This window comes from Sceloporus undulatus, chromosome 3, assembly GCF_019175285.1.
Source record: "Sceloporus undulatus isolate JIND9_A2432 ecotype Alabama chromosome 3, SceUnd_v1.1, whole genome shotgun sequence".
Lineage (NCBI taxonomy): Eukaryota > Metazoa > Chordata > Lepidosauria > Squamata > Phrynosomatidae > Sceloporus > Sceloporus undulatus.
This window is the reverse complement of record NC_056524.1, coordinates 256,365,536-256,437,624: the sequence shown is the minus strand read 5'-3', so window position 1 is coordinate 256,437,624 and position 72,089 is coordinate 256,365,536. Positions and strand designations below refer to the sequence as shown.

Below are 72,089 nucleotides of genomic sequence, written 5' to 3'. Positions count from 1 at the left end.
GGAAAAGAGATTCCACCTCAACATTAGGAGGAACTTCCTGACAGTAAGGGCTGCTCCACAGTGGAACACACTCCTTCCTTGGAGTGTACTGGAGTCTCCTTCCTTAGAAGTCTTTAAGCAGAGGCTGGATGGCCATCTGTTGGGGATGATTTGATTGAGAGTTCCTGCATGACAGAATGGGGTTGAACTGGATGGCCCTTGTGGTCTCTTCCATCTCTACGATTCTATGATTCTCCATATTTGTAGCTTTGATATTTGTGGATTTGATTATTCACGGATTTGATTAATATATTCTCTCTTGGAATATCTAGGTCCTCCAGTGCAACTCTATGGTCAATTTTAACTAAAGGTTGCGCTAAGGAAGCTAGAGATTCCTAGAGAGACCACTCCACAAGGCCTTTGTAGCTCCTCCAGTGCAATTCTTTGGTCAGTATCTATCAGACTTTGACCACAGAGTTGCACTGGAGGACCTAGAGGTTCCTAGAGAGGTGTCCCCTCAGGTAAAAACATGGTGTTTTTGTTATTTGTCGTTTTTCAATATTCATGGGAGTCTTGTGCCCTAAACCTAGCGAATATGGAGGGACAAGTGTGTGTGTGGTTTTTTCCACATTTGCAAGGGCCTTTCACCCCTAACCCCAGTACATGTCATTCTTTATACAGTACATAAAACCAAATTTTGAAATGGGAGGAAATTTGATGTTACGTTCTATCTAGGATAATAAAAGTGTGTGTTCAACATACTATATATGCTCATGTATAAGTCAAGGGCCAGTTTTGGGGCCACAATTATGGATTTTGATACGACCCGCGGATAAGTCAAGGGTGAAATCTAAGGGGCATGTAACAAAGGATCTAAAAGATGAAGCAAAGAAAAATGATGTCAAGGAAGTTACAAAATCCCAACAGAGGTATAACAGTTTGTAAAGGCTGGATAGATGATAAAGTAGAGGGAGGTCATTGCTTCCAGGACAGATTACGCTCTTGCCTTTCACCCGTTCCTTTATTTATAAAAGTACAGTATTTACACTGATGCGTGGATAAGTCAACTCGGGTTTTTTGGGTCTGTTTTGACTAAAAATTTCGATGCATATACATGAGTATATGCAGTAGTTCTAAAACTGAAATTTTGCCACTTGGAGCCTGGCATGAAGGGGATCTGTTTTTATAATGGATTTTTCAATTTTAGTTTAAAAGTTTCAGTAAGTAGCAGTGCCAACTGTGGTCACTAGGTGGCAGACCTCCCTAACTTCTCATAAACTGCCCTTAAAGAGGTTTTTTTGTTAGCTGCCCTGGAGGCTATGGTGACCCTATGGATGAGACATCTCCAAGGCCCCTATCCTCCATTGGTCTGCTTAGTTCTTGCAAACTCACACCTGTGACCTCCTTAATAGAATCCATCCATCTAAGCATGCAGCCTTTGTCTCTTTCTGCTCCCCCTCCATCGTGTTTTGTAACATTATTGTCTTTTCTGGTCATTCATGTCTTTTCATATGTCCAAAGTACAACATACCATGAGAAGTGCGTTTGTTGTTGTTATCCACCCTCAAGTTGATCTTGACCCATGGCGACCCTGTGGATGAGACATCTCCAAGACTCCCTCGGCTCCACTGCTCTGCTCAGGTCCTGCAAGTTCATACCCATGACCTCTTTAATAGAGTCCATCCATCTAACATGTGGTCTTCCTCTCTTTCTGCTTCCCTCTACCTTTCCTAGCATTTTTGTTTTCTCCGGTGATTCTTGGCTCCTCATGATGTGGCCAAAGTATAACAGCCTCAGTCCAGTCATCTTGGCTTCCAGAGAGATTTCTGGTTTGATCTGCTCTCAGACCCATTTGTTTGACTTCTTGGTTGTCCATGGTCACCTCAGCACTCTTCTCCAGCCTCACATCTCAGATGAATTCATTCTCCTCCTATCCACATTCTTAACTGTCCAGCTCTCACATCCATACATAGCAATAGGGAATACAATGGCTTGTATGATTCTAACTTTCGTGCTCAGTTGTACATCTTTACATTTTAGGATATTTTCTAGTTCTCTCATAGCTGCCCTCCCCATTCATAGTCATTTTATGATTTCATGACTGCAGTCCTCACTCTGATCAATACTTGATCCCAGGTATGAAAATTATTTCACTGTTTCTATTTCCTCATTGTCTAGGGTGAATTTGTGTAAATCTTCTGTGGTCATTATTTTTGTTTCTTTATATTCAACAATAAGCCTGCTTTTGCACTTTCCTCCTTGATCTTCCTTAGTAGTTGTTCCAAGCCTGTGATGTTTTCAGCTAGTAGTATGGTGTCGTCTGCCCATCTTAGATTGTTGATATTCCTTCCTCCTATTTTCATTGCTCCTTCTTCTGTGTCCAGTACTGCTTTTCATATAATATGTTCTGCATACAAGTTGAACAGATAGGGTGAGAGGATGCAGTTGACCCCTTTGCCAATTGGAAAACATTCTGTTTCTCCATGTTCTGTCCTGACAGTGGCCTCCTGTCCTGAGTAAAGATTCCTCATTAGGACTATCAGATGTGTTTTCACTCCTGTGTCTTTAAGGGCATTTCATCATGATCTATACAGTCAAAGGAAGAATCTTAATGCCTTAATGTCTTAATCTAATGCTCTCACTTGAGACTTAGGAGGTCTCTGTGTTTAGGATTCCTTTTTAAAGCCTTGGATAGTTCAGTCTCTGGAGAGAAATTATTTAGCCACTGCCATTCATTCTGTGATATTTGGACTGAATGATAATCATGTAAGCCACCATCCTAGGTCTGCAAGACCTGATCACGACTGTTGGTCTCTCAGTCATAAGTCAAAGCTGACAAGACCACAGTTAACAACAATATCTTCTTCCAACAAGTCCAAGACCTCATAAAAGGATTGTGTTGACTATTTTGTTTTAATTGCCAATTAGGGTTGTTGTTGTTAACTGCTCTCGAGTAGACACTGACCCAGGGCAACCCTACTGATGAGACACCTCCAGGACCCCCTGTATTCCACTGCTCTGCCTAACTCCTGCAAATTCATACTCATGATTTTTTTTAAAACTTTCCTAGCATTCTTGTTTTTCCCAATGATTTATGTCTTCTCATAATGTGTCCAAAGTATGACAGCTTAAGTTTTGTCATCTTGGCTTTCAGGGAGATTTCTGGCTTGATCAGCTCTAGGACCCATTTGCTTGTATTTTCAACTTTCCAGGGGATCCTCAGAACTCTTCTCCAGCACCAAATCTCAAATGAATTGATTTTCTTCCTATCTTGTTTCTTAATTTTCCAGCTCTCACATCCATCCATGGTAATAGGGAATACAATGGCTTGTATGATTCTAACTTTTGTGCTTAGTTATATATCTTTGCATTTTAAAATCTTTTCTAGTTCTTTCTTGCTAATTAGCTTACTTGCTGTTCACTGCTATGATCTTTGGAATAGCGGTATATAAATAAAACAAATTATTATTATTATTAATTTCATAGCTGCCCTCCCCATTCTTAATCTTTTTCTGATTTCCTGGCTGCAATCCCCATTCTTATCAATGTTTCATCCTAGGTATGAGAACTCTGTTTCTTTATTGTCTAGGTTAAATTTGTCTAGAATCTCTGTCATCATTATTTTTCTTTTCTTTATGTTCAACAGAAGTCCTGTCTTTGCTCTTCCTTCCTTGATTTTCCTTAGTAGTTGTTCGAGGTCTCTGAGGTTTTCTGCTAGTATTATGGTGTCTGACTATCTTAGATTGTTGATATTCCTTCTAAGGTTTTACTCCTCCTTCTGTATCCAAGTCAGTTTTCATTACAATTTGTTCAGCATATGAGTTGAACAGGAAGGGTGATAAGATGCAACCTTGTTTGACTCCTTTATCATTTGGGAGCCATTCTGTTTCTCTGTGTTCTGTTCTGAAAGAACACTGTAAAGAAATGCCAAATAATATTTTTGCAAAATATATACCTGAGCCCTCTTTTCTGTTTATTTGTCCTTTTCAAATGTGGAAGCCGAAGCCAAAGCAAAGAGAAAGATCAGCAACTTCTATTTTGTTTAATCATTTTTTAAGTTTGTATCCCACCTTTCCACATACAAAAAAGCAGTTAATGGGCCAAAGTCAAAATGCACTTCTTCTTTTTTAATCAAATGTGCATCCTATCAAAATACTGAACCATCTGGATGGTACAAGGTACAATTAACTCAAGCATAGAGGCAACTGAAGCCATCATTCACCAGCATTGCAACCAATAGAGCCATCAGCAGGCATTTTAGATTGACATGCATATGCATTGCTTTTGATTTTGTGTCCTAATTCTTTCCTGAAATGAGCAGAAAATATGAAAGGCTTATTCCAAAAAGTGGAGGGACTGGTAGTACCACCTATAGGGTGCCTCTCCAGGTCATGACCCTCTTTGGGGTCAGTACCCACCAACTGGAAAGTAAGTTCTTAAATAACACCAAATAAATCCATTTTTGTCATACTGTTTGGCCTCTGTTGCATTTTGTCACTTCCACATACTGTACCAGATTTAAAACTACACTGAAGGTTTTCCTCCTCCTTTCTCTGTCAAGAACTTTTTAATGTGTCTGAACGTTACCAAAATTACTGTATTTTCTGGCGTATAAGACTACTTTTTAACCCAGGAAAATCTTCTCAAAAGTCAGGGGTCGTCTTATACGCCGGGTTTTGTCTTATAGGGTGGGTACAGAAACTTCCGAGCCAGACTGGAGAATCTGTGGGCTTTGTATACAATCCAGTCCAAGCAGGCTTTGTATACAACAAGTTTTCCTCCTAGGTACCTGCATGTCATAAGCATTTGAATTAAAATTATCATATTGAAATCAAATCTTATGTCTTTTTAATTTTTATTTGGTGTGTGTTGGAAGAGAGGTAGTCTTATACTGCGAGTATATCCCAAACTCTATATTTTAACTGGAAAAGTTGGGAGTCGTCTTATACTCCCAGTTGTCTTATACGCCGGAAAATACGGTAATTTAAAATAATTGCTTTGAACATTCTGGCAAAGCACCAAAACATAAAACTAACACGATTTGCCTTTTGTAGGACTAGAGGTGCCTTTCAGTTTTTCCAGTGACAAAGTGGAGCTTGTAGATGATTAATCTTAAAGCAAAGAGGAAGGGTACAGAAAGCATTAAATGAACCATGAATACATTCTATTGCCAAAGTACAGGCATAAAATTGACTAAACCTAATGCTTTTCAAATTTCTTATTCGTTATTTCTGCCTGATACTCAAAAGCCTGTGAGGTGGAAAAGACTACTTTTGCACTTACCGATTCTTTTTATGGATTAAGATCCTTCAAGTTGTCTTCTAGCATAAACATAATGGGGAGTTGATACCAAAAAAAAAAAAAAAAAAAAGCAGATTTGGTTCAGTTTCTCTTTTTTATGTGCTACATTCTTGCGAGCAATTTTTAGTATGTCATTAAATCTTAATGTCATTTGATTTTGACTTGTTCACACTGCAAAATACAAGCCAGCTGAACTAGAATTTTACATTGACTCACTAACCTCCAGTTACTATGGTTTCATAAGACTTCTTCAGGCATTTTGAAACTGTGAGCCTGGAAAGGTTACTTTTTTTTTTTTACTGCAACTCCCAGATCATCTCTCCCATCAGTTTGGCCTGTGGCTGTTCTGATGGATTCTGGAAACTGTAATCCAAAATGCAGCTTTTTCAAGCTTTGCTGAAATCATATACACACACCCAACCTTTGCCTTTTTGTTTTTTAAAAAGTGCATTAAGGAGGGGGAGCATGTGACCCAACAACATCTATGCATGTACAGGGACTTTCTACCGTGGAAAACATGCTCTGTCCATGGAAGCATTTCATACAGTTTGGGACCCAAATGTAAGGAAGATCATACTCCATATGTGGATGTTTTCAAAGAAATAGCCATGTTAGTCTTTGTGGCCTAAAAAGAAAAAAGAGGGGCGCACAGGGAAGGAATCTTGCAATACCTTTAAGACTAACTGATTTTTAATTAAGCATGAGCTTTTATGGATATGAGTCCACTTCTTCAGATACAATGACAGAATGATATTAAAGCCTCAAGTTTATATAGTTGTGGGAGTGGGTTAGAATGTAATAGGATCCAGAAAGGTACAGACCATGATCCTCACCCTAAATCTTGGAAGCCCTCCCTCACTCAGGGAGATGGGATAAGGAACATTTACTCTACCTTACTTTCTTCTGCACAGAAGGTAGATGCAGAGCAATGTGGAGAGTAAGCCCTGGTGCCACAAGGATGGGGAGAGAAGGAGGCTAACTAAATAACTTCATAAACCACCTGGAATGTCTTTTTAAGTTGCAGCAATAAGACAATTGCAGTGGCAAAATTGTAGCAAAATTGTCTACCAGCTGAAGCATGGGTCGGCAACCTGCGGCCCGCGGGCTGGATCCGCCAGCACCGCGGCAGGTTTTCGGCCGGCCCGAAGCATCAGCCGCTGCCGCCGCCTGCCAAAACCACGTTTTGCCTCTATGGGCGCGCCATTTTTTTCTTCCCAAATGGCGGTAAATCTCGCGCGACCTTCCTCTGATCGAACGAGACTTCGCCGCCATTTTGAATAAAAATCGCGGCAGCCCATAGCGGTGAATTCTTCGCGCGCGAGATACGTTCATCACCGCTATGATCACGTGCCTTTTAAAGAGACCCCGCTGCCGCCATCCAGGTACCCAAACGGGGTCTCCGGTAGCGCAGCAGGCTTCTTTAAGTGACCCGCTGCCGCCCCATAGTCCCAAATCGGGGCTTCCGGAGGCGGCAGCGGCCTTTAAGAAACCCGCTGCCACCGCTTGGAGTCCCCAAACGGGGCTCCGGAGGGGCAGCGGGCTTTAAGGGACCCGCTGCCGCCGCGTGGACTCCTCCAAGAGGCCTCCGCGCGGCGGCAGGCAGGGGTCTCTTAGGGGCCGCTGTCGCCGCTGGAGTCCTCCTAGGGCCTCCGTCGGCGGGGCAGGGGGTCTCTTAGGGGCCCGCTGCCGTCCTGGAGTCCTCCAAGAGGCTCCGCGGCGGCAAGTGGGTCTCTTAGGGGCCCGCTGCCGTCCCTGGAGTCCTCCCAGAGGACTCCGGCGCGGCAGGGGGGTCTCTTAGGGGCCCACTGCCTTCCCTGGGTCCTCAAGAGGCCTCCAGCGCGGCCGGGGTTCCTTAGGGGCCCGCTGCCATCCTGGGGTCCTCCAGAGGACTCCAGCGACGGCAGTGGGTCTCTTAGGGGCCCGCTTGCCATCCCTGGAGTCCTCCAAGAGGACTCCCGCGACGGCGGGGTCTCTTTAGGGGCCCCACTGCCTCCCTGGAGTCCTCCAAGAGGGCCTCCGGCGGTGGCAGGGGGTCTCTTAGGGCCGCTTGCCGTCCCTGGAGTCCTCAATGAGGACTCCAGCGACGGGAGAGGGGGTCTCTTAGGGGGCCCACTGCCATCCCTGGAGTCCTCCAAGAGGCCTCCGCGGCGCAGGCAGGGGTCTCTTTGGGGCCCACTGCCATCCCTGAAGTCCTCCAAGAGGACTCCAGCGACGGCAGGGTTCTCCTTAGGGGCCCACTGCCATCCTGGAGTCCTCCAAGAGGCCTCTGGCGGCGGCAGGGGGGTTCTTTAGGGCCCGCTGCCCTCCCTGGAGTCCTCCAAGAGGACTCCAGCGGGACGGAGGGGTCTCTTAGGGGCCCACTGCCATCCCTGGAGTCCTCCAAGAGGCCTCTGGCGGCGGCGTGGGTCTCTTAGGGGCCTCGCTTGTATCCCTGGAGTCCTCCAAGAGGACTCCAGCGACGGCAGGGGGTCTCTTAGGGGCCCACTGTCCCGTCCTGGAGTCCTCCAGTGCTGGCGGCTCCACACGGCTTTTTTGCCAGCCTCTGCGGGGCCTGGGGCTGTTAGGGGCGGCAAGAGGAGGAGTCCTCCAGCGCTGTCGGCCCCCGGCTTTCTGCCGGCCTCTGAACGGAGCCTTTGGGGCCCGTCAGGGGCCGGCAAAGATGGGGAGGCCTGGTCCTGGAGGTTGAAGCTTCCGCCCCTCATGTGCCCCCCCTCGAGGGTGGAAGCTCCGCCCCCGGCCCCCCAGTCGCCTGAGGGAAAGCAACCCGGCCCCGGCTCAAAAAGGTGTGCCTACCCCTGAGCTGGAGGCATCCCTTTCTTTTTCCCAGAGCTGAGCCACCAAAGCTGAAGAATTTTCATTCTTGTAGCCTGTCTGGAGACATACATGAGAACTGGAGACTCACAGGCCAGGCCCTGAGATCTGACAACTCTAATACAGTGCCCTATTGCATAGGCACGGATAAGGCATATACATATTTTTTTATCCCATATGTTGAATCATCCACAGCTTGAAAATATATTTAATACATAAATCCCAGAAAGCAAATATTGGTTTGCCTTACAAGGGACATCTTTTTTTATACTAAATATTTAGTATTTAGAATACCAAACTGAAGGGAGTTCACAATGGATGGAGTTTCTCAAAAGGGAGTACTGAAAGCACAATTTCAAAAGAGTTCCAGTAAGGAGGAAAAATGGGAGGTTGTCTAGAAAACAGGATGGATGACTAAAGAACTTTCAACTGAGCTACGTTTAAATGGAATATGTATAAGAAATGGAAAAGGGGGAAATCACCAAAAGGAATTCAACAAATAGCTCATGTGTATGTTGGTAAAGTTAGAAAAGCAAAAGAGCCAGAATGGGTTCAGGATTGCTACAGAGGTTAAGAAACAATACAAATGTTTTGGGGGATTGTCCATAGCAAAAGGAGAAGAAGGATGGTGGGCCACTGGTGGGAAGATACCAAATGCTAACAGGACCGAGAAATGGCCGAATTACTCAACACCTCTTTGCGTCAGTCTTCTGACGTTTATCACACTATGCTCTTAAAGAGCTACTATTTCCAGTGTGACTCCACTAGCAGTCTTCCTGTTGCATGCTGGGCATTGGCAGTTTAAGGAGCTGAACTTCTCTGCTGAGAATTCTAAATACCCCTCCTTAAAACTGCCAATCCCAGCATGCAACAGGAGGCAGCTAGAGAGTCACACTGGACATAGTCCTCTTTAAGAGTTCGTCTGATAACACCAAAATTAAAAGGGTGCTCACCTGAGGAAATAGAGCAGAGACATAATAGGTGAAAATGCAGCACAGAATAAGTAAGAAGTAGTACAGGAAACCTGGTAATCTAAATGAATTTAAAGTCTCCATGACCAAATGAACTACATCCAAGGTTAAAAGAACTGGCAAATGTAATCTCAGAGCAATTGGCAACAATCTTTGAGAACTCCTGGAGAACTAGGAGTCCCAACAGATTTTTAATTGGTTGACCAGCCAACCCTAGGGTGCTCAGCAATGACTCCTTTCATGCTGAGAGAAGTGACCAGTTGGGGTCCACAGGGCTCGTCTTGTGCCCAGTACTATATTCAACATCTTTCAATGACTTGGATGACAGAATTGGGGGCATATGTATTAAATTTGCAGATGACACCAAATTAAGAGGCATAGCTAATCCCTTAGAGGGCAGGCGCAAAATTAAAAATGATCTGAATAGATTAGAAGCTGGACCAAAGTAACAAAATGAATTTCAGTGCAGAGAAATGTAGGTACTGCACTTCAGGCAGAAAACGTGAAATGCAAAGCTATAGGATGCGGGACACCTGGCTTGACAACAGTATGTGTGAAAAGAATCCAGGAGTCCTAGCAGATCACAAGTTGACATGAGTCCACACTGTAATAGGCAGCTGAAAAGGCCAATGAGATTCGACTGCATGAATGGACAGTATGATAGTGTCTAGATCAAGGGAAGTATAGTGCCACTCTATTCTGCTTTGGTCAGGCCTCACCTGGAATATTGTGTCCAGTTCTGGGCACCACAATTTTAAAAGGTGTTGAGAAGCTGGAGCATGTCCAGAGGAAGCTGACTAAAATGGTGAATGGTATGCAAACCATGCCCTATGGGGAATGACTTAGTGAGCTGAGTATATTTAGCCTGGAGTAGGAGGTTAAAAGGTGATATGAGCCCTGTTTTAATATTTGAAGGGATGACATATTGAGGATGGAGACCTTTTTTCTGCTGCTCCAGGGACAGGACTTGGAACAATGGATGCAAGCTCCAGGAAAAGAGATTCCACTTCAACATTAGGAGGAATTTCCTGACAGAGCTGTTCAACAGTGGAACACACTCCCTCAAGAGTAATGGAGTTTCCTTTTTTGGAGGTCTTTAAACAGAGACTGAATGCTCTCTGTCAGGATGCTTTGACTGATGAAATCCTGCATGGCAGAGGGTTAGACTGGAGTGGCCCTTGTGGTCTCTTCAACTCTATGATTCTTTATTTTACTATGCTATTGTATATATGGGACTTGGCATCCATGGTTTTTGGTATCTTTTGGGGAGACCCTGGAACCAACAACCCAGTGGATCCCAAGACCTACTGTAAGCAGACCAGCCCTACCATTGGACACCATGAGGCATCTGCTTCATTCATTTTTCAGGTAATCATATTCCAGTACTAAAAATGGTTTCACAACGTAAGGTAGCTGCTTTAAATATGAACACAGAGACTCTTCACAAAGAGTTATTTATTTTAATGTCCAAGGACACACAGCGTAAATCTGATTTCACAAGACTCACACATAACCATTGTCCTTGGGTTGTTAGTTAGTCACTAGGCCAGATGTCTTGGCCTGTAAGGAGACTCCAATTACAACTCCCAACTTCTGCCCCAAAGTGAAGGCATTCTCTTTACAACTGAAAGGCTGGCGTTCATTTTTCCTAGCGATTAAGCTTTCTGGGCTTACTTTTTGAAAAGGCAGCACACATCATTTGGTGTGTTAAGCCTGCCTTTGCACTGCAGAAATAATTGGCTCGATGCCACTTTAATTGCCATGGCATGTGCTATGGAATTCTGGGATTTGTATTGTTGTGGGACCACAGCTCTCTGACAGGAAGACTAATATCTCACAAAACTACAATTCTCAGAATTCCATAGCACTGAGTGGTAAACTGGCATCAAACTACTTTAAACCACAGTTAAAGTGGTGTCAAACCAGATTATTCTGCATGTGGATGCAGCCTAAGATGCCATGTAGGAGAACACTCACACCTACTTGTAAGTAATTAAATTGGGTTAGCTCTCCATAGGTTAGAATCACCATATTAAATAGCACAGAAAACATAGTGTGTGATAATTTAAACATCTTTCTGCTTGGATGTGCATTCATCAAACTAATAGCTGTTGTTCCAAGCCCGTCTTCCTCTTTCCGAATTAATTTAGAAGTGAGCTAGTTGTATTTTCATATACATATAAAATGAAGTGACTTGCTGTTATGTGCCTTCAAGTCATCTCTGACTTACGGCAACCCTCATCACGGGTTTGCTATGTGTGTGTTTGGCAAGATTGTTCAGAGGAGGTTTGCCATTGGAGTTTATCAGGACAAGGGAAATTGGAAGTATATCTAATGGCAATCCAAATGCAATCATGGGGATTAACGTTATTGCTGATAGACCACCACATGCAATTTCAGGCAATGGAAGTAGTCCGAATGCTCTCATGGGTTTCATGTTATTGCGTGAGAGTGATCACACGCAATTTTGGGCAATGGCAGCTATTTTCGGGCAATGGAAAGTTAGTTGAATGCAATTCAAATTCATGTAAATTCGCTGAACTAGCGATTCACATGAATGGTTCTGCCCCACTTTCTTTTCATTCAAATTAAGAGAAATTTGTCCCGGTGTATAAACTCCATTGCCTTCCCCTGAGGCTGAGAGCAATTGACTTACCCAAGGTCACCCAGTGGGTTTCAAGACCATCAAACACAAGCCATTAGCTGTGCTGGCTCTCAGATAAGTGGCTACCACCTATATTAAACAATTCCACACTACATCTTTTTTTTTATGTGTCACGTCTGCAACTCCCCCCGCCCTTCTTTGCTCATTTACAGCTATCATATTCAGCTCAAGATGCCTATAGTCCTTAGTTATTCATCTACGTGGGGTCTCACTGGGTTTTGCACATGTTCAGATCGACTTCCAACACCATCTGTTTTGAATTGTGTTGGGGATTCCTCCACACCTTTCATCTTCTACACCACATAGAAACCTGTTGCTAAAGAAACATGTTTAATGTTCTGAGCTGTTGCTGTTATCTAAAGGAACCTGACATTACTTTCAGCACTTAATTTAAAGTTCTGCTTAAGAGCAAGTCTGTTAATTTCTTTGCACAAGTATTGTGCCACAAACATATAAAAGGAATGTGAATTACTGCACTTCAGCAGGAATGACCTCAGTCCCTCTCTATTAGATCATAGAATTGGAAGAGACCACATGGCCATCCAGCCAATCCCCTGCCATGCGGAAATCCAAATCAAAGCATCCCTGACAGATGGCCATCCAGCCTCTGCTTAAAGACCTCCAGGAGGAGACTCTATCACCCTCCGAGGGAGTGCATTCCACTGTCGAACAGCCCTTACTGTCCAGGAAGTTCCTCCTAATGTTCAGGTGGAATCTCTTCCTGTAGCTTGCATCCATTGTTTCCGGGTCCTGTTCTCTGGAGCAGCAGAAAACAAGCTTGCTCCCTCTTCACATGACATCCTTTCAAATATTTAAACAGGGCTATCATATCACCTCTTAACCTTTTTTCTCCAGGCTAAACATCCCCAGCTCCCTAAGTCTTCCTCATAGGGCATGGTTTCCAGACCCTTCACCTTTTTGTCGCCCTCCTTGGACACGCTCCAGTTTCTCAATGTCCTTTGCTTGTGGCGCCAGCAACTGGACACAATATTCTAGGTGGGGCCTGACCAAAGCAGAATACAGTGGCACTATTACTCTCTTGATCTAGACACTATACTTTTATTGATGCAGCCTAAAATTGCATTGGCCTTTTTTAGCTGCCGCATCGCACTGTTCACTCATGTTCAACTTGTGGTCTACTTGGACTCCTAGATCCCTTTCACATGTAGTTTCATTCAGCCAGGTGTTGGATTTCCTGCATGGCAGGGGTTGGACTGGATGGCCCTAGTGGTCTCTTCCCAACTCTACGATTCTATGATTCTATGATCCTATATCTGTGCATTTCATTTTTCCACCTAAGTGCAGTACCTTACATTTCTCTGTGTTGAATTTCATTTTGTTAGCTTTGGCCCCGCTTCTAGTCTATTCAGGTCATTTTGAATCTTGATCCTGTCCTCTGGGGTATTAGCTATTCCTCCTAATTTGGTGTCATCTGCAAATTTGATAGTATGCTCCCAATTCTGTCATCCAGGTTATTGATAGATGTTTGAATAGCACTGGGCCCAGGACAGAGCCCTGTGGGACCCCACTGGTCACTTCTCTCCAGATGAAAAGGAGCCATTGTGAGCACCCTTTGGGTTCGGCCAGTCAACCAATTCGAATCCATGTAACAGTGACTTGTCTAGTCCACATTTTACAAGCTTCTTTGCAAGAATGTCATGAGAAACCTTGTCAAAGGCCTTACTGAAATCAAGATATACTATATCCACAGCATCCCTTCATCTACCAAGCTGGTAATTTTATCAAAGAAAGAGATTAGATTTGTCTGGCATGGACTTGTTTCTTGAACCCATGTTGTTTTCGTGATTTGTATTATTGGGAATATACATCTTTTCTTCCTCTACCTCTTCTCTTTCTCCTTTTTTATAACTCAACCTTTGCACAAAACTGGGTGTGACGGTGGTCTTGAATAAAAATGATACAACATAGGTTGTTATTGTGTGCTTCAATCATTTTCGACTTATGGTGACCCTAAGGTGACCCTATCATGGGTTTTATTGGGAAGTTTCTTCAGAGGGGTTTGCCATTGTGTCCCTGAGGAAGTTGTGAGTTATTCTCTGAGTTGTTGTGCCTACAAGTTGTTGTCTGACTTATGGCTACTCTGAGATGAACCTATCACAAACCTTCCTGGGGGGTGTTTTATCAGTCTAATATTATTATTATTATTATTATATTATTATTATTATTATTATTATTGTGGATTTTTACAGGGGTTCCTGCACCCTAATCCCAGCAAATGAAGATTTCTGCCCAGTAATTGCAAGTATAAAATGTTCTGGGGAATCACATTGACACAAATACATTTTGTATTTCTGTGGAAGAGATATGCCCTTATCAGAACGAGTGTGGAACTGGGGGTCTACTGCACTGGGCGGTTGTCGAATTCATGTTATTTTCACAACAATACCATCATACCTGGGAGTCCCTCCGCATTGGCATGAATTCAAATTGGCCAGTCCGCATTTTGCGAAGTGCATTCATGTGCAGATTTGTTTTGTCACAACCGGTGCTCAACATGAGGATTGGCCGATTCGTATCGGCCCCTCGCACATGCTCAGTGGTGCCCTGCATGGTTGCGACCTTAAAACGCTTCCGGGGTGAAAGGGGAGGTCCCGTCATACAGCCCGGTAAACAGCTGGAGAGCCAGCTTCATGCACATTAACAATCGCGATATCAACGTGCCCATTACTTGTGTCCTCTCTACATTCTGCTTGGTTTTAACGTTACCATGACCTTCCCTTGCAACAAATTAGCCATGCCCGGTTCTTACGTAGTGTTGTGTGTGTTGATGTTGTGATGTAGTTTATTCTGGGGGGGGGGGAGCAGTTCCAGCAGCTGTCAAGGGCTGTCAAAGAGGGCTGTCAAAGAAATCGAATGCATTCTGTAGATTGGCCGTGCCAATCAAGCTATCGTTCATGGGACGTTTGCAGGCATCGGGGGAAAGTGTCCTCCCTTTTTAAAGAGCCAGGCAGGGGTTTCAAGCGGCTGAAGCAGGAGGAGAGATGCCTCTCTCTCTCTCTCTCTCTCTTTTTTAATAAACCTGTGGGCTTTGGGTCAGATCTGCCCTGTTCCAGGCAGGGATGGGATTGCATGCTTTTTTTTTTTTTAAAAGCAACATAGCTTTCCCTTTGCTTCCCTTGCTGTATATGCTCAAGAAGACAAATCATTCTGGCCTCTGGAATAGAAACCATGCGCCTGTGCCGCATGAATCGCGGCGATCGCCGCTGTTCCAACGGCGTTTCCTCCTTCTTCCCGGCTTGAGAGGCAGCCTAGTCTGGCTCCCAAGCCGGGAGGAGGAGGAGGAGGCTGCTGGAACCACGATTCCAGCGGCCCCCGCACCTCTTCCCTGCCTGGGATGCAGCCTGGCTGGCTCCCAGCCGGGAGGAGGGGGAGGCTGCTGAACCGCGATTCCAGCGGCCCCCGCGCCTCTTCCCTGCCTGGGGATTGCAGCCAGGGATGCCTCTCAAGCCGGGAGGAGGAGGAGGAGGAGGCCGCTGAACCGCCTCCCCCCCCCCCGCTTCCCTGGAACCGGCAAGAGGAAAGACCCCCGGAGTTAAAATATGGAATCTGGGGGTCTTTGCTGGAATCAGGACTGGGTAGTCACACCGAGCCATCGCAATGAGATCGAACAGAGCCCCAATCCAGGATATTTGCCAATCCCCCTTCACGCACTGCAACACGTCCAAAAAGAGGAGCCAGCAAGCATTCAGTTCGGCAGCTCGCGCCTTCACGTGAGTGTGGATTGGCCTTTCGAATTGCTGGTTATGATGGTATTGTGCGAAATAACGTGAATTCGAACCGCCCAGTGCAGAAGACCCCCAGTTCCACACTCGTCTGATAAGGGCTAATGACTGAAATCCTGCATCACATTTTTAGCTCTGTAAGTGTAGCTATGAATGAGCTAAGGAATCAGGTCCTGAAATCCACTTTAAACCCTAGAGAGCCACTCCCAAGCAAAAAAGGTGTGCAGCATGGTTGAACAGCGAGCTTCAGGATGACATGGCCAGGCCTCTCCCATCCCAAGCCACCAAGTGACAGTACGGAGCTCTGGTTAAATGCCAGTACTGCATCCACAAGGTTGTGAATTCGATCCCAGGGGCTCCAAGCATAAAGCTGAACTGAAACAAGTCCTGAAGCAAAGGACCGCCATTGAAGAAAGGCAAGGAAATAACACAGAGATTTCATATATACTGTAACATATATTTTCTCCCATGACTTACAGGGAAAGAGAGGCCCTGAACAGAAAACATGTTTTATGTCACAAACAGATTCTCCTCGTGGATAATTGAATGGTTAGGTTCTATAATCAATTTGTTACTATTTGGCAAGTAAGGTTTCACAGTTGGCAGTGATATCTGCTCAGTCCCAAATGGAACATTCCAGGCAAAACTGAGCGGAGAAATGCATGAAATGGCCAGCAGCTGTGGGCAACACAGATAACTTGACAGTAACTGTCTCTATATGTTCTGCTTCTATCAGTGTTAAAACAATTGGAAGACTAGGAGCCCAGAGAAATTATCTGCTTTCAGGTCTATCTGGATCCTAACTATCCTAACTATACTTTTCCACAGAGACATCACTAGGGAGCTGTTGAAGATAAAAATCAATGAGCTAACACAACATCAAAAAGCCACTGAAGTCCATTTGTAAAAGCCTGTGGAACAGTTTTCCATTGCTGTCAGGAGGACAGCAATGAGGGAACTGTCTTAGCTTCCCTAGGTGGAGAGTGAGTTCTAAAGGCTGGGAACATCCACCAAGAAGGCCCTCTTCCTCTCTATCATGTTTTTTTCCACAGGAAGCTAGCAAGGCCTAGAACGCGCTTAGCTATCTAATTTACTATCATGTAACTATTTCCCCAAGCACTGGACCCAAAGTGGCCACTTAATCCAGGGAATCCACAGCCAAAGTCATCACCAGGGGGGTGCAGGGGATATGGGCCACACCGGGGGGAGGGGGACACCAGTGCTTCCCAAAACATCTGCCCTGTGGCAAAAACAGGCTGTGGTATTCACTTGTGTTCCTTTAAAAAAACCTGAAGAGATAATGTGAATGGGACAAGGTTCAGCGGGAGAAGAAAGGAGCGGCCCAATTATTTTTTTAAAAAATTAAAAAAATTATTTTTAAAATATTTTTTCAATTTAAAAATATTGTTTATTTGTTTAAAATTTTCTTTAGAAACATCACATCTTACCAAATTTTCACTTTAACCACCTGAAACTATGTAAATGTAAATCCATTGAGGTTGTGCGTATGACACTGCAATTTAAAGGTATGATTTCAACTTTGCTTGTTCATTATGTCACAACTTTTGCCACTACATTCAGCGATATATGGGAATGACAGTTATGAGTAACATTAGTACAAAAAAAATTTTTAGTGCTGTTTAGTATGGGAGGACATCAATGGGGGGGTGACACCATGAGTTACTGCACTGGGTGATGCCAAACCTAGTGACGCCACTGCTTCTCTAGATTATATAAATGAGCCAGTAGGGTGTGACTGTGACCAGAACCTTGAAAATTCAATTTCTCCAGTTCTTTAGCCATTTAGTTTTAATAATCTATTTGCATTTTCTTTAAATATTTACTTTGTTCACTCCCTTATGAGCAACAGTTATCGTTCCATTTATCTGACCCAGTTCTTTTAAAGAAATGGCTTCCCTTTCCATCAAATCTCAGAAAGAACATGAAAGGGTTCATGTGAACTATCATACCAGAGCTCTCCAGTACATACTTCTAAGAGCCCTTTCACATCACAAGATAATAGCCCTATGGTTCCTCTTTAACTGCCATGGCTGGATCCTATGTAATCGTGGGGCTTGTAATTTGATGAGGCATTAATGCTCTCCGGCTGAGAATTTTAAATATCTTCCATAAACTGCAAATCCTAGGAACTACAGGAGTTAAAAGTGAATGATAATATGAAAGAGCTCTAAGGTCTATTTGCACTGCAAAAATAATGTAGTTTGAGACCGCTTTAACTGCCATGGCTCAATGCTATGGAATTCTGGGGTTTGCAGTTTTGTGAGATAGTTAGCCTTCTCTGTTTCAACAAACCACAATTCCCAAGATTCTCTATAGCATCTTAGCAGTGGCGAAATAATTCAGTTTAACACTGCTTGAACTGCCATGACTTGATACTATGTAATGCCAGGATTTTTACTTCTGTGAGATATTTAGCTTTCTCTGTCGCAACAAAACACAATTCCCAAGATTCTATAGCATGGAGCCATGGCAATTAAAGCAGTGTCAAAGTGTATTATTTCTGCAGTGCAGATTAGATTACAGTCTCTCTCCAAATTACAAATGCCAGGATTCCATAGTATGGAGCCATGTTAAAGTGGTATCAAACTACTAGAACTGTGTAGTGTAGATACACTCACTAAAATACATGGTATGCTAAATATATGACACTGGTTGTTATGTTCTCTTCTTTTGTTCATAAGTACACAGGGAGTCTGGTCTCAGTCATGTACAGAGATTTAAACTCCCACTGCCTGCATTCACTACAACTTCTCTGCCCACACACTGGACTGAAAGAAGGAAGATTTAAAAAAAACAACAACAACCCTCTTCACTGCCACAAATGGAGTTTCCCCTCTTGCTAGTTTCAACTGGGAGGTGACAATTTGAGGATTTTTGGAAAAGAAACCCTCTAAACAGGGAAGTTTCCAGTTTCCAATGTATGGTTGTGAAAGCTGGACAGTGAAGAAAGGTGATGGGAAGAAAATCAGCTCATTTGAAATGTGATACTGGAGAAGAGTTCTACAGATACCATGGACTCCTAAAAGGACAAATGGATAGGTTTGAGAGCAAATCAGGCCTGAGCTCTCTCTACAAGCTAATGACTAAACTGAAGTGGTTGTACTTTGAACATACCATAAAAAGAAAGACTCATTAGACAATAACGTTTGGTAAAGTAGAAGGCAGTAGGAAAAGAGGAAAGTCGCATCACAGGTGGATTGAGGGGCTGTGCAGACTGGCCTGCAGCTGTCTCCATCTTCCCCAGATCAGGGCCGCAGCAGCCGCATGCTGTGGCCCTGATCTGGCCTTTCCAAGGTGCAAAAAGGAGCTGCAAAAATGGCTCCTTTTTGTGCCCTGGAAAGAGCTCGATAGCTGCGGTGCCATGGCTTTAAGGCACTTTCCTTTGGGGCTGTGTCATGTAAATAAAGCACCAGAGAAGTGCCATGATGCCGCACACCTTGTGGAGCGGTGCACAGCATCACACTGCCATGGGGCACAGTGAGGGCATGCATTGTATGGATGCCACACCCCAACTCCACTTTAATGGTTGGTCTGCACAGTCCTTGAGTCAATCAAGAAAGTCACAACTATGAGTTTGCAAGACCTGAGTGGGACAGTTGTTACCCAGGGCTCTTGGAGGTCTCTCCCATTCATAGAGCTGCCACAAGTCAAAGTCAACTTGACAGCAAATAATAACAAATGACAACTAACTGAGAAGATTTGAACCAAAGTAAAAATTATGTGTCCCTCTGACCTGAACTTGCCTACTTCGATGCAGGTAAAAAAGAAAGTAGCTTCCACTTTTCCTTGCTATGCACATAATGCAGCATGACATTCAACCCTTAAGTGACAGATGTTCTGTGTGATTATGGGGCAGCACAGCCTTTTTGGAGTATAGCTCCCATTGTTCCCAGTTGACATATAGCTTGGACATATGGGTTGGACTGGATGGCCCTTGAAGTCTCTTCCAACTCTATGATTCTATGGGTTGGACTGGATAGACCTTGAGGTCTCTTCCAGTGTTATGATTCTATGTATTGGAGTGGATGGACCTTGAGATCCCTTCCAGCTCTATGATTCTACGATTCCAGAGTTATATGAATTTTATCATTTCACTTACCATTTTGCCTGCAGTGATAACACTTTGCATTGTTATGTAAATGGATAAAGTATTAGCATTATTTATTACATTTATGGCCCATTAACATTAGTGTTATCGACAGTTGATTTTTCATTGGCTTTTTAAATCCTTAAAAAACAGGAAGATAGCTCCAAACCACCCAAAAATCCCCCCAAATGACCCCTCAAACTATGGGCCCAAACAGGCCAAAATAAAGCTGCTTTGGGTCACCTTGTTTAAATGACACACACATCTTAAGAGGCCAGAAGCTGTGCCAAAGCTGGGCTCTAGTTCTTAGGACTGGAGCATGGCCTTGGCATGGCTTCTGGCCTCTTAGGATGCATGCATCATTTAAACAGCATACCTCCAAAGTGACCCAAAGCAGCTCTATTTTGGCCTGTCTGTTTGGGCCCTATACCATGTTGGTGTTAATGGTACCACTGGCCCATATTGCCAAATGCAAACATAAGGGTATATCTACACTGTAGAAATAATGCAGTTTGATACCACTTTAACTGGCATGGCTCCAGCCTATGGAATCCTGGGATTAGGCACCAGCACTCTTTTGGCAGAGAGGGCTAAAGCATGGAGTTATAGCATTTAAAGTGGTGTGCAGTAGGTATACCTTAAAACAACTTTACACAAGTTGTTGCAGAAATGGATCAAAAGAAACCTCTCTCTCATTAGAAGAAAAAGTTCAAGCTACAGGTCTATGTAGATTTTATTCCCAAAGGAAACTTACCTCTTTGTAAAGACTTGTCAATTTATGGACACATCTAGTATTGCATCATTTTAAGAAGACCTCTTTCTAAGAGTCTTCTTAAAGACTGATGCAGTAATAGAAGTGTCCATAAACTGACAAGTCTTTATAAAGAGGGAAGTTTCCTTTGGGAATAAATCTACACAGAGCTGGAACTGGAACTTTTTCTTCTGATGTAAGGAGGAAAACTTGGAAAAGGCCTTTTAAATTCTGCCGCCCATAAAGGAGAGGGTTATTCTTATCTTTCAAGCAGGGATGATGGCAAGATTGTGTTGCAATGTGTTTGGCCATCTCACGGAACCCCTGTATGTGCAATAATTTATGTCAAGCTGTTTTAGGCTTATCACATTTTTGCATGCCTCTTTTTGGGTCAGGCAAACTTTGGAGAAATGGTCTGGAGTAGTACATCTGTAGGTTTCACTGTTCAGGTTTGTGGGAAATTGTATCAAGGACTTCCTTTTATCTGCACTGAATATTACAATGTCAGAACATTCCATTACTGCCATGTTTGCTGTTTTGCTAAGTCCAAATACAGGGGTACCCTGAGTTACGAAATTAATTCGTTCCGCCGCCGCTTTCGTAACCCGAAAATCTTCGTAAGGTGAAAAAGCCATAGGCGCTAATGGGGAAAAGCCGCGATTTCGTGCGAAATAGCGCCGAAAAGCACCAAAAAATTTTTCGTAACCCGAAATAACCTTCGTAACCCGGAACAGTTTTTTTAAATGGATTTTTTTCGTAACCTGGAAATTTTGTAAGGCAGCGCATTCGTATCCCGGGGTACCACTGTAGATAGGGTCTACTGGATAATGACCTTTCTGTGTACTGCAAGAAGAGATCTGGAAACTTTAAAAAAATACAGAAATGTAAATTAATGTTTTGCCATGCTGTGTCATTGAGTTGCATGGTGGGGGGGAATAGAAAGTATAAAAGTAGGAGTGAGTGACTAAGCTTGAATCTGCACTGCAGAAATAATCCATTTTGACACCACTTTAACTGCCATGGCTCAGGATGCAGCCTGAGAGAGGTTCCTCAGTGCAGTTTAGATAAGGAATCTGACTGGGAGTCAGTGATAGACAGAGAGGGATTCTGACTAGGAGAAGGAGTCACTAAAGAAAGTCCAGAGGGGATTGATAAGCCTGCAAGTGTATGTTAACATATCCACACTAAATTGAAGTAACCCACTTAAGATACTTTCTTGTTTTATGTTATTTAATAAAGTTACTGTTTATGGTTTATAACAGAGGTCTCCATCTGAGTGGGTTCTAGACATTACAGTTGTCCCTCTATTTCCATGGATTTTTTTATCCATGGTTCAACTACCCATGGCTTGAAAATATTCATATATATATATATATATATATATACTGTATATGGTCAGCCCTCCATATTTGCAGGGGATCTGTTCCGGACACACACACTTCCACGAAAATGGAAACTTGCTGATGTTCAAGCCCCATTGCCTTGAATGGCAGCGTGTGCCCATGAGTGTGCATGCGCACATGCTGCGGGCACACACCCCATTTAGTCCCCCTCTGTTTTCTCCCTGTGGATATACAAGGGGTGCAGTTTTCAAATCCATGAAAATGGAGAAGCGACTGTATTTTAAAAAACAACCAAATAAAAAACATTTAAGTTTGCTATTTTATGTAAGAGACACCATTTTACTATGACGTTGTATTTAATGGGGCTTGAACATCTATGGATTTTGGTATCCACAGGAAGTCCTGGAACCAAATCCCAGTGGATACCAAGGGCCCACTGTATAAGCACGGTACTGAAGTTATTGAAATGGTTTGGGGAATACACTTGGGAGCCTAGCCTTATACACTCAGGGAGAGTGTTAAAAGGGTAAAAACAGCGCAAGTGTCAGTAACTTCTGTGGAGAAGAGGGAAAAGGTAATTTCAGGTGTAGAAAGAAGGTTCCATCAGAGTAGGCTATTTTGAAATTCCTCCTGGACAGAAGGTTGAAATATAGGACATGTCCTGGGAAAGGAGGGTGTCTGGTTACCCTCAGGCTGACCAGTTGTCCTTCTTAGCACAAAGGAAGAAAAGATACCACAAAATGTAGGGCATTCAAGAAAAATATAGGACATTATTATAATATTTATTTATATCCCGTCTTTTCCCCCAAAAGACATAAAGCAGCTTACAAATTAAAACAGTATAATTAAAAACATACAAATGTATGCATTAAAATAGCATTAAACTGGCTGTTTTTCTGTGTTGTCTGCTTTCCGACTTATGGTGACTCTGAGGTGAACTAGTCATGGGGTTTTCTTGGCAAGGTTTGCTCAAATGAGGTTTGCCATTGTCTTCCCCTGAAGCTGAGGGCATGGGACTTACTCAAGGTCTCCCAGTGGGTTTAATGGTTGAGCTGGGAATCGAACTCTGGTCTCCAGAGTCATAGTTCAACACTCAAACCACTACGCCATGTAAAACATCACTCCTCAAAGGAATAAAATACAATCAAAAGGTAAAAGGCCCTTAAAAACAGTACCTCTTAAAACAGTTCAGATACTAAAATATATTGAAGCAATCAAAATAAAATGATATTCATATCTCTAAAACTTCAAAAACCAGCAACAGCATTAAGAGTTTGCAAGTGTTTGTGAAGGCTTGGTGGCACAAAAATGTTTTAACTTGCCACTGAAAGTTGAGCAAGGTCTCTTTGGGGAGGGATGTTCAAAGTCTGGGAGCAGCCACCCAGAAGGCCTTCTCCTTGGTTCCCACGGAGCCTAAAAAGGTGGTGGAAGAGAGAGGAGGGCCTCTCCAGGTGGTCTTAAAACCCTAATGGCTTCACACTGGGAGATGTGGTCTTTCAAACCTGGACCCAAGCCATATAAAGCTTTGTAGGTCAAAAGATTAGAAAATGACAAAATCAAAGCTACACTCTTAGGAATAGAAAGTCATGCTTTTTAGTCCTGCTCAAAATGGAGGATGTTTTGGACTTTCTCCTGGGCGGAAGGCTGAAATGGAGAACATGTCCTGGGAAAGGAAGACATCAGGTACCCTAATTATGGATATGGGGTGGTTTTCAGGATGAAATTGAGAGTATGTCCTGGGAAAGAAGTGTCAGGGATGATGGGAGTTGTAGCTCTTCACCTCTGGCTCGAACTCACCACCTTGTTACGCACCGGCGCTGACCAGTTTTGGTCAGTGGTTAAAGCTTTGCTATAAAGCAGCAGAGTTACAGAGAATAGGCTGAAGACCCTGACAAACTCTCCAAGCCTTCTCACTCTTGCTTCCACAGAAGTCTTCACACTTCTTCAGGATCCAGCTGGCTCTTGTATCTTCACCCAAGACACCAGACAGCTCAGTAGTCTTATATAAAAGATCTACTTTATTCTACTATATACAGCTCCAAAACTATCCAATACAACTCCTCACTACTACCCACAAAATACATTGGGATTCATAGCCATTATTATAGTCATTGGAAAACACCACCCACTCTTGTCAGTTTCCACCCCGTGGGCGTGTACAACCATTTTCATTGGTTCTCTTGTTTCATCCCACAATTAATGATTTCATCACTTCACCTTGACCACTTTAACAATTCTCAGGTGTGCTCAATTATCCACTTTGCATTTCTGTCCTTGGCATTTAGGACTTGTTAATTACATTACCTTTTACACCTGTGTGGCTTCTAATTGCTTCTGCTGAGTCATCCTGACTCTCACATACATGTTTTATTTCTTTCACTGTATATCCCATGTTGCTTTTTCCTTAACAAGAAGGACATCTGGTCCTCCTGGGTCCCCCTGTGGATTTGAGATGGTTTTTAGGATGAAATGGAGGGTATGTCCTGGAAAAGGAGGACATTGGTCACCCTGAGTCCCCCCTCCCCATTATGGATTTGGGGTGTTTTTTTTAGGATGAAATGGAGAATATTCTGGTCTCTCCAACTCCATATCTGATCACCCCACAATCATAAGAGACCTATCTTAAAAGCCTATTCTGAATTTGGGGTGTTTGTTGGTTTCAGGCTGGGCTGCAGTACCTCCGGCCGGGCGTTAGGTGTCTCCGCGTGCAGCTGGGAGTCCTTGCGATTAAGCCAAAGAGGGACAACAATGGCAAGGAGGCCGAGGCTGGGCAGCAGCAGGGGACGGAAGCGCCTGGACTTCCTCCTCCTGCCTCTCCCCCTCTGATTGGCTTCTTGCTTGGGCAGCAGCTCAGGAAAGCCTTGAATGGGCGCCGCTGCCAGCGGGAGAGCCGGCTCCTGGCCTCGCAACAGCAGCATCCCCTGGGCAGCAGCAGCCCCAGCAGGAAGCCAGCCATGAAGTCCTCTGCTGCAGTGCTCCTGGCCACCTTCCTGGCTCTGACCGCCTACTATGCCTACCTGCCTTTGCCCAGCACCGTCTCCGAGCCTTGGAGGCTCATGCTCTTGGATGCTTCCTTCAGGGTCGCCCAGCAAACGGTAAGCCATGCCTCCAGGGAAGCAGATGCCCTCTTTGATCCCCAAAGGGTTCCCCATCTGCATAGGCAGCGGGAAAGGGATCCCTTTATGGGACCAACCCAAAGGCACAGGAGACCCAAGACATGCTTTCAGAGGGATCCCTTTATGGGGCTAGCCCAAAGGCACAGAAGACACAGGCAAGCTTTTGGGGAGCATCCCTTCATAGGGACAACCAAACTGCACAAAAGACATGGTGCCAAAACCGGAATCTTTTTATGGGGCCAACCAAAATGCATAGAAGACTTGGTGCCTAAACAGGGGGTCCTTTTATAGGGCCAACCCAAAGGCATAAAAGACATGATGCAAGCTTTCAGAAATGCAGCTGCAAATCCACAAAACAGGGATCCTTTTATGGGGTCAACCCTAAGGCCCAAAAGACATGGGGCAAGCTTTCAAAGGGATCATTTGATGGGGACAAATGTACGAAAGGCGCAGGACAAGCTTTTAAAGAGATCCCTTTAAGGGGACAACCCAAATGCACAAAAAGCTCGGTGCCAGCTTTTGAAGGGATCCCTTTGTGGGACCAGCCCAAATGCACACAAGAGAAAAGCTCCACTTCAAAAGCTTGTACTGTGTCTTCTGTGCATGTGGGTTGGCTCCATAAAGGGATCCTGTTTTGGGGATTTGGGGATTTGTGATTGCACTTGCTACAGGGCCAACATCACTACCCTCAGTTCTATTAGGAATAGATTACCTTCCATACAGCTTGCAGACCTTTAACCCCACACCAGAGGTGCAGTGAGAAGCAGGGAAATGCATGTCAACCCCATTGACACAACCCTGGAGCCTGTCTCACCACTGGGATATGTGTCATGTTGACCCATAGATACGTGGGGAAAGGGCCTTGCCCCCAAGATGTGTGGCTCCTATTGCCTTTGAGGTCTAGAAAGCCAATTGCTGCTGGTCCCCCTCCTCAGCAGACCCTGTTGGATCAGTGGGTCTTCTCAAGTGAGGATTGGGAATTGGAGTTGTTGTTGTTGTTGGTTGTGTGCCTTCAATTTGTGCAGCTTGTGGCAACCCTAAGGTGAACCTGTCAAGGGTTTTTCTTGGCAAGGTTTGTTCAGAGGAGGTTTGCCCTTGCGTTCCCCTGAGGCTGAAAGAGTGTGGTCATCCAGTGGGTTTCAACAAGGTCATTCAGCGGGCTCCCTGAGAGGAGAATCGAAAGGGATTATTCCACACTTCCATTCTTTAGCACTTGCCCCTGAAAAGCTAAGTCACTTCTCTCTCTGTTTGTTGTTGTGTACCTTCAAGTCATTTACGACTTATGGTGACCCTCAGGTTAAATCTATCACAGGGGTTTCTTGGAAAGTTTCTCAAGAGGCAGGTTGCCATTGCCATCCTCTGAGGCTGAGAGAGTGTGACTTGTCCAAGGTCACCCAGTGGGTTTCAGTGGCTGAGCTGGGATTCGAACCCTGATCACTAGGATTCTAGTCCAACACAGACCATTACACCATGCACTCTCTCTCTCTCTCTCTGTGAATAGTCAAATGAAGGTCTAACCATTCCTCTTGGCCCTCTTTTTTGGAGAAAGCAGCCTCACCCTTGTGAAAATCAGGCCTCCCAGACCCGGGAAAGGTTACTATCTCTTTCCCCTTCTCTTGTCTGCCTTTCTGGTTTTATCTGTGGGACCCTCCCAGGCCTCTCTCTCTGATCAGCTGCCGGCTCAGGACTTAGAGAAAGTACATGACAGAAGCTGCCAGTAATGAAGATAATTAAGGAATCTTCTGTAATCTCCCAGGGCTGGCTATTGTTTAGAAGTGACCTCCTGGCAAGGATGATGAGAGCGAGAGGAGAGAGTGCCTTCTTTGATTTTCCAGCCTTATGGCAGCTTTGGGTGACTTCTGCCCTCTGTAGGCCCAGGAATCATAGAAATGGAAGGAACCCCAAGGGTCATCCAGATCAACCCCCTGCCATGCAGGAATATACTATCAGAGCACTTCTAAAGGATTGCCATCCAGCCTCTGTTTAAAAATCCCCAAAGAAGGAGACTCAGCCACAGTCTCAGGCAGCATATTCCGAATTGCTCTTAACATTTGGAAGTTCTTCCTATTGTTGAGGTGGAATCTCTTTTCCTGTAGTTTGCATCCTTTGCTCCAGCTCCTGGAGCAGCAGAAATAAGCTTGCTCCGTCCTCAATATGACATCCATTCAAATATTTATATATACTGTAGCTGTTGTGTCACCTCTTAATCTTCACCTCCCCAGGCTAAACATACCCAGCATCCACTAAACATCCACTCCTCATAGGGCATGTACATCATCCAGGGACCCCAAACTATTTTAAGGTGGGGGTCTTAACACTGACAAGCAGATGGTTTCTAATTTTTACCTCCTTTCAAGGGAAGGACAAATTCCTTTGCCCACCCATAAATACAAAGACTTACAAACACAGTGCATACTTAAAAGTGCCTTCTGTGTGTTCAGTGCATCTTACTCCAAAGTAAATGTGCATAGGACAGATGGCAGGCATCCTTCATTATTGCTAGGAGAGCTACGATAAAGGATGTCAGGTGGAAGCAATGTATATGTATTAGAATTATAATTTTATATAACAAATGATTTGTATTATATTGGATGATATACAGTAGGTCCTCCACATTTGCAGTGGTTAGGGGTACAGGACCCCCATGAAAGTGAAAAAATGCAAATAAAAAAACACTACTTTTTTAATCTGAGGGGAATACCTCTAGGAATCTCTCGGTCCTCCAGCAGAACTCTGTGATCAATATCTGCTAAAAAGTTGACCACAGAATCATGCTGGAGGACCTACAAATGCCTAGAGAAGTGTTTTCTCTAGGAATCTCTAGGATGTCTTGCAGCTCAACTTATGGTCAACTTCCCTCAGAATTCCTCTGGAGGACCAATGACTCCTAGAGCAAACATTAATCAAATCCGCAAAAATCAAAGCTGAAAAAGTGGAGGGCTGACTGTATTATATTAGGAAATAATGAAAACTAAATATTGTGATAATATAAACTTTGGTGTATAGGTGCATATATGTGTGTGTATGTGTAATATTATAACTACACTCATCCCTCCACATTCACTGCAGTTAGGGGCACAGGACTCCCATGAATGTGGAAAACCCCATAAATAACAAAAACACTATTTTTTTTAACCTGAGAGAATACCTCTCTAGGAATCTCTAGGTCTGGACCTAGAGAGTCTGTGGTCAACATCTGACCATAGAATTGTGCTGGAGCAGCTACAAATGCCTAGTGGAGTGTTCTCTCTAGGAATCTCTAGGTATCTCCAGGTCCTTCAGTGTGCTCTTTGATTAAAGTTGATCATAGAGTTGTGCTGGTGGACCTAGATATTCCTAGAGAGAACATTAATAAAATCTCTGAATAATTAAATCTGCAAAAGTCAAAGCTGCATATGTGGAGGGACAAACAATGCAACATCAAATTGCTCAGTATTCTCTGCTAAAAAAATCTAGTCCACTCTACTTATTGCTGGGCCTTCTGAGTTAGTAGAACCATGCTCAGGTTTAGGGCTGTTCTGCCTGCAGCTGTTCAAATTGCACAGGTTTTGTTGTTGTTAAATGCCCTCAGGTCAACGTCAACTCATGGCAACCCTGTGGATGAAACATCTCCAAGACCCCTTATCCTCCACTGCCCCGCTTAGGTCCTACAAATTTAGTCCTGTGACCTCCCAATAGAGCCTATCCATCTGGCATGAATATTCCTCTCTTTCTGTTGCCCTCTACCTTCCTTATCATTGTTGTCTTTTCTAATAAGCCAGGCTTTCTCATGATGTGGCCAAAGTACGACAGCCTCAATTTCAAGGAGATTTCAGCCTTGATCTATTCAAGGACCCATTTGTTTGTCTTTTTGGCTGTCCATGGTATCCTCCAGCTCTTTCTCCAGCATCACATTTCAAATGAATTGATTTTTCTTCTTACCCACTTTTTTCAGTGTCCAGCTCTCATATCCATACATAGTGATGGAGAATACAACATGATTCTAACATTGGGACTTGGTTGTATATCTTTACTCTTTAGGATCTTATCTAGCTCTGTCATAGCTGCCCTCCCCATTCCTAGTCACCTTCTGATTTCTTGACTGCAGTCACCATTCTCATCAATGTTTGATCCTAGGTACAGGAACTTTTAACTAATTCCATCTGAGTACTGGACTCAATTGACAACAATGGTTTGACAACAGGAAAGTGCTTTCTTTTTTTTAGCCAGCCCATTCTCCTTGAAATTTCATCCTCCAACTCAATTGTTAGACCAGTAGCCAAAGCCAAACCCCTAATTGCCAAAATAAAAACCGAGTAGATTTTTACCAAACCAGTTATCACCAATGTGACCCCTGTTTCCCCTTCCTCATTGCCAGTGATTCATTTAACCAAATGAGCTATGCCATGCCAGACGTGAACTTCAGTCCCAGCCTACCCATTCTAATGCAGAAGTAAGCTCCAGTGAAAACAATGAGATTCACTTCTGAGTGTATATGTATAGGATCGTAGCTGTTAGTGACAAGCACAAGATTGGCAATGCCAACAGAAGGGCAAATGATAACCCTGTTATGGCAGTTTTATGAAACTGGTAGTTCTACCTACACATAAATACAAAGAGAGGCTGTATATACAAGAGTTGACTTAAAACGCCTTTTGCCATTTAAACAGTAAGCTGTGTTTATTGGCTTCCTGATGCACAGTAAAGTATCAAGCATTTATTTGGATTAAGGTGTTTATTTAGATAGTGTTTGGCCTTGGCATGAGTGTGTCAGAATCTGGCTCATTCTGTCCTAAGATTGTTTAATGTTTTAGATATATAAAAGAGCTGTGTGGATGTAAAAGGTTTACTGGGAAATGATGAGAGTAGATGGACTAGTAGAAATCATTGATAGTGGCTCAGAAGAATGCTTGTGGCCTGATGCAGAAATGTGCAGATGTATGAAGGAGGAAACCTTTCAGAATCTCTTGGTGAGAAACAAAAAATAGAGCTGAAAACAGGCTAGTACAGGGGACTGGCAAGTGAGGTGGTTATGTTTGAATTAGTAAGTGAATTAAGATGAAGCCTGTGAAAACTTGGGGTAGAACATTATTAATTTCATCCCAGTATTGGTGGATGATGACACTTCTGTTTGTAGATGTCTTCTTGCTAACACCTATGTGTTTCTGAAATAAAGCTTGACCATTTGCAACACAGAAGACTTGTTCAGTGAACACTGGGGACAAAGGCAGTTCTGGACAGGCTTATTGTCTGGCAGGCTTATCCAGATGATTTTAAATTGTGAATTTTAAATGATGGATTTTAAACGTGGATTGTACATCTAAGATTGGACATCTTCCTTGCCCTTTTAAATTGATGTGTGCTTTAACTCAAAGAAATAATAACAGTGATTTTTATTTCTCAACTTTATTTGGCTTAACATGTTTTTATATAAATAGGGGTATGTGAAAGCACCACTGTCAGTTGTTGTTGTTGTTATAACAACAAAGTACAGGGTGGTGCTCTGACGTACCCCATAGATGGATGGATGGATAGATAGATAGATGATAGATAGATAGATAAGCCCAATAAAGTTGAGAAATGAATGGAGTTCTAGTGCCAGATTTATTTCATTTGTAAAATTCTAAGTGTCAACCTAACTTAACATTCAGGTTGCTGTTCACCAGGGCATTTGAGCTAGCATAGAGAGGCAGTATGTGTAGTGGTTAGAATGTTGGCCTCAAATCTAGGTGATCCAAGTTCAAGTCTCCACTAAGCCATGAATCTTACTGGACAGCCAGCCAAGCTCTCTAAGCCCAACCTACTTCTCAAGATTGTTGTGAGGGTAAAGTGACAAGGAGGAGAACTGTGTATCCCAGTTTATGATTACTGGAAGAAAAGTGAAATATAAATGTAAGCCTTGAAGTAGCTATGGCTGTGAGCTGTGACTCAGGGATTTATTAGATAAGGGTCTCAACCTCAAAATGCAACTGTATGTGTCACATACTTTAGGATTCAATAGGGCCCAAATAGACAGGCCAAAATAAAGCTGCTTTGGGTCACTTTGGAGGTATGCTGTTTAAATGACACACACATCTTAAGAGACCAGAAGCTGCGCCAAAGCTGCACCATGGTCCTTAGGAATGGAGCATGGCTTTGGCATGGCTTCCAGCCTCTTAGAACGCATGCATCATTTAAATAACATACCTCCAAAGTGACCCAAAGCAGCTTTATTCTGGCCTGTCTGTTCAGGCCCAATAGTATCTCTGTGCAGGTGTTTTTAGTGTATACAGTATAACATATCTATGAGATGAAAGGGAGCAGGAATGAACTGGGAGCCATTTGGCATTGTGGTTTGAGTGTTGGACTATGATTCTGGAGAGCAGGGTTTGATTCCCTGCTTGGGCATAAAACCCTATGGGTAACCTTGGGTGAGTCACACACTCTCAACCATAGGAGAAGACAATGGCAAACCTCCTCTTGCCGAGAGAACCCTGCCATAAGATAGGGTTGCCATAAGTTAGAAAGGATGCGAAGGTACACAACAACTTTTTGAGAGCCAGCATGGTGTAGTGGTTTGCATATTGGACTATGAATCTAGAAACCAGGATTCGAATCCCAGCTCAGCCATGAAAACCCACTGGATGACCTTGAGCAAATCACACTCTCTCAGCTTCAGGGGATGGCAGTGGCAAACCCCCTCTGAAGAAACTTCCCAAGAAAACCCCATGATGGGTTCACTTTAGGGTCACCATGCCAGAAACAACTTGAAAGCACACAACAACAAGAAGAAAGGCGCTAGTCCCCCCCCCCCCCCAATTGTGGACTTGCTTTCCTCTGCCTATATCAGGGGTAGGCAATCTTTTTGAGCCGGGGGCAGGGTTGCTGTCCCTCAGACAACTGGAGGGCCGAAGCCAAAAAATAAATAATTAAATAATTTTTAAAATAATTAAATATATAAATAAACCAGGACAAATGTAGGACAAAATTTTCAAATGGAAGACACTTTTTTTTAAAAAAATGGAGGACACGCAAAAAAAATGCTGATTTTTTTAAAAAATGTTAATATAAATGCATGTTTCTGAGGCTTCTATATACAATTGCCCCCCCAAAGGCCCTGGCGGCAATCGGCAGCAGGACCGGGCTGGGGCCGGTCCTAAGGCCTCGCCAGGCTGCATCCGGCCCGCGGGCTGCAGGTTGCCTTCCCCTGGCCTATATTGATTGCAGTGGAGTGCTTCCTCTATTTGTGGAAGATCTGCATGATTTAAACCTTATAGCTGTATTAGGGTGTCCTTTGCACATGCAGGGCAGTGATAACAGTAATGCAGAGAGGTTAAACAGGCACACTCACTCCTGCTCCCACACTGTGCATCTAGAGCAGTGATCCCCATGTGCCCTTTAAGGGATTTTGGACCTCAACTCCCAGAATCCCAGACTCTTGGCCAACATGGCTGAGGCTTCTGGGAGCTAATGTCCAAAATCTCTTAAAGGGCATTAGTTTGGGGACCACTGATCTAGAACAAGGATGGGAATGATGATGTGCTCCAGGCAGCATAGGCCATGGTAAGGAATACTTCAAGATGCAGTCCAACAGTGTTTGGCAGCCACCTGATTCCCACCTCTGGTCTAGAGTGTTTTTTATATGACACAGTTATAGTAGTTTGATACCCTCTTTAAAGTTATGATGATGAGCCAGTGTGAGGTAGTGGTTTGAGTGCTGAACTGCAACTCTGGAAACCAGGGTTTGGTTCTCACTCAGCCAGAAAACCCACTGGGTGACCTTGGGCAAGTCACACTCTCTCAGCCTCAGAGGAAGGTAATGGCAAACCTCCTCTGAACAAATCATGCCAAGAAAACCCCATGATAGGTTGGCTAAAACAACTTGAAGGCACACAATGCATACACCTTTTTAAATGTCATGGTGCCATCTCATGGAATGTTAGAATCTATAGTTTGGTGATATACTTAGAATCCTCTGTTAGATGGTCCTGTAGTTGAGGGGAGTGAATAGAATTCTCTAGCAATACCGAGCACTTCTCCGGGATTCTGTAAGATGGAGACAACAGTTAAAGCAGTATTAAATTCCTATAACTGTGTCATGTGGGTGCACTTTTGAAGTGCCTGCAAAGGACTAAATTATCTCGTTAAAGGATGTGATGGAATTAAATGAGTCTTATTCTCAAGCAAATATCACAGACTAAACTGCGCTCTCTTTTATGGTGAACATTACTCAAGATAGCAGTTTGCTTTTTTGCAGCTCTTCCTGAAAGAGTTTATACAGCAGAAAGATGTAGCTAACAAATTTATTTATTTATTTGCTACACTTGCAAGTGGCTTCTTTTTGGGTTAATGAGAGGGGGAAAAGTTCCTTTGTATATTACTGTACTCCTGAAGTTTAAATAATTCAATTTGATTATGATTGTACAGTATAATACAGTATTTAAAACAAAGTATCTCGTTTTGGAGGACAGGTTATTAATATGTGTAACCTATCAGATTACTTGTGACAGCTCAGAGTGACAGTAGGCTTCTGGGGTCTTTGGGACAAGTCTTTCTCAGCACTGGTATCTTTAAAGTGGAGAGGCCTTTTATACATGTGGACTCCCACTGACCACATGTGCAAAAAGTGCCTTTTGATTAGGAGATTCTGGGGATTGTACATTTTTTAAAAGTAACATTTCCAAGCTTCAGTGCTTCTTTATCTGAGTACTGTAATTTCCATTGCCCTCCTTGGGGTTTATCTCTAAGTAAAAATGTAAAGGGCCAGGTTCTGTATTTGAAATTCAGCCATTGTTCACTCTGTCCTGATGCTTTGACACTCTGATTCTCTGTCCTGACGTTATTCACTCTGTGCATTTTGCACTGGAAGAATATTGTTTGTTTATTGAATTTGCAGCCCACTTTTCTCCAGCTGACCTACTGCACAAGACTGTTGTTGAGAACTGAGTAGGGTAATCTAGGTAGAGTTGGTAGATTGTTTTGAGCAAAGTACAGTTAACTGCTTAGGAAAACAGGGGGGCTTTCTAAACTGCCATTTGGGACGTCCGGAGGACGTCCCATTTTAAAAAAAGGGGCGTCTCTTTTAGATGCCCCTGGGCCTAGTACGGACTCCGTCCGTACAAGATGGCACCGGCCCTTCTACATGGCCGGCGCCATCTTTGCGTATCGGACGCTGAGCGTCCGTACGCGTCGCGTCCCTTGTGACGTAGCGAGTGCGGCCCTGGCGCCTCGCTACGTCGCAAATGCGACGGAAAAAGAAGCTCCATTTTGGAGCTTCTTTTTTGGTCCGCGCGGGAGTCGGGCCGTGTGAAGGCTCCGGCTCCCCCGCGGACCTACTGGCGGCGGCGGCAGAGCACCGCAAAGCGGAGGTATGTACCCCGCCAAACTGTATTAAGGAACCTCTTCATTGTAGGATAATATCAGGGCTTGACTGGGTTTCATTTGTTTGTGGGTCAACAGGAGGTTGAAGTGAATTGAGCTGACAACTAACAAGCTCAGGAATAAGAAATTGCCTCACTGAATTAGAGCAAAATCCCATTGACCTAGCATTCTGTATGTAGCCCTTGCAAAACATGCCCTCAAGAAGTTCAGAAGCTGGGCTGGATGGTAGGACACATTCTTTCTTGACCTTTCTTGACTTCTGCCTTGAATCACCTTAATGAATCTTGAATAATCGATCCCGACATTTAAAGTACAGTATTGTGAGAAGCACCCACAACACCTGTGGGATGCCACAGTCGAGTATAGGAGTGGGGCTGAAATCCCCAGCGACATCCCCGTTACCCATGCACTTGCTGCATCCAGTGACCAAACCTGGGTTGTAACAGCCTTTGTGTTCTGATTCCATAAATGCACCTGAAATTGAGTGTCACTTTCTTCTTTCCAGTTTAATCCAGTCCTTGAACGAACATCTTTTTGCAGCTGATGAGCTCTACAACAATAAGCTGGGTTGTCTTTGTTAGGCAGCAGCGACCTTAATCTGTTTTGTTGAAGCATAAGCAGAGGTGGCGGGGACTTGGAAGCATTTGGCTCTGCTTTTGGCTCCAATGCAAATTTATGTTAGGTGTCTCAGGCGGTGGAGGAGGGATACAGCTCTGGCATAATGTAGAGCACATGTTTAGCATTGCAAAGGTCCCAGGTTCGACCCCTAGCATCTCCTTATGGGTCTAAGGGAAAACTCTTGTCTGAAACTCTATAAAGCTACTGCCAGTCAGTGTAGCTCTGCAAGGAATTTGGGCAGAGGGATCCTCCTGCTGTATTCAGAAGCACCTACTATTGTTTCTGTTTGTTAGTGCTCTCTGAAAAGGGGGTGTCTTTCTAAAGATGCCAACTTATTATGTATGAAGAAAAGCCCTCCCTTCAGCCACCATCTTGGGGGGGAGAGAGGCAGGCAAGCTCCAACTGCCTGCCTGTATGAAGAAAAAGCCCTCCTTCCGACCACCATCTTGAGGGGGAGAGAGGCCTGTTATGTTTTTTTTTTTACTTTGTATTGTACTTCCTGTTGTACACCGCTTTGATCTAATTTGGAAAAGCGGTATATAAATAAACATTATTATTATTATTATTATTATTATTATTATTATTATTATTATTAATCAGCTAGTATAGCTGTGTTTAAAAAGTCTGCAATATGTATGCTTGGCATCATGTGGTTTGGCTTGCCTCAAATCTGATGGGGATGCATATCTTTGTGTCCCAACTGTGATGGAAGCATGAGGGATGGGGAAGAAGGCCTGCAAACAGCTGGTGGTTTCCATGCCCATGGAGCTGTGAATCCAACCTAGATTCAAAAGAATTTTAGGGATTAGCACTTTGGAAAGCTCATTGAAAGTTTGGACTATAACCCGGAGATGATTCACTGCCCCATTAACATGGAATTCACTAGCCAACAATGGAAAAGAGAAAAAGCATCCTTACTGGTCATGCTTATAGTGATACGATTCTTAGCTTTGGGGGAGCTTAGGCTGGCACCCTCTTTGACAGCTTATGGCTGTCAGTTTTATCTTACCTGAGGCAGCGAACAAATCAAGTCTTCCTGGGCTCCCAGACTTACCAGCAAGAGTTCCTAAATGCCCATGCCTCCTGGCCCATGACCCCATCATTTATTGGTTTCCTAGATTTATATGAGTTTTTCCTTTCTTTCTGAAAGATAAACATACCTTTCCTAAAGTTTAGTTCCTGGCAGTAAATCATGCAAAAAGAAAAAAGTAGGGTTTCCCCCTCCTTGTCCTGCCTTTTTTTTCTTTATATTCCACACTACTTGGATGCTTCCCTGCCCCAACATCAACTTCTCTAAAAGTGAATTTTGCTGTCAGGCTGAAAGAGGGTTGTTACATTTCTGTGGTTATTTTTTACTATATATATTTTTACTGTATTATAGCGTCTTTTGAGGTTTGGTTATTTTTATGATTTATTTTAATCACTGTGAGGTACAGCTCTTTTCATGTGGCTCACCTTGCTAATAAGTGATACTTCTGTAAAGACAGACATGCACCACTGCGGTCTTTGGACAGTGCCAGTGGGTGTTGCATTTCTTGAAATGTGGCTATTGAACTTTCACCTATTTTGGAGTATTATTTTCAGCTGCCTGACATTTCTCCCAATATTCCCTCCCTTAGAACAGAAAACTCCCAGTTTGCCCTAGCTCTACAACTTGTGCAATGCATTTTTTTATTCCCAGAGCAAGAAATGTATTATGAATCATGCGTTAAAGCAACCTTTTCAAACTTCCTTTATAAAGGCTTGTTCAAATCTTGCTGTCCATGCCTTCAATAGCCGAAACTCATAACTCATTTTATTTGTATAGAAGATAGTTTCAATCTTCTGAATTTATTTATTCATTAAAACATTTCCAAATTTCCTTTCGTCCTTACATATGCAAAGGTGGCATTCAAAGAGAATTAGAAGAATAGAATACAAGCACAACAGAAACTTGCAGCTATGTCATTGAAACAAAGAAACCCATCAAACAGGCTGAATCAGTGCTTGGATAAGAGCTTGTCTGGATGACCTTATGGCACAGGCAGGCTAATACTTGGAGTGTTATTTGGATCCTAAGCCCCTTAGTGTTTGAATTAGGCTCAGAAGTGAAGAGTCAGTGCAGCTCCTTCAGAATCATTGTAATAAGATTCTACTTGGTTATATCACAGGAGTGGCCACATTCCAGAAACTGAAGGGCTGCACTGACTTATTTGTTTATTTTGAAAAACTTGCGTCACAAAGCTGTTGCTGTCCTATCATGACTGAAATTTTGAAAACCACTACTGGCATTGAATCATGTCTGGTCACCTTTTCATCTGTTGTGGGGGGAGTCTTGCTAGTTGGGTATGGAGAACCCCCTGAAATTCATTTTTTAAAAAAGACATTTTAAAGGATTTTGAAGGACCTTTCTGCCAATAAAGGGGTTACAAAAAAAGTGGGACATCCTGGGCACTGGGGGAGTCAGTGGGGATCCAAAGAACCACGTGCTGCCCACAGGTTACACTATTTCTATTCCTGCTTTATCAGTTTAAAGATGCTACATTCTGCAGTGCCATCAAGATTGTCTCCTAGGGTTTGTCCTTGCTGTTGTGCCTACAACTTGTTGTTCAACTTATGGCTACCTAAGACAAATTCATCACAGGCTTTTATTGGCAACGTTTGTTCAGAAGGAGTTTGCTATTGGCTTTCTCTGAGTCTGAAAGAGTGTGACTTGGTCATCCAGTGAGTTTCCATAGCTGATTGAAGATTTGAACCCTGGGCTCCAGAGTTGTAGCCCAATGCTCAAACTACTATATCATGTTGGCCCTCATACCATTTTTTTACCTTATCCCAATTGGCAATGTTACACAGGGATGAATTAAAAGAAGAATGCCAACACAATCCTTTTATGAAGTCTTGGGCTTGTTGGAAGAATGGTAACATATGGGCCTGTACAGACAGGCCAAAATAAAGCTGCTTTGGGACACTTTGGAGGTATGGTGTTTAAATGACACACACATCTTAAGAGGCCAGAAGCCGCGCCAAAACCATACTCCAGTCCTTAGGACTGGTGCATGGCTCTGGCGTGGCTTCCGGACTCTTAGGATGCATGCATCATTTAAACAGCATAACTCCAAAGTGACCTGAAACAGCTTTATTTTGGCCCGTCTGTACAGGTCCATATGGTTGTTAACTGCAGTCAGATCAGCTTCAAATTATAGCAACCTTGTGACTGAGACACCTCCAAGTCATCCTGTTATCAACAACCATGATCAGGTCTTGCAGACTCAAAGCTGTGGTTTACTTGATTATTCCCAGTCCAAATATCAAAGCATGAACTGCAGTGGCCGAATAACCTCTGTCCAGAAACTGAACCACCCAAGGCTTTAGAAAAAAATCCTAAACACTGAAACCTCCTAAGCCTCAAATGATGAGAGCATTAGATTAAGAGATATAGCAAAAGTATGCACTTGCTCTTTCAGAGAAAATCTAACCACATCTAGGACAAGCTGCATATCCAATCTACTGCATTTGTATCCTGCTTTTACATCCCAGAGATTCAAGTGGATATGCATGGTTCCACATACACCCTACATTTTTTTTCCTTCTTGGCAGCTCTACAGGGTAGGTAAGGCTGAGAGAATCTAATGGACCCAAGGTCACCAGGTGACCTTCACAGATGAGTGAGGGCTTGAATCCAGATCTTCCCAACTTGAGACACTATTGTAGAAATAATGTAGTTTTACAACACTTTAACTGCCATGGCTCCATCCTACAGAATTCTGGGATTTGTAGTTTTGTGGGAAACCAGCACTCTAGCAGAGAAGGCTAAGGACTTTGTAAAACTACAAATCCTAGGATTCCATAGGATGGAGCTACAGCAATTAAAGTGATGTCAAACTGCATTATTTTTATAGTGTAGATGCAGTCTTAGAATGATTGCAAGGACAACCTCCTGCTTCCTTCACCAGATCCCAACTGGGCCAAGTTCACCCATGTTTCTCCCAGCATCAGTTGTTGTTGTGTGCCTCCAAGTCATTTCTGACTTATATTTACCCTAAGGTGAAGCTATCATAGGGTTTTCTTGGCATGTTTCTTCAGAGGGGGTTTGTTGTTGCCATCTGAAGCTGCGAGACTGTGACTTGCCCAAGGTCACACATTGGGTTTTTATGCTCGAGTGGGGAATCAAATCCTGATCTCCAGAATCATAGTCCAACATTCAGACCACTACACCATGAGTGTCAGAAAGGTTTGGAAAGCAGCAAGGCATCTTTTGATTACCAGATTATAAGATGTGGGCATTTGGCTTCAGAACAGCAACCAATACCACACATTCAACAGAGTGGACCACTCTAAATGGTGACTAAGCACCAGTGTACTAGTGGTTAAGTTTGAAGTGCAAATGCACATTATGACAGCCGTGCCCCCAAGGAGAACATAAAAAGGCAGCTGTGTGACTCCATATAACAAGCCGCTTCTCACTATATGTGATGCACCTGTTGGCACACTGTATCACAGTTGGCTGTCTGTTATACCAAGATACTGCACTTTGTGCAGTGTTATGCAGGCAGAAGTAGCAGCAAAGGCCACAGAGGAATCAACTGCCAGCTCTGAGATTCCTGTTTTTGAATGCCATGGCATTTTTTGGAGGAAAGTCTTTTAGAGCCAACACTTGGCAGAGTGTCTAAGCCAGGGGGTAGCAAAAGTGTGGTCCTGAAGTTATGCAGTCCCAAAACTGTGTTTTGCAGCATTCATCTCTGCACCATCACCTCAGACCCTCCTTTTTATGATCAAAAGGGGTCAAGTTGCCTCACTCAGGAGTTGTAATCTTTTAAAGATTTTCGGCCTTTCCTCTTCTATTTAACTTTTTGAAATGGTTGTTTTGTTTTTGTTTTTTCAAAAACAGAAGAGGTTTTCTTACCACTTGACAGTTTGTTTTAGATTTTTTCTGGGCAGTCCACATGGCTCATGGTGGATGTCAGGAGCAAAAAATTGGCCCCTGTACCCATTGTACCTCATTATTTCTCAGTACCAAGCACCCTTCCAAAGGGAAAAAAAATGAATTCAGAAATAAGGAGTTCTGAGCTGAAATCATGCCTTCCACAGCTGTTACTACTGCCTCCTCTGAGGATGAGGGAGTGTGAGTTATCCAAATTCACCCAGTAAGTCTCTGACCAAGTGGGGTTTGAACCCTGGTCAAACCACTGAAACATGTTGGCTGTTATCTTGGCTCAGCCTATAACACCCAGATGTACCCACATGTGCTGGTATGGGGAGGAGCAAAACCTGGTCTCTGCTACCCTGGCAGTTGACCACCCTGGTCAGTGTACAGAATTGCAGTCACCAACCTTCTTGGGATGTAAATCTTTGCAAGGAAGCAATGAGTACTGTGGTAATCATTGATATCTATTGGAGTTTGGTTCCAAGACCCCTTGTAGATACCAAAGTTTGTGGATGTTCATGTCCCATTATATAAAATGTCACAGTAAAATGATACTCAGGAACACCCTTTTTATTGTTGATCAAATATTTCTGAACATGCTTTCCATCTCTACAGTCTACAAAACTCTGTAGTACTCTATCACATATAAAGCCTTCATGTTGGATTTCTATTCATAGGCACTTACAGCTACTCTCCTCCAACCTTTCTGGCATTTCTAGGCACATAAAAGAGAATTTAAACAATCCTGTATGTACTCCCATGTATGTGTGTGCATGCAGCTCCTCAAATGTTTTACACTACAACAGGGATAACACACAGCAATATATTGTTGCTAGGAAAACCCATTTCTCTCAAAAGCTCATGTTAACCATTGAAGCTAAATTCAGTAAGAACAAGGAGTTTGGCTGATAATAGAATCATAGAGGTGGAAGACATCACCAGGACCATCTAGTCCAAATCCCTGTCATGCAGGAACACAGAATCAAAGCACCCCCAACAGATGGCCATCCAACCTCTGTTTAAAAACCTCCAAAGAAGGAGACTCCACCACTGTCTGAGGGAGTATGTTCCACTGTCAAACAGCCCTTACTGTCAGGAGGTTCTTCCTAATGTTGAGGTGGAATCTTTTTTTCCAGTAGTTTGAATCCATTGCTCTGGGTCCTATTCTCTAGAGCAGCAGAAAACAAGCTTGCTCCATCCTCAATATGACACCCCTCAAGGGCTATCATATCACCTCTTAACCATATCTTCTCTACGCTAAACACACCCAGTTTTGTAAGTTTCTCCTCATAAGGCATGATTTCCAGACCCTTCACCATTTTGGCCACCATCCTCTGGATATGCTCCAGTTTGTCAACGTCCTTTTTGAACTGTGGTGCCCAGAACTGGATGCAGTATCCAGCTGAAGCTTGACCAAAGCAGAATAGAGTGGTACTATTACTTCCCTTGATCTAGACATACTTCTGTAATGATGATTTCAGTGTAATGATTTCAGTGTTGGACAGCAACTCTGGAGACCAGGGTTCACTTTCCAGCTCGGCTATGAAACCCATGGGGTGACCTTGGGCAAGTCGCACACTCTCAGCCTCAGGGGAAGGCAATGGCAAACCCCCTTTGAACAAACCTCGCCAAAAAAAAAAAAAAGTTGATAGGATTGCTTTAGGGTCACCATGTTGAAAACAATTTGAAGTCACACAGCAACAAAAAGAGCTGAACAAAAAATTCCATCTTGCTGGCCCTGGTGAGCCTGGTTCCACTACCCTACTGCTTAGAGAAAAAAGAGTGACCATTGTTCTGCCATGCTATAAGCCACACACATTGCAAGCTGCACTGGAATGCCATCTTATTACACCAGTCAGTGTCAGAAAGGAACAGAACTCCTGTTGTTCTTTTGGGTAGCCAAACTTTCTTAATGCTGCTTAAACAAGAACAGTGCAAATGCACTCACCCACAAACAACTCTTGCATCAAAACATTATTCATCTGGGGATGTGGGGCACAATGTGAGTTGCAGCTTGTTTACCAGTCAGATGATCTGTTGAAACATTACTTAGTTGTGACAAATTTCAACACTCTAAGAATCTCAGGGCCAAAGGAGATGTGAGGCAAAATGTGTCTTTTTGATCCATGTCAGGGATTTCCCCCCACTTTCTGTTCAGAGCAGAGGAGAGAGACTTGATTTTCATCATTGTGTGGGAAGGAAGGGACGGTTTAACCCTTGCCCTTGGTACTACCATGATGAAAATCCCAGCCTAATACTAAACAGCAACAAAATTGATGCGATTCCTGATATGTGTTGCATCTGCTTTGATATTAACTTGCTAGGGAGCATAGGGAAGGACATGTATTTGTTTAAATCATTTGCAGTAGAGCTATGAAATTTTACCTTTTTTATATTGCAGATCCCATCATTGCCCAGCCAGATAGCAAGTGAGTATGCTGGCCAGGGAATTATGGGAACTAGAGTCCAAAAAATGGTAAATGTTCCAAGTTTTATCTAAAAAGATTCCCAGGCATTTTACAGTGCTAAATTGTATGACAGTCCCTAACCTACGTCTGACAGCCTAAATCAAGCCACAGCACACAACTTACAAGGGTGGGTGGGCAAAGGGTGGGTGAGGAAAGAGGGAAGATAGTTCCCTTCTTATAATAACAGGTGGAACAGAAATTGTTTTCATAGCCTGCTGGGCTGGTTTTAGGGATAACAAGAATATTGGAAAAATATTCCAAATAATGCTTGAAAACCTTTGATGAGAAGAATCCCAATCTGATGAGAATCTTTGCAGTTCAGGACTTACTCTATGCAGAGTTTGTACAGGCTTGGTTTGCACAGAAAATAGCATTTCCCATGTAGGAAATAGCATCATGTTCTATGGAGAACTATGATTTCCTACACAGAAAATACTATTTGCTGCACAAACATGTCACATGCAAAACTTTTCTGTTTTCAAAGACTTATTGCAGCAGGAAGAGAATTTCTAAAATTACTCATTGCTTCCTTCAGGAAGAAAATCAGCAAAGAATTTCACCACTAGTTTATTTCTGTTCTCTTCCTCTTTGCAGCTTGCTAGACTAGATGATGGCTGAGTGAGGTCCAGAGGCAGCTGGTCTTAATGGACATTGTATGCTAGCCCTGCTTCTTTTCTGATAATCTTCTAGTGGGTTTCCAAATACATCTTGTTTGCTACGGCAAGAACCAAGTAGTTGGGATAAAGGGACTTAATGTCCGATTCAGAAGAGCTGCTCTGTTGGAAGGGTCAGACATGCCTACCACTGTATACATGAAATAACTCAAACTGGTATCTGCTCCATCTCTTCGAAAAATGTGGGGGCTGGAGAGAATGAGAATGGCCTGGTACATACCTTCCATGTTGTCCAGGCTAGCAGAGGCGTTTTTTCCTCCGCAGGGAAGCCGCAGCCGCCAAACCACGCGGTTTTCCTGTGGAGGAAAAAGAACCTACAAAAAGTGGGTTCTTTTAAAGCCTCAGGGGCAGTGTAACTAGTGCGCCACTAGCGCACACGTTATGTAAGCACTGCGTAGTAATGTGTGGATGCCATGCGGTGCTTATGTGACAATGGCGCCCATGTATACAGGGCACCACCATTATTATGCCATCCATCCATACTAGGGTTAGGGACCGTGCGGTTGCTGCACGGTCCCTTAACCCTAGTACGGTGCCAGCACAGTGCTTTAGCACTGTGTGTACTGAGCCCAAGTTAACTGACAGTTGAGCTTTTTCTCTGATTAGCAACATCTGAGTAGGTGCAGGTGGAATCTAAAATACAAGAAAGCCAGTGTGGCATAGTGGTTTTGTTGTTGGACTAGGACTCTGGGGAACAAGGTTCAATTCCCTGCTTGGCCATGAAACCCGCTGAGGGACCTTGGGCAGACCACATGCTCTCAGCCTCATGTCAAGGCAATAGAAAACCTCCTCTGAACAAAACTTGCCAAGAAAACCCCATGGTAGGTTGCTATAAGACAGAAAGTGACTTGAAGGCACACAACAACAACTCAAAGTAATAGTTAATTTTAAAAAATAGAATTGAACATTGCCTATGCCCTTCTTGAAGCTGCACCAGATGATGAGAAAGGAATGCAAGAACCTAGAGCTTGTTCACTAGTACTATATTATAGCTTAATGTTATGTCTGAACGGAGGTATTATCTTAAATCAGCTTTGGGGAAACTGCGGCCCATGGCTGTATGTGGATGCGAGGGATGTTTTTTCAGCCCCCCCCCAATAAAAACAATGCACACACACACACATTGTTTGGGGCAAACATTACCTGCTCAAAGAGCAAGTAATCATTCCTGGTCATGCAGTAGTACCCATCCCTACCAAAAGCATGAAGATTGGATAAGAATAGAAATGTAAGTCACTTCTGTTTTCAATTCTAATTGACTCAGCACAGGGTACAAGGGCAAAATCTCAACTTGACAACCTCAGCAGTTTTCCAATCCTGTTTTATGTTAGTATTGTATGTTACAGGAACAGGTTTTGTCTTTCCATTTCTTTCTTTTTTTTCTGATTGTCTATTTCTCTCTCTCTCTCTCTCTCTCTCTCTCTCTGTTTCACGCATACTAATGCACATATTCCTAGCATGTACAAATGATCCTCATCGACTTTATGCATTCCAATTCAGATGTGAGTCACACAGTGTTCAGTGCCACTTTCTCCCAATGACCTCTGTCTTGCTTGTCTGTTTTATATGCCATGCTTTTAACCACTTTCCAACAGGGAGCCTTGGGATTCTGCCAGTTGATTGTTATTAATTTTTATTGTTGTGAGCAGAATTTCTAGACATGACTAGGAGGCTTGTGGTTTTGAGCCAACTGTTGCAGCCATGGATTGTCATGGGAGGGATGTTTTTTAAAACTTCATTTCTTTTGCAACTGGTTAGTCACTGCTGTTCTGCTCCCTTACAGAATCTCTGCCAAAGGTTTTCTTCTCCATTCTATGCCCACTGTTCTCATTCTTTGACCTTTTTTTTTCTTTTTAATTAAATTTCAGATAGTCTACCCCACTCTTCAGTTTCAAACCTTTTATACCATGACCTTTGGTCACTGTTGCATTGTCTGCTTTTCCCAACTTGTAAATTTCAAGACCTGGAAGCCATGTCTTTAGCATTGGCCAGTTTGGCAGAGACAAGCTTCTGTCCTCCCAGTTTTTCAGTTGCTTTAAAAATGTCCCAGTTTCTCTCTTGTCCTCCCACTTTCCCCTTTTCTCCTCAGCTTTCTTCAGCTTTTGCAGACTGAGTTCAAAGGGCAAAAGAAGTTTGCATTCCATAAATTCAGAAGTGTGGAAAGGAGAGGACAGAGTGGAGTCCTGCTCTTCCAAGTAGGTTCAGACAAGAGCAAACTTTTGCAGCCTCTCCCAGTTGTACATTCCTCTTCATTAACATCTTTTGCCATTTTGAACACACTCTGATGTTGCTTGGTCATGTGTGTCTTGGTTTTCATCTGTGAAATGTTGGAAGCAATTTCCCATATTTCCTGTAAGCAATGGTGTTGAGTGGTAGAGTGTAGACCATCTGCAGTTTTTTTATGAGTACTTGTATTAAAAGATTTAAAAATAAACTTCTGTAGCCTACTTTATAGGAGACTTTAAAGGTGATCTTAATTTTTTTAAAGGAAATAATGCAGAGGTGGCCCTACTTTTATTCTTATTGTAGCCTACTCTTCTTATAACACTGTTATAGCACTATTCTACTTTCACTGCAATGGCTGCCTCTTAAGGAATCCTGATATTTGTAGTTTAAGGAAGAACAAGGCTACAGCAAACATGACATTTCCTCTATGTTACTCTCATCATAAGCCCATGAGGAGAGCTAAACTGAGCAAAATAGAAAGAGCTCTTTGCATCTGACTCTTGGGTACTTGCTGACTGTTACACAGGACATGCAAGGCAAACAATTTCCCCAACTACCCTAGTATTGCATGCTTTGACTGGTAGCAACTATCCTGAGTCCTTGTTAAAGGGTTTCTCCTGTCACTTTCTTCCTGGTCATTGTCACTGGAAATTCCAAGGGCTGAACCCGAACACACACTTAGTGTGTTCCCTCTCTGTGGGAAAATAGAGACCACTTCATTTAAGACAGTGCTTGCTGTGGCAAACATGTTCATCATTGAACAGAATGTTTTGCTGTTATCCTTTTGTGTAGTCATAGAGTTTAGAAGGGGCCCCAAGCAGCATCTAAAATACAGTATTTTAAAATATTTTAATATTGTAAGACAATAATTAAAGACTGTTGGAGGGTATGGCCTAAATTCCATACCCTACAACTGCCCCAGTTTGGCAGGAACAATCCTCTATTGTCTCATTTTTTCAACTGCTTTTAAAATGTCCCAGTTTCTCTTTCTTCCTCTCACATTCCCCCATAATTCTCACCTTATTTCAGTTGCTACAGACTGAATTAAAAGTGTAGAAGTAGTTTGTACTCAACTCAGCAAGAGGGGCAAAATCTTGTCCTTCCAAGTAGGCTCAGGCAAAAGCAAACTGCTGCAGCCTCTCCTAGCTTATCTGTTCTCCCGCCCTAATAATTTTTGCCTTTTTGTCACATTCTGGCATTACCTGGCCAAACATGTCCTTATGTTCATCTGTGAAAAGTTGGAAGGTATGAAAACTTCTTGTTAGTTCTGATTAGAGTAGACCCTTTCAGTCAATGACCTATATATTGACCGATCTTTCAACAATCGAATGATTAGTTCTGCTTTATTTAAGAATGACCAATACCACCTACAGAGTGATTTTTAAAAGAAAAAGACATCTAGTAAATCCAGTCTTTATCACATATAGTTATTTTGGATATATTTAAGTTGTAACTCATCTCAAGATGGGTCATGATAAAATGAAGAATAATACAGAAAATAAATACACACATCCACTACCAGTAATTTTGAACTGTGCTGTTTAACTTTTTAATTTAGAACAAGAAGAAAGGTAGAGAAATGAATGCATATTGTAATATGGCAACAACAAATTTGACCTTTACATGGGCATTTCTTTTATTCTTCTTTCCAACTGTTTTACTTTTTTTCAATCCCTGCTGATGTTTTCTTCCTTTAGTGTAACCTGGCACATTTCTTGGGACTTGGCCATCATCTGAGACTTTTGAATTATATGATTGGTGCGTTTGACCAGCTGAATCCCCAGTCCTCTGAAGGAGTGAAAATAACAGATACTCAGTTTGATGGTGTCGAGGTCAGAGTGTATGAACCCTCTGAAGAAGGAGAGAAGACACTGAAGCCTAGTGTAGTCTACATCCATGGAGGAGGATGGGCGTTGGCCAGTGCAAGTATGTGATCAACAACCTTCCTTCTTTTTTACTTTGTGCTTAACCATTCCTATTTTTGATGTTAGGATAAGTTATAAGAGTCCCCCTAAAGCAGAATGAGTGGAGTGTAGGTCAGGGTCTACTGGTCCGTTTCTGACTGATGCACAGTAGTTTAGGAAGAATTTCTGATCCCCAGTTGTCTAACAATAGCAATAACCAAAATTCTTTTTTCCCCTAAAGAAAACTGTTGGAACGGTATGCTTGTGGGGTGAGGATATGGGACCCAGGAATATATGTTAATTTGAAAGACATGGTGAGATTTGTTCCAATACCAGTGACAAATTCTGAAACGGTGTATATGCTTAGAGACATCCTATTTTTAGCTTGAAGCTCCTTACCACTGTTTCACACTTGAGGCATTGAGGGTTCCAGTAAAAAATAAAGTTGGCCCCACAAGGCTGTAGTGTGCTCATCCCTGTGTAAAGGCTCTCATCTACATCCCTGAGAGAGCAGTAAGAGTAAGTAGGTTATAATATAAGCAAGCTGACCTGAATATTCTAGATAGCACACCTGCCTACAGAAATGATGTGTGGATGATATCTAGGCCTTGGAAATGTTAATTTTTTTTGGAATACAGCTCACAATCCCACAATGAGGAATTCTGGGATTTTCAGTCCATCAACATCTGGAGGGCCACAGAATTCTCGCCCCAATCTAGTCATTGACAGATCTATAAATTTATCAAATCTTTCTTAAAATTAAGGCAACACCCTCTTCTATCTGTCAATATACAGTACTACCAATCAGTTTTATTGGACCATCTTGAATTCTGGTCTTATGGCAAAAGGGGGGAAAGTTCTCCATACCATTCACAACTTTATGTCCCAGGTGTACATGAAAGAAAGAGTTCCTTTTGATGGCACAAGGAACTGTTTGATATGGGCTGTTTCTCTATTAATAAGTCGTAAGTCACCAGTATATTTCTGTAAATGTTTAAAGCAAAGCAAGACAAGCTAGTGTCCTTCAGATGGGTCAAACTACAGTACCCATAAAACCTGGGCATTGACAATGGTTTCTGAGACTTCTGGAAGTCATAGTCCAAGACAGCTGTATGGGACTAATTTGCCAACCACAACTTCAAAGGATTCTGAAGCTCCACTTTGCACTCTGTGCCCTGCTTTTGGGCCTCTGGTGGACAACTGACTGGAAAATGGTGGAACAGAATGCCTGACTACATGGGTCTTTGGTCTGATCCAAGATGACTCTTTTTCCTTTTTGAGGCCTTCTTGGGTTCCTCCACAGGGGAACTACCTCACTAGATCATGGCCTACACAATGCAGTGTGGAGTGCTCATGCCTAACTGTTCCAGACAGCCTTCCAGCATCCTCCATTCTGTTCCCTCATGTTTGCTTTCAGGGTTTTATTCTCCCTAGAATTCAGTGGTCACAATGTTCTCTTCTCCTGTTGCACAACACTTGTGAGCTGATCTTTTTCCAGGGTCAGTGATATGGAAAAGCAAACAAAAACTGGCACTTCCTTGCATTAATTTCTTCACAGCCATTGGACCTGGTGCCTTTTCCCTCTTGCACCCTGGCATAGTTGCACTGGCATATTACACCACTATAATTTTGGTCTGTGTCCACTGGACATACTCAAACCTTCTTGGACTGGTTTTGGGATTCCTTTACTTAGGATTTATTTTGTATGTGTTTTTGTACTTTTGCAAACCTTTATGTATAAAATTTTTATTTAGTATTGTGTTTTCTCCTGATGGGGAGAAACCTTACTATTAGATATAACTAAAAGCTTGTTGATACAAAAGCATAAAAAACAAAAAAAGCAATTAGCTGTCATGTTAAAATACTCATAATTTGCAACAGTATAAGATAATTTAACAAATGCAACAATCAAGATAAAAAATGCAGCCCACACAGCCCATTAAAAAACACTTCTACATACTCAGTAAGTTTCTCTATCTGTTTAAAATAAAAACAGAGCAACGAGAGCGCCAGCCTATCTCCCATGGGAGGGAATTCCACAACTTGGGAACAGTCACCAAGAAGGCCCTTTCACCTGTCCTCACCAGATGAGCTTGTGACAATGGCAAGACCACGAGAGAGCCCTATCCCAAGGATTTCAAGACTCTGGCAAGCTCTGCTAAGTCTATTGGTACTTCCTTCTTATGCGTGGCTCATGCCATCTTGGCTGCATAAACAACAGCATTCAAATCTCTTAGCATCAGAAATTGTGAAAATAATGTATTTCCTGTAGCCATTTTGTGAAACCATGGATGTGGTATAGCAAGTGAATTTCACTTTTGGATTAAAATGAGCCTAAGGCTCCTTGTGATACTACAAAACTAATCCTGACTACATGTATTGTCTTATTGTTTCCTTGTTTCTTATTACAGTATTATTCTTCTCTGGTTCTAGGAGGAAGCTACTACAATAATCTGTGCTCGATTATGGCTGAATCACTGGATGCTGTCATTGTCTCAATTGAGTGAGTAGATGGTAAACAGCAGCAACTTATTGGTGCTTCTTGGCTTTTCATTTTCATCATTTCAGGAGTTTTGTGTTAGGAAGATGGAAAACAAGCTCCTACCCAATAATACTATCAGTGATTTAGGATAATGTCATAGTTCTGCATGAACTGATATTTTCAATTTGATATGGAAACCGAACAGCAATGGAGGAATTGTCTCCAATATGCAATATGACATTATTGCCAAATGGTCTTGTAGGCTGCATCTGCACTGCAAAAATAATCCAGTTTGACAACACTTTAACTGCAATGGCTCCATGCTATGAAATCCTGAGAAATTAGTTTGGAGAGACATTTAGTCTTCTCTCACAGAGAGCTCTGGGGCCACAACAAACTACAGTTCCCAAAATTCCATAGCATTGAGTCCTGGCAGCTAAAGTGGCATCAAACTGGATTATTTCTGGAGCGCAGATGCAGCTGTAGTCATCAAACTATTGAGGGAAATTCCACATTAATTTGTTCTCAAACTTGGTTGTTCTCAAACTTTATTGTTTTCAAACTTTGGTTCTCCAGGTGTTTTGGACATGACCTGTCAGAGGCTACAGACAGGTTGGTCAGTAGCCAAGGATTCTGAGACCTGAGGTCCAGAATACCTGGAGGGACAAAGTTGGAGAACCACCACATTAAATCATCAAGGGGACATCTAGTTTACGAGTACAGAATCCATGACAGAGAATGGTGCTCCCTTCTTATAGAGCAAGAGCGTGGAATTTGTGGCCTTCTGGATGTTTTTGGACTACAACTCCTATAACCCCTCACTGGTTAGGGCTGATGAGAGTTGCAGGCTGAAAACATTTGGAGGACTATTGTGGTCTTTCAGAGATCATTGGATGACAAGTCCCATAATTCCTTGCTACTGGTAGTGCTGGCTAGGGCTGATGGGCACTGGAGTACAGGAGCATCTGTAGGATTGCACAACTCCCATCACTGTTGTAGAGCTTCCCTCTGAGGAAGTTCCCTTATTATAACAATCTGCCTGCTCTCCTCATTCTCTTTTCACCTGGGCATTGATTAATATACAGTTGGGCCCTACATATCCATGGGTTTTGCATGCATGGATTCAACTAACCATGTCTTGAAATATATTCCCCAAAAAACATTCCAAAAAGTAAACCATTGAGTTGTTCATCATTTTATAGAAGAGACACCATTTTACTATATCATTGCATATAATGTAACTGGAGCATCCACGGATTTTGGTATCCATGAGGGGTCCTGGAAACAGAACCCAATGGATACTGAAGGCCCACTGTACCTGTTTCTGTAGATTTTTTGGAGCCCAGTAAAAAGAGTTGGTATTTATTTAATGGTGCTGCTGACTGAAACTTTTATATTTGCTCCTGTTCCATTTCTTGCTCCTCCCTGAATAAACACTCGGGGGGGGGGGGGAATGTTCTTCCATGGAAAAGCCAGTAAATTGTGAATCTTGCCATTACAAAGGAGAATGTTTTAGATAAAATCTGTTCCTATTTTTTTATATATAAACTGATTTGCCTTCTAACCTTTAAGTAAAAATCTTGAACATTGTGTTGAAGAATGGTATATAGAGGCTGAAAATTGAAATGAAACGAAGATGTTGTATGAACAGCAGAATGGGGCAAAAGTCGCCTTTTCGGAAGCAAAATGAAGACCAAGGTTATCATGTTAAATGTCATTACGAAAAAGCATTGAGAGTGTGTGTTGGAAATTTGTTCCCACTAACACACTCCAAAAAGAGATGGAATCATCACATTCCCATTAGTTCATTTGGCTCCATGCAGATGATGCCACCTGGTGGCTATATGTTTGAATGTTACATATAATCCTAGCCTTTCTGTTTTCTTTCCCATATCAAAAGAAAACAAATGTTGACATATGATGCACCATATTTTGTTTTTGTTGCGGTTGTTATTCACAAGTGGGGCCAATCTGTCTAAACTTCAGCATAGCATTTTTTTTACAAAACACTTTCCTCCTCTACCAGCTTCCTGAATTATTATTATTATTATTATTATTATTATTATTATTATTATTAACCTTTATTTATAAAGCGCTGTAAATTTACACAGCACTGTACGTACAATCTTTTTAATTGGACGGTTCCCTGCCCTCAGGCTTACAATCTAAAAAGTCACGACATAAAGGGAGTGGTGGTGGGGAAGGGGCCTCTCTAGTAGGATAATACATATAAAATACATAGCAATACAGGAAATGATTCAATAAAACAGGCACCAAAAGAACATCAAATAGCAAGTGACAATTATGCAATGCCTGGGAACGCTGCCATGAACAGGATGGTCTTCAACTCCGTTTTGAAGCTGGTTAAAGAAGTGATGGCTCTTGCTCATGAGGGAAGAAGGTTCCAGGAGTGCAGGGCAGCGAGTGAAAAGGGGTGAATCCGAGATGGGGCAGAGGAAATCCTGGGCTGAGACAGCAGACCTTGACTACCAGAACGGAGGGCCCGAGTGGGAAGGTGAGGAGAAAGAAGGTCTGATAAGTAAGGAGGGGCCAGTCCATGGAGGGCTTTAAATGTCGACAGCAGGAGCTTATACTGAATGAGGAAAGGGGAGGGAAGGCTGAGCAGAGTCTGTCATGCATGCTCAGAGTCTATGATCCCCAGCAAGCCTTTAGTTTTGAAAAACAAGTTCTTTATGTCTCTTTAGCTCACAAAATAATTGCTATCACCTGCTTCAAGCAACAAGTAGAGATTTTCTTGGCCTCACAACTAAAGCAGCTTTTTCCTAACACAGCATGGCATAGTGGTTTGAATTTGGACTATGACTCTGGAGATCAGGATTGATTCCCAGCCCAGCCATGAAACCATTAGGTGACCTTGAGCAAGTCACGTGTTCTTCAGCCTTAGAAGAAGGCAATGGCAAACCTCCTCTGAACTAATGTTGCCAAGAAAACCCTATGATGGTGTCACCATAAGTCAGAACTGACTTAAAGGCACACAACAACAACAACAGTAACCACCACCATAATATTGGACAACTCTAATTTTTTCATGAACTGCATGGCCAATGGTCAAAGGTGATAGAAGTTGCATTCCAGCACCATCTGGTGACCCTAGAATGTATCTGTTGTGGTGGTTTTGTGCCTTTGTGTTGTTTCTGATGTACACTGACCCTAAGGCATGAGGTTTCCTTGGCAAGATTTGTTCAGAGGAGGTTTGCCATTGCCTTCGTCTGAGGCTGAGAGATCATAACATGTCCAAGGTCACCCAGTGGGTTTCCATGTCTGAGCAGGGACTCAAACCCTCAACTCTCAAACCACTACATCATGCTAGTTCTATACTGGATCTGATTTCTCCATATTTAACTTAACTCACTGTAGCCTCCCAAAAGCAGGCACCCTCCCAAATATTTTAGAGTACAACTCCCATAGTCACCAGATAGCCAAGATTGATCCTTAGGTGTTTTAAGGATCAAATCTTGAAACTGGAAACTCTGGCTTTGTGAACAACTACAGCAGCAGTGATCTTTCAGATGTTCTGCCTTTAAAAGAGCAGTCTCTACCCAAGTGTGTTTTGCAAAGGATTCTGGTCAGGATGATCAGGTTCATATGGCTCCAAAACAGCAACAGCACTTTGGCTGAAAAGGACTGTCTCAGAGCATAGAAAGGGTTTGGTTGCTTCAGGATTTTTGTTTTGTTTTCGTATTATTATTTTTTTACTTTAATTTCCACTATCAATCCCTGACATTGCTCAAAAGTTGTAGTGGCTTCTCTTATGGAAACAACTCTTTTCATTCCAGATACAGACTAGTACCAGATTTCCACTTCCCTGTGCAGTTCAATGATGTTCTACGTGCTGTAAAGCACTTCATGCTTCCTGAGGTCTTGGCACACTATTCCGTTGATCCCAACAGAGTTGCAATTTCTGGTGACAGTGCAGGAGGAAACTTGGCAGCTGCTGTGTGTCAAGAGGTAACTTCTGCAGTGCTGTGCTCATGATTGTGTGGTAGAGCACCACAAAAGGGTCCATGCTTGATCATTGGGGTCTTTCAATTAAATGGCATCAGGTAGGGACAGAGATTCTCCTCTGGCTGAGAACTTGGCTGGTTCTGTGGCTTTGTGAACCTGGAAAGCCACTATCTGATTTGAAAGGATAATTTTACAGTTGATGAATGCCAACAAGGCTATACCCACACCTCGTGTTTTCATTCTTAATTGCACCATCTCATTTATTTAATTTAGTCAAATAAACGAGGCTTCTGCCTTTCTGTTTTTCAATGCAGCTGACCATCTTTCTACAACTTGGCATCTTCCAGATCTGTGTGGCTGAAGTTCCCATCTTCCCCAGTGGCCATGATGCCTGGGGATAATGTGATTGTAGTCCAGCATGACTGGAAATTGGCAATTTGTGGAAGGCTGCAATAGGAAAGCTGACACTCTTTAATGTATTACTTGGTTTGCAGAAGGTATAGGTCCCATATATATTGTGGTAGGTGAGTGTTAGTATTTAACATGTTCATCCAGGGCTTGAAAAAGTTTTTGCAAGGTTTTCCATTAACAACTTCCCAAATCTCCCAGCCAAAAAGGCCATGTTGACAGGAGGATTCTGAGAGCTGTCATCCAGAAAAGTAACTTTTCCAAGTCCTTTGTTAATCACAGTACAAGTCACCATTGGGACCAACAATTAGTAAGGAAGTACTAAGCATGAAAACATTATTCAAGAGGTTATTTACTATTTGTGAATATATTTGACTTTTGGGGCACATCCACACTACACAATTATAGTACTGTGATAAGGGTAGGATGCTTTTGGCAACAACTCTGTGAACGTATGTCTTGTTGAAAACAACAAAAGATAAGAGGCTGCAAAGCTTGGGAAGGTTCCTTTTTTGGATTACATATCGCAAGCTGAGAGAGGGGTTTTGGGATTTGTAGTCTAAAAGAAAATTTTTCAAGCTCAGGGATTGTGGTGTAGAGAAAATGAAGCCAACCTCTTCTAATTTCTTTGGGTAAGTTTAGTATTGTACAATACCTGAACTGTGCTGTCTCCCTGCCTGCCTTCTATAGATGACTCAAGAGGAGAATGTCACCAACCGGTTTAAACTGCAAGCTCTCATCTATCCTGTCCTCCAGCCATTTGATTTCAACACTCCCTCATACCAACAGAATGAAGTCACACCTGTCCTTTCCCGCTTTGTCATGGTGAAGTTCTGGATTGACTATTTCAATGGGGACTATGATTTTGCCTTGTCTATGGTGATCAACAATCACACTGCCCTTGATGTGGACCATGTCAATCCCTTCCGAGAACGGTTGGATTGGACTTTCCTCGTGCCTTCAAGGTTCAGAAAGAACTACAAACCTGTAATGCCCACAACAGGAAAGGCAGAAATAATCCAAGCTATACCTGAACTGCTTGATGTCCGTGCAGCTCCATTGCTAGCTGAGCGAGAGGTCTTTCGCCTCCAGCCTAAAACTTACATCTTGACCTGTGAGATTGATGTACTGAGAGATGATGGGTTGATGTATGCCAAACGACTGGAGAAAGCTGGGGTGGAGGTAACTGTGGATCACTTTGAAGACTGCTTTCATGGCTGCATGATCTTCACCGTTTGGCCTACCAATTTTTCTGCTGGGCATCACACTAGGGACAGCTATATCAAGTGGCTAAGTGAAAACTTATGAAATAAGAGGGCTCTTTCACCATCTGTACAAACCAGCCAACCCTAAGGGGTCTCAAAGCTATGTGTGCTCCTTTTACAATATTTTGCCATCTGTTTTAAGCTCTCATGGAAGGGTGTCAGTTAAAGCCTAGCCTAGCCTGTGTGGCCCATATGTATGTCATATGACTTGCTTAGACTCTTAAATTGCTGTTTTGTCAGAACCCATTTGTGAGCCAAAAACCTAATCTATCATGCAGGAGAAAGAGGTGAGAGACTAGGCAGTTGCAATTCAGACTCTTGAGTGGGGCAGAATGTCATTTCTGAATGTTTTTCCCCCATGTAAAAATTCACTTTAAGTGGAACATCAATATATCATCAGGAAGGAGTATGTCTAGTTTTCTACTTATAGGGTGGGTGTGGCAGTTCTGAATTATTCTGAAATACAATGTTCTGTATCTACAGTGTCATATTGGTACAGTCCAGTATGTTGCCTCCTCCTGCTAGATTTATTGATCTAGCCTGAGTGAAATGCAAATACAGTGCCCTTCAATGTCAAATTTCAGAATGCATTTAGCATTTAGATGCCTGATAGCTAATTCTTTTTGACTTCAGCAAACATGCTAGCTGATAGTTGCTGGTCTGAAACATTTCATGTTCACCAGATAAGAATTGAAAGATGTTACTTCCGCACAACATTGTGAGTAACTAAGGCGCGTTACAGACCGCCCCTTTGGGACGGCCTGTAGGCGTGCCTTTCCCTGGTGTATCGGGGCCTCAGTGGCCAGAACGGCAGCTGCTGAGGCCCCAATCCGCCGCTTTCCGGGCCGCGGGGAAGCGGCAAAAGGCCGCTTCCCCACAGCCTGGAAAGGGGTGTCCTTGGGGCTTCAAGCCCCAAGGACACCCCGTGGCGGTGGGGAGGAGGAGAAAGGGGTCACTTGGCCCTGAAGGCTGTGCCCAGTGACGCAAACCAGGAAGGAGCTCCGTTTTGGAGCTGCTTCCTGCTCCGCGGAAAGGGCGCATTAAGTGCCCTTGCGTGGAGCGATGATGTCACGTCCGCGGCACCTCATTTGGAGGCGGCGCGTTCATGACGCCATCATGGCAGCGGCCGTGTCGAACAGCCGCTGCCATTTTGTGCGCGCAGAGCGCGTACTAGGGTTAGGGGGGTGCGGAAGCACCGCCCCTTCCTAACTAGTACACGCTCCGCACGTACTTTAATGGCGGTCTGTAACACGCCCATGGGTATATCCAAAGTATCCAGTTATACATGTTCACAGTTTCATCCCACAGAATCCTGAGATCTGTTGTTTAGCAAAATATCTCAACTTTTCTGCTGGAGAGTTCCAGCACCTATTAACAGAAAATTCTAAACACCTCATTAAATTACAAATTCCAGGATTCTGTAGGATGATGCCATAACATAACAGTTAAAATGGCATTGAAATGCTATAATTATGTCATCATAAAAAATCTATGGCTTGCCCATCCGGGCTGCCCAACTTGAAAAAGTAAAGCTTGGAGAAATCCCTTAGGAAAAAACAACAACCTACAGCTCCAAAAGCCCCTCCTTCAACAATATTCTCCAATCCATCCAACAGAAGCCCTGAAAGATTCTGGGAATTGTATTTCAAAAAAGCTTCCAAACAACTGAATTCATCCCTTTAGTCACTGATATGACATTTCTGGTGTGTTTTTTTCCTCCTGGGGCCTTTCATGCTACATAGTTCCACTTTAACTGGATTCTATACATAAAATCCTGGGATTTTCAGTTTAGAAATTTTCAGTATTTAGAATTCTCAGCCAGAGAGTTCTAGTGCTTTATCAGACTTCCAACCACAGAATTTCATAAGATGCAGCCCTGCAATCAGAACTATAATTGTTTAGTATAAATGGGCCCTGGTCTGCTTTTCCATTTTGGGCCAGACAACTGAAAAAGAAAGTTCAGCAAACTTTCGAGGGACTATGCTTCAAAAACACAAGGCAGTGGAGTGTAACTTATAATGTGGGTTTTATATATTTTCTTCTCATTGGAAATTGTGACAGTGGCATTCTAAACTGGCTGGGTCAGGTCTCTCTTGACCACTTGTCAAATGAAGGATGAACTGCTGTCTGGCTTGTTGTCTACCATTAGTATGATTCTGGGAGTGGGGCCACTGCATAGTGTATAGCATGTGATTTGCATACAAAAGGTGCCGGGTATGTATTCCAGCCACTCTGGGTAGTGCTGGGAAATACACCTGTCTGAAACCCTGCAGAGTTCCACTCTTCGGTTTAGGTAAGACATGGGCCGGTTTTCTGACTTGTTGTTGTCTTTTAACAGCCTTTTGTCAGTGGTAGCTTCCATGTCAGTTCAACACCTTTTATCCTTTAAAATCTGGACTAAGACCTGGAGTGGATTACTCGCCCCATTGACATGGAAGCCACTGGACCAGCACTGCTTTTTGCCCTCTGATCAATGCAAGATGAGGGGTACTGTTGAGCCTCATGTTGTAAGCTGTAACCTTGTCAGATCAGGGGCTGATCTCGATCTTATCTTTAATTTTTTGTGCTGATATTTAAAATTTTATGTAAAAGGGTGAAATCGTTATGAGTAGTTTTCAAGAAAAATGAATGTTGCCTATAGATACCTCCTCTTTGTGAAAATCTATTTACAAACATGCACACACCATCACACAGAAGTCAATTTTTCAAATTGGGGGGGGGGGGGTTTGGACTATAGTTCCCAGAAACCTCTGCGAGAGATATATGCCCTAAGCTACACAAGCATAGTAATTTCTGCTGCAGAATTCAAAATTGATTATTGATAATAACTAAAAGTCAACATGGGTTTCTCAAACCAAGTCATGCCAGACTAATTATATCTAATCGTATCTCTTTCTTTGACAGAGTTACAATGAACAAAACAGATGTAGCATATTTTGATTTTAGTAAGACCTTTGACAAGGTTCCCTCAATACTCTTGGTAAGTTAGTAAAATGTGATCTAGATAATGCTACTGTTAGATGGATTTATAGTTGGTTGACCAACCAAACCCAAAGGGTACTCACAAATGGCTCATTTTCATTGTGGAGAGAAATTACTTGTAGGGTGCCACAGAGTTCTGCCCTGGGCCCAAACAACTTTATCAGTGACTTGGATGATGGAATAGAGAGCATGCTTATTAAATTTGCCGATGAGACCAAATTAGGAATAGCTATTACCCAAGAAGACAAGGTTAGAATGCCTTTAACAGATTAAAGAACCATGCCAAAACTAACAAAATGAATGTCAACAGGGAGAAATGTTACGCAGAAAAAAAAATGTGCAGATAGAGGATGAGTGAAAGGGACCTAGGAGTCTTAATAGACCACAAGCTACACATAAGCCAACAGTGTGATGCAGCAGCTACAAAGGCCAATGTGATTTTAGGCTGCATCAACCTGATTTGAAAGGCAAACAGTCAAGAAAACCCCTTAGGGTCTCTGTAACTCAGAAGCCATTTGAAGGCACGCAACAAAAGAGAAAAAAGTCAGCAGGTACAGTTTGCCCTGGAAGTCTGGGACAATGGGATAAACTCTTCTTCCCTTCCTGCTTTTTAAACCTAGGGTAAATTTACATCTTATGCTTTTGCCTAGCCTTCTTCCAGTTTCTGATGCCTCTTTGCTATGCAAACACAAAACACTTACTTTCAAATCTTCCTGCCGTTTGTGTTTTAAAAGACAGTTGAATTAGTTTCCCACCAATGGCACTACTTTTCCATGATGGTGGGATTGCATGCTCCTGTGAGGCAAGAGGGTGATGGCAGCAATACTGCTGGTAGGGTCTCCCATATCAGGTAGGCTTTTGCTGAGGAGCTGGATTAAATGAGCCAAACAGCTACTGAGTAGCAACAGTATAGTGTGTGCGTGTGGAGGGGTGACACTGGCAGAGGATCTCTCAGAAACAACAGCAGTGGCACCATAGGTAATACTTGTTAGTACTTGTTAGAACCTTTATAAATAAAGGTTAATAATAATAATAATACAGTTGGCCCTCCTCATTCACATATTTTTATCCATGGATTCAAGCATCCATGGCTTTGATTTTGCCATTTTATATAAGGAACACCATTTTACTATCCCATTTTATTTAATGGGACTTGAGCATCCATGGATTTTGGTATTCACGGGGAATCATGGAACCAAACCCCAGCGGATACCAAGGCTCACTGTACTATGTAGAAGGAGGCTGGGTAATTTGTTAATTTCCATCAAGTTGACCTCAACTCATAGTGATGTGATTGAGACATTTCCAAGACCCTCTATCCTCCACTGCTCTGCTCGGGTCCTGCAGGCTCAGGCCTGTGACCTCCCTGATTTAGGGGCTGTGCAGACAGCCCCTGAGGGGCAACCTTCAGCTGCCCCTTTTACAGCCAGATCAGGGCTGCAGTAACTGTACACTGAGGCCCTGATCTGGCTTTTGCAAAGTGCAAAAAGGAATCGCAAAAAGCAGCTCCTTTTTTGTGTCCTGCGAAGGGTGCAACAGCTGTGGTGCCGCAGCTTTATGGTGCTCTTTCGGCACTGTGTCATGCGGATGCAGTGCCAGAGGAATGCCATGACACCATGCACCATGTGGTGTGGTGCACTTGCACAGCATCATGCTGACCTGGGGGCAGAGCCAAGCCATACATCATACGGATGCTATTCCCTGGCTCCGCACCCAGGCTGGCTTTTCATGCCCATCTGCACAGCCGTTTAGTGCATCCATATGCCATGTGGTCTCTCTCTTCTTATGCTTCCTTCTGCCTTACCTAGCATTATTTTTTCTCTAACTTATGGTGACTCTAAGGTGATCTGATCATAGAGTGTTTTTGGCAAGTGTCTTCAGAGGGGGTTTGCCATTGCCATCCTCTGAGGCTGAGAGAATGTGACTTGTCCAGGGTCACCCAGTGGGATTGTATGCTCAAGCAGGGAATTGAACCCTGATCTCCAGAGTCATAGTCCAACACTCAAACCATTATACCATGCTGGCTCTCATTTTAAATATAGATACTAGTCTTTTTGCCATACCTTTAAGAGCTGCTCAGTTTTAAAGAGGGGGCTTATAGTGCAATATGTATTGCAGAAATCAGCAAATAAAAAAGTAGATTTTTACAGAAATGGAAATATGTAATGGGTTAAGCATCACCTGAGCAATTTCTGCCTGTGAGGCTGCTGTTCAATAATAATAGTAAATTTTATTTATACGCTGCCTCTCCTGCCCTTTGCTGCAACAACCGCACACAGTGACACCAATCTGCTCCCTGGAGGGAGTAAAAAGAAGCCGCCCCAAGCAGCTCCCTAGGAGTGTCATAAGCACTGCAGCATGATGTTATGATGCCCCTTCTGCACTACGCCATTTGGGTGCTACAGCAGAGGTACATCATGGCGCTCACTGTCTAGAAGGGCACACACCAAAATGGCACCCAGGCGTAAGGGCTCGGAGCATGCAGATGCTCAGCCCTTACTGTTCTGTATAGCCCCTTAATCTTCTTTGTCAAAGAGCTTTGGTGCCACAACAAACTGCAAAACCCAGCATTCCATAGCACTGAGCTGTGGCAGTTAAAGGAGTATCAAACGGCATTATTTCTGCAGTGTAGATGCAGCCTAGGTCACACTCTCCCAGCTTGAGAGGAAGGCAATGACAAACCTACTTTGAATAAATCTTATCAAGAAAACCACATGATAAATTCACCTTAGGGTCACCATAAGTCAGAAATGACCTGAAGGCACACAACAAGGAGTACTCAGAGGTGGTTTGTCATTGTCTTTCTCTGAAATACAGCCTACAGCACCAGATATTTCTCAGCTGTTCCCATTCTATTGACCCCATAACATAACCCATAAAGGGGGCACAACACTGTCAGGAAGGTTGTTATTAATTTTGGTTACTTGCAGGTATTTGCAGTGGGAGGGAAAATTACTTTTCCTATCAATCATCACTGACATATCCTTAAATAGGAAGACTTACAAGCCCAATGTATTCTTAGAAGTCCTGTCTACATGTTCAGTGTCGCTTACTATCAAATCAGAGTGGATAGGATAGCCTGCAGGCAACCTTTAGTATTCCTAGGACAGCTCAGCAGCAACAGCTGTCTTAATATTGTTTAATACTCAACCATCATTTAGTATACTTCTGACTGATAATTCCTATGGAGACTCAGCTACACAGAAGTCTTGGTGGGCCAATTTTGCCAGATAATTTCAGGGGAGATGCAGCACCCACCCAGCCTAATCCAGGGGGGATCAGGCCCCTCTGACCCCTACTTCCAAGGTCCAAATACCAGCCAGCCTCCATGAATTTATATAATCCTCTTATACCCTCTTGTGTGCCTTCAAGTCATTTCCATCTTACGGCGATCCTAAGGCAAACTGATCATGGGGAGTTTTCTTGGCAAGATTTGTTTGCCTCTACTTTAAAGGACAATGGCAGAGATTTTATCCTGTGAGCTATCAGGCAACACCTCTATGAGAATAAATAATACTAGGGCTCCTTTTTATTACATTGCACTGGGGTGAGAAGATGAGGGTGTTATACCATCGTCTCCTAACATTTTATTACTTAGATCAGCAAGATTTGACCTCCTGGAAACAATGCCCCAGTATATACCACCGGTTTGCGGTGGCCTGGGGCCAGTTCTAGGGTTCTGGAGTGCACAGCATCTGCACACTCCAGAACCCTCACATGTGACAGCAACACCATATTTAGGCACTGCTGTCCACACGAGGCGTGTATCGATGATGTCATGCGCATGCCATGTCCAAACAGCACAGCATGCATGTGACTTCACTGTGACACCCCAGGGCGCTTACGGCACCTTGGCTGCATCGATGGAAGGAGCTCCATTTTGGAACTCCTTTTTGCTGCAGATTGTTGCCGTGGCTGTGCGGTTGCCATGGCAATGATCCGGAGAAGAAAAGGGCAGCCTCAGGCTGCCCCTTTCTTCCAGTCCGTACCAGGCCTATGTTCAAGATTATAGTACTAAGTCACACGCATTCTTTTGTTTGCCCAGGATTTTATAAGGTTCTCATAACCTTGTGATGGATTTAAAATATGAAGGAACATCTCCTCCTACAAAGTTGCCACCCTTTTTGTTACGAGTTTAAAAGTGTATCAACATAAGGATGTTTTTGCACTTCAATATATAACAATTTTCATTCTTATACTGTACTGATGAGCTCCTGCAAATAGTCCTTGACTTCTCAAAGATGCTTATTGTTTTAAACAGAGCAATCTGCTTCAAAAGCAGCCCAGAGGAGCAGATTTTATTGAACATTATATTGTACTGTATTTAAAAGGAAGGGAACAAAGTGAGCATACGTATGCCCAGCAGATGGTGCTCTTGAAAATAACCACCGCTTTTTCCAAACTTTTCTCAGGCCATATTTTAATGCAAGGTTTCATCAGTTCTAAAAACAGAAGCTGTTTTTATAGAAAATGTAGAGTTGACCTCAACCTCAAAATACCTTTTAGCCTCAAAATACTTCTTTTGTCATAAGACTCTAGCCAAGCAGTAAATCTACGAGATGATGATATATGTTTGAAATAAGACACTCTGCATGTCAAAATAGACTGGACACTGGAAATTTGGGGTCAAATATTCTGGTGCTCTTTTCCTTTAAAGAAACTGTGTACATATAAATGCGTGTGTATGCCATGTATGTGGTAGGTTTTCCCGTTCTTCAGAGAAACACTGTTGGGAACCAGGGTGTACCCCTTTATATTTGTGGTTATTTGCTGGTTTTGTGAATGGTCTTTCTATCTCTACAAGGTTCATTATGGAGAGGGGAAATAATTCATTGTTGTGTGCCCTCTTGTGTGCCTTCAAGTCATTTCTGACTTACAGCAATCCTAAGGCAACCCTACCACATGGCTTTGTGAGGGTGAGAATGAGTGACTTGTGCAAAGTCACCCAATGGATTTCCATGGCTGAGTGGGGAATCTAACCTTCAGAATCAATGCTCAAACCACTACATAATGCTGGCTGTCTTTAAAAAAAAAAAAAGATTTAGGCTTTCTTATTGTGTCTGCATTTTCCTGTTGTCTTCCTCTGAGGCTGAGAGAGTGGGACTACCCAGTTGTTTTCTATGGCTGAGTGGAGATTTAAGCCCTGGTCTCCAGAGCTGTAGTCCAGCACTCAAACCACGATGCCATGCTGGCTCTCTTTGAGGACTATTCGCTGTTATTCTATGTAGAAAAAGTGGGTTGTTTTGTGGGGTTTTTTGCACTGAAACCCACAATTTCTACGTAGAAAAAAACATTCCTGAGTAGCAAGTACTGTTTTCTGCAGAACAGTGTGGTCCCCCACACATAGAGAGAACAGACACCAAAGTGAAAGATTCCCATTGTGCAGGATTCTTTCACATTTGTTGTTAGAATTTTCATGAATATTCTTTCCACCCCTACCAGGCTGACCATGAGAGAGAGGGAGAGAGAGATTTAAGCAACCTTATTGTGTCTATGGCCCGAGACACACCAGCCAAAAGTGGAGTGCTGGCGCCGAAATACGGGCAGCAGCAGCAGCATCATGGTGGCATCCTCTCCACATGGGCGCCACCATGATGACTCCACCACCGCACAGCATCTGCACTTCGCTGCATGCTGCCTACGTCAGGAGTGCGCCAATGGCACACTTGCGATGTACGCAATGCACCACAAAAAGAACCCAGATGAACCGGGTTCTTTTTACTGTGGAGGGACACCACATGGGCAACTGCAGCCTGCAGTTTCAGGGTGGTCTGTACTGCCCCTAAATTACCTTGTTAGCCTAGAGGTAGTAGCAGTTTGGAGGGAGACTGCTTGTGGGGACTAAGAGCCTCGGCAGACCAGCAATAAAGGCTGGCATCCGGGTGGAGTGAGGGCATGGTGTCCGCACAATGCATGCCCTGATAACGCCCTCATGCCAGTGGGATGCTGCGCATCCCACTGCATAGCAGGCAGTGTCACGGCACTCCTCTGGTGCTGCATACAAATGACGCAGTGCCAAAGGAGCACCAAAAAGCCACAGTATCAGTGGCTATGGCACCCTTTTTGCTGCTCCTTTTTGCACCATGGAAAGGCCAGGTCGGGGCTGCAGCATGCAGTTGCCATGGCCCCAATCCAGCAAAGACAGAGGGAGCTGCAGGCTGCCCCTTAGGAGTGGTCTGTTCAGACCCTAAAGGGGTAGTACTTTGAATGCAAAAGACCTAGAATCATGGAATCACAGAATCATAGAGTTGGAAAGGACCAGAACAGCCATTCAATCCAGCCCCCTGCCATGCAGGAACACACAACCAAAGCAACCCCAACAGGTGGCCATCCAACCTCTGTTTAAAAACCTCCAAAGAAGGAGACTCTGGCCCTTATCACACGTGGGGAGTTTGCAGCTCAGATCCGCAGGCACTCCTGTTCTAGCAATGCGAAAAGTGATGTTTTTTCACACCAGATCCGGAGCCACTCCTGTCTAGCAATGCAAATTCACGTTAAAACATGATGTTTTACCACACCTGGTTGCCTTTCCATTGCCCTTCCGAATCAAGGGGGAAGCGGAGTCAGTTTGATTCTAAGCAAGTCACGTGATGCGGATTCAAGCAAAGCAGGGTGAGTGCACATTGTATTACCACACTGGAGCATACTTTGAGGGTTCAATGATTCGAATCGGCACCCTTGCGCATGTTCAGGGGGCTCTGGATGCTGTCATCCTTCCCTGCCCCCTCCTTAGCTATCATCGGGATGAAGGAGCAGCAGGGGATGATGGGATAGGTGGCAGAGGGGGGCAAGATGGGGATGCAGGAGCAGCAGGGGATGATGGGATAGGTGGCAGGTTGGCAGAGGGGGCGAGATGGGGATGCAGGAAAAGGAGGGTGATGAAGGAGCAGGACGCAGGGGGCCAAGGGGGGCAACCTTGGAGTGGTTTTCCACACAAGACCAATTTGAAGTGAAATTGAAGTGAGCTTCAAAGCGAATTCTGTGAATTCCCCTTTTTTCCGATTTCACCAAAATGAGGAGTCACTTTGGAATCACTGCAGAAGCCCCATGGAAGGAGCACCCATAGAAAGGAATCGCATCTTGGACCCACACTCATGTCGGAACTGAGCTGCAAGAGCTCTAAAAAGTTCCATGTGATAAACTCCTCTATCACTCTCCAAGGGAGTGTGTTCCACTGTCAACAGCTCTTACTGTCAGAAAATTTTCCTAATGTTTAGGTGGAATCTCTTTTCCTTTAGTTTGAATCCATTCTTCCGTGTCCTAGTTTCTATAACAGCAGAAAACAAGCTTGTTCCTTCATAGAATCATGGAATCATAGAGTTGGAAGAGACCACACAGGCCATCCAGCCCAACCCCCTGCCATGCAGGAAATCCAAATCAAAGCATTCCTGACAGATGGCCATCTAGCCTCTGCTTAAAGACCTCCAAGGAAGGAGACTCCACTACACTCCGAGGGAGTGTGTTCCACTGTCGAACAGCCCTTACTGTCAGGAAGTTCTTCCTAATGTTGAGGTGGAATCTCTTTTCCTGTAGCTTGCATCCATTGTTCCGGGTCCTGTTCTCTGGAACAGCAGAAAAGGAGCTTGCTCCCTCCTCAATATGACATCCTTTCAAATACTTAAAAAGGGCTATCATATCACCTCTTAACCTTCTCTTCTCCAGGCTAAACATCCCCAGCTCCCTCAGTCGTTCCTCATAGGGCATGTTTTCCAGACCTTTCACCATTTTAGTCGCCCTCCTCTGGAAACGCTCCAGTTTCTCAATGTCCTTTTTGAATTGTGGTGCCCAGAACTAGACACAATATTCCAGGTGGGGCCTAACCAGAGCAGAATACAGTGGCACTATTACTTCTCTTGATCTAGACACTATACTTTTATTGATGCAGCCTAAAATCGCATTGGCCTTTTCAGCTGCTGCATCGCACTGTTCACTCATGTTCAACTTGTGGTCTACTTGGACTCCCAGATCCCTTTCACATGTAGTTTCATTCAGCCAGGTGTCACCCATCCTATATCTGTGCATTTCATGTTTCTGCCCTAAGTGCAGTACCTTACATTTCTCTGTGTTGAATTTCATTTTGTTAGCTTTGGCCCAGCTTTCTAGTCTATTCAGATCATTTTGAATCTTGATCCTGTCCTCTGGAGTATTAGCTACTCCTCCTAATTTGGTGTCATCTGCAAATTTGATAAGTATGCTCCCAATTCTGTCATCCAGGTCATTGTTAAAGATGTTGAATAGCACTGGGCCCAGGACAGAGCCCTGTGGGACCCCACTGGTCACTTCTCTCCAGGATGAAAAAGTGCCATTGAACCCTTTGGGTTCGGCCGGTCAACCAGTTAAAAATCCATGTAACAGTTACTTTGTCTAGCCCACATTTTACAAGCTTGTTTGCAAGAATATCATGGGAAACCTTGTCAAAGGCCTTACTGAAATCAAGATATACTATATCCATAGCATTCCCTTCATCTACCAAGCTGGTAATTTTATCAAAGAAAGAGATCAGATTTGTCTGGCATAACTTCTTTCTCTGAAACCCATGTTGACTTTTTGTGATTATGGCATTGCCTTCTAGATGTTCACAAACTCTCTGTTTAATGATCTGCTCCAGAATCTTTCCTGGTATTGATGTCAGACTAACTGGACGATAATTGTTGGGATCCTCTTTTTCCCCCTTTTTGAAGATGGGGACAACGTTTGCCCTCCTCCAGTCTGCTGGGATCTCTCCTGTTTTCCAGGAGTATTCAAATATGATTGCCAATGGCTCCGATATTACATTTGCCAGTTCTTTTAGTACCCTTGGATGTAGTTCATCTGGTCCCGGAGATTTAAATTCAATATGACATCCTTTGAAATATTTAAACATGGCTATCATGTCGGCTCTAAACCTTCTCCAGGATAAACATACCCAGCTCCCTAAGCCACTCGTCATAAGGCATGGTTTCCAGAGCTTTCAGATTTCTCTTCTGTAGAAAGAAAAATGTTCTAGTACAATAACATGGGTTGCTTACTAAATTTTAAAATAAGTGCTAATATGCATTAGTCCACCATCCTACCCCATCCCAACCCTACCCACTCTGACAATTAAGTTGAGAGCAAGGTTGAGAAAAATGCAACCCAACCCTGCTCTAAAGACTTTGTTGTTGCTGCTGCTGCTGCCTTCAAGCCATTTCTGACTTACGGTGACCCTGAAGAGAACCTATCGTGGAGTTTTCTAGATAAGATTTGTTCTGAGGAGGTTTGTCATTGCCTTCCCCTAAGGCTGAGAGCATGTGACTCAAAGAAAATAGATTTCATAGCTGAGTGGGAATTAAACTCTGGTCTCCAAAGTCGTAGTCCAACACTCAAACCAATATGCCATACTGATTCTCTGCTCTAGAAGACAGACCTGCTCCTTTTTAATTATTTTTTCCACCCCCAAAAATGGCCAAAAACAGCTTAAAAACACTGCAAATAAGGCAGTTTGCCCCTACAAAGCTAACCTTGACCCCCATTTCCCCAAAACATATGGTAAACAAAATAATTTAAAAATGAATCTGGAAGTTAGGTGAAATTACTTCCTTTTATGCCAGCAACCTTGGTTCAGCAGATAGAGGATTCCTGGGGGAGGAATGCCTTCTGCCCCCTTTGCAGTTTCTTATCCCAGCTTCAGCACCTAAACTGGGGAATATTTGGCCTTTGACGGCCCATAGCACCTCATCATTGAGGAGTCTGGCTAGGATTGTTGGGAATTTGAGTTTAACATTCCCTAGGCCTGAATTTGTGCCACTATGGAATGATTTAGATCAAGAAAACAGCACAGAGACAGAAAGGTTTTTTTAAAAATCCTTATTGTGGTATAGGATGGGTTAAAAACAGGCTTCTTGGGCAGGACACTTTTAATCCTCCAGCAACTCTGAAGCAAAAACAAAAGTTTAGGATCAACTTTCTCTTTCTCATTCCTGAAACATTTGTTTTTAGTTTTGCTCTTCATGCTAAAAAGAGGAGCTGCATCAGCACACAGAGGCCATGTTTTGGTCTCAGACCCCCCAACTGTCCAAATTTGGCAGAGAGAGTATTATTATTATTATTATTATTATTATTATTATTATTATTATTATTATTATTATTATAAACCTTTATTTATAAAGCGCTGTAAATTTACACAGCGCTGTACATACAATCTTTTTAATTGGACGGTTCCCTGCCCTCAGGCTTACAATCTAACAAGAAATGACACAAAAGGAGAAGGGAGTGGTGGTGGGGAAGGGGGTGAGGGCCAGCAGTTCTTCTCTACCTTCAAGGCCTGGATCAGGGGAGATGGACTGGAGGGAGGGCTTGGCTTCTTAATGGATGGTTAGTTAATCTTCTTCCAAGGAGGTCTGTTGGAGCTAGCCTGCCTCTCTAGTAGGATAATACATATAAAATACATAGCAATACAGGAAATGATTCAATAAAACAGGCAACAAAAGAACATCAAATAGCAAGTGACAATTATGCAATGCCTGAGAACGCTTCTCTGAACAGGATGGTCTTCAACTCTGTTTTGCAGCTGGTTAAAGAAGAGATGGCTCTTGTTTGTGGGGGAAGAAGGTTCCAGGAATGAGGGGCAGTGAATGAAAAGGGGCGAATCCGAGATGGGGCAGAGGAAATCCTGGGCTGAGACAGCAGACCTCGACTACCAGAACAGAGGGCCCTAGTAGGAAGGTGAGGAGAAAGAAGGTCTGATAAGTAAGGAGGGGCCAGCCCATGGAGGGCTTTAAACATTGACAGCAGGAGCTTATACTGAATGAGGAAAGGGAGGGGGAGCCAGTGAAGGGATGCCAACACAGGAGAGATATGGTCAGAGCGGTGGGCGGATGTGATAATGCGTGCAGCTGAATGCTGGACAGAAATTAAAGGACGGAGGTGAGAAAGAGGAAGCCCAGACAGGAGGACGTTACAGTAATCAAGTCGTGAGACCATTAGGGCATGGACCAGGATCTTGGCAGTAGAGGCGGAGAGATATGGTCGGATTTTGGCAATATTGTATAGAAAGAATCTACAAGCCTTGGCTGTGGTCTGGATCTGTGGGATACACGACAGAGAAGAATCAAAGATAAAACCAAGACTGTGGGCTTGCTGAACTGGTTGAATAGAAATATCGTCCACAGTGACAGAAAAGGAGTGTTGAAGGGCAGACTCAGGAGGAAAGACATGAAGCTCCGTCTTGGACATGTTGAGCTTCAAAAGCCAATGGTGCATCCACTGCGAGACAGCTGTGAGACAAGACGAAACTTGCTGTTCAAGCCTTGGAGAAAGGTCAGGGGTGGAAAGATACAACTGGGTGTCATCGGCGTACAGATGATAGGAAAAACCAAAAGAGCTAATGAGTTTATCTAAGGACAGTGTGTAGAGAGAAAACAGAAGGGGACCCAGAACAGAGCCCTGGGGAACTCCAACAGATAAAGGAACAGGAGATGAAGTCTGACCAACTGCAACCACTGCAAAAGATCTACCTGACAAATAAGATCTAAATCAGTCAAGAACAGAGTCTGAGAACCCAAGGTCAGAAAGTATATCAACTAGAAGACAGTGATCAACGGTGTCAAAGGCTGCAGACAAATCAAGAAGGATGAGAACAGGGTAAAGGCCATTAGCCTTGGCCTGTAGAAGGTCATTCGAGATCTTAGTGAGAGCTGTCTCTGTAGAATGCCTTGGGCGGAAACCAGACTGAAAGGGATTGAGGATGGAGTTGGCTTCAAGAAACTCAAGACAGCGAGAATAAACAACCCGTTCCAAAACTTTAGAAAGAAAGGGAAGAAGAGAAATCGGACGATAGCTAGACAAAGAGGAGGGGTCAAGAGAAGGTTTTTTCAGAATTGGGGAAATGAGAGCATGTTTGAAGTCCGACGGGAAGGAACCTGTAGAGAAAGAGAGAGATTGAAGATATGGAGAAGCGAGGGCAGAAAAGAGGGAGCTATAGAAATTAGAAGACGAGTAGGAATTGGATCAAGAGAACAGGTTGCAGGTTTGCAAGAGTTCAGAAGTGTAGAGAGTTCATCCAGAGAAGCAGGAGGAAACACAGAAAATGTATTAGGTGAGGGCGATAGAAGATTATGAGCAGAAGAAGAATCGGGAGGGACTATCTCAGAGCGAATAGTGGTAATCTTTGAGATGAAATAATTAGCAAAGTCATTAGGAGAGAATGATGAAGAGACAGGAGGAGAGGGAGGTTTAAGCAAAGTGTTGAAGGTGGAGAACAAACGTTGCGGGCGCCTCTCATTGGCAGAGATCAGTGATTTGTAATAATTCTGTTTTGCCATAGACAGGGCGCGTGAGAAAGAAGAAAGAGTAAATTTGTAATGGATAAAATCAGCCCACTGTTTGGACTTTCTCCAAAGACGTTCGGCTGCTCTAGAGCAGGACCGGAGAAACTTGATGATGGGGTTAAGCCAGGGCTGAGGCCTAGTCTTAGAGGAAGAAGTGTGTACAGAGACAGGGGCAAAGCGGTCAAGAGTCAAGGTAAGAGTGGAGTTAAATAAAACATTGCTGAGTTAGCAGAATCCCCAAGATTTAGAGAAGAGAAAGATGAATCCAAGGTCTGACCAAGACAGTTAGAGTTAACAGATTGAAGATCACGAAAATAGTGTTGAACAGTGTGACGAGGTGGCGTATAAGTGAGAGCAGAGGAGATTAAGTGATGATCAGATAGTGGAAAGTCAAGTGCCAGGTAGTCAGAAATGGCGCAGTTTGCAGCAAGAACCAGGTCAAGACAGTGACTGAGAGAATGAGTTGAAGAGTTGGAATGTGGTTGGAGGCCAAAAGAAGCTAGCAGAGAGTTAAAGCGAGACGTTGTAGGGTTATTGGAATTGTCAACGTGGATATTGAAGTCACCTAGGATCAAAGTGGGGACTGAATCTGAAAGAAAGAATGTCAGCCATGATTCAAAGTCTGAGAGGAACTGAGTGGCAGAACCAGGAGGGCGATAGATAACTGCAACCCAGAGCTGTAAAGGAGAAAAGAGTCTAATGGGATGAAACTCAAAGGAAGAGAAATGATAGCTGGGGAGAAATGATAGTACTTGAAACTGGCAGGAGTTAGATAGCAAGATACCAACCCCTCCTCCTTGACCCTCAGGGCGGCTTGTGTGGGTGAAGGAGAGACCGCCAAAAGAAAGGGCAGCTGGGGTTGCAGTATCATGGGCAGGGAGCCAGGTTTCTGTGAGAGTGAGGAGATTAAGGGATTTTGAGAGAAAAAGGTCATGAATTGCTGCTGCTTTAGGAGCAGCAGAGCGACAGTTCCAGAGGGAACAGAAGAATGGAAGCAGGGAGACAGGAAGAGGCGGAATGGGGATCAGGTTAGGAGAAATGTGTGGAGCCATGGGAAGGATGGGATTCGCTACCCAGTGATCAACGGGAGAAGGTGTGACAATGGCAGAGACAGGAAAGAAAAAAGAAAGAGGTGTAGCTGGCTCTCTTTCTGTGGTGTTAAAGCAGTTTGAGGCTATTGCCAGCTCAGGCCTTCTGAGGAAGAGTCCAATGCAAACAGGAGGTGGTCCTGAGGGAGCAGAAAGTCTTACTTGCTCTTACTTCCTGTGGAAAGTCCAATGGGAGCAAGGGCCACCTCCTGTGGAGGGAGCACAAGGTCTTTTTGCTCTTACTTCCTCTGGAGAATTCCAATGCCAGGAGGGAGGGTCTTAAAAGGAGCACAAGGTCTTTTTGCTCTTACAATTAATATCAATTAATTTTCACTGCAACTCCAAGCATACCTTTCTCCACTGGCTATCCTGACTAAGGATTATAGGAATTACAATCCAACAACATTTGAAGAGCGTTAAGATTCTCATTCTTGTTCTATCTAAAAGCCAACATAGCCCAGCATACTTTTCAATAGTGACCAACTGGTTACCTATGGAAAGCCCAAAAGCTCAGCAGGAGTGCAATAAGCCCTTTCTTATCTATGGTTGCCAAATAACCAAGGGAGCGAAGGAAGATGAATCTGCTTTTAGACATTTCCTAGCTGCTTGATGTATAAAGCTTATCGTATAAACATAATAGGGATTGTCATCTGCAAAAGTAGGCAGAGCAATCCATCCTTTTAAGGAGAGG

At 43.3% G+C, this 72,089-nt stretch overlaps 1 protein-coding gene across 4 annotated transcripts; it reads left to right on the top strand.

Annotated features, from left to right (window-relative positions):
• Positions 1-24,424: 24,424 nt before the first annotated feature.
• On the top strand, positions 24,425-55,468 carry NCEH1 (neutral cholesterol ester hydrolase 1). 4 transcript variants are annotated; one of them, XM_042460323.1, is made up of 6 exons: positions 24,426-24,767; positions 46,714-46,942; positions 49,354-49,423; positions 53,200-53,371; positions 54,467-55,085; positions 55,172-55,468. In XM_042460323.1, exons 1-5 carry the CDS (start codon positions 24,627-24,629, stop codon positions 55,082-55,084), a joined length of 1,230 nt encoding a protein of 409 aa, XP_042316257.1. In that variant the 5' UTR covers positions 24,426-24,626; the 3' UTR covers position 55,085; positions 55,172-55,468. The 4 variants fall into 4 exon arrangements, with proteins under 4 accessions (XP_042316256.1, XP_042316257.1, XP_042316258.1 ...); XM_042460324.1 differs by adding an exon at positions 42,050-42,077 and having other exon boundaries at positions 24,640-24,767; positions 54,467-55,468; XM_042460322.1 differs by having other exon boundaries at positions 24,425-24,767; positions 54,467-55,468.
• The last annotated feature ends 16,621 nt before the right edge of the window (positions 55,469-72,089 follow it).

Excerpts from the sequence above, each read along its gene's own strand:
- NCEH1 (XM_042460322.1), top strand. The coding sequence starts at position 24,627 with ATGAAGTCCTCTGCTGCAGTGCTCCTGGCCACCTTCCTGGCTCTGACC. Across the intron at positions 24,768-46,713 it reads TCAGGGTCGCCCAGCAAACG|TGTAACCTGGCACATTTCTT; the intron begins GTAAGCCATGCC and ends TTCTTCCTTTAG. Across the intron at positions 49,424-53,199 it reads GCTGTCATTGTCTCAATTGA|ATACAGACTAGTACCAGATT; the intron begins GTGAGTAGATGG and ends TTTTCATTCCAG.